Here is a 70,172-nt window from a genome sequence, read left to right on the forward strand (position 1 = left end):
GATTGATGGGCATACGACCAATACTATTTGACCAAAAATGGCTATGAAAGGTCATTTTTGTCAATAATGAAGGCTATCACCTATGGATATTTCATGAAGAAATTTGTGGTGTAAGGAATATGATTTTCTCACCTACGATCGATGGGCATATGAGCGACATTTTTTGTCCAATCGCTATGAACAACCTTTTTCGGCAATACCGAAAGCTAATACCTATAGTTTTTTCACAAAGAAATGGTCCCCACCAAAAATCTATGAAACTGATTTATGGCAATGAAACATGTGTGGAGTAAGGAATAGTGCAAGGGAAATGGGCTATATGTCATTTCTACATTAGTTTTTGTAAGTGCAATCAACCCCAATTGAAGGTTTTAGTGATTAAATGACAAAACAAATAAGGTTTCTAACAAAGTTTGCTCCTAGTGTATATTCAGTTTCAGTAAAGATAAAAGGAGTAACAACTCTAATTGAGAAATGAAAAAGGAAGTATCATGGATAAAGGAAATACATCAAGTGGTGCCTTGGACGATCGTGTAAAACTTTATATATTTCTTGAGTCGCATGATTTATTCCTTCCTTGGTAGTTATCGCACATGTAATGGTGTTTGCTATTGCTCAAACCTCTAAATTTAAAAGCTATTTTGAAAACCAAATTTTTTGGACACTCTATGAGTTCGACTGATGTTAGGTTTGAGAGACAGAGATTCTTCCTGTTGAGAAGCAGTTGAACTTTCTTTCAGAGTTCAACTTGACTTCAGTTGAGTTGAACTTGTCTCCACGATAGTTGAACTTAACTTGAGCTAGGTTGATATTTTCTCCAGGACACCTCAACTTGACTTCAACTGTGAAACTCTCTGGTCAAAACCAGTTGAACCTGCCTCAGGGCCACTTTAACATGGGTTTTCTCTCCAAACCTCTCTGGTCAATACAAGTTGAACTGGCCCTGGGGTGCTTCAACCGGTGTTCGGGTCAACTGATCAGTCTGACTTCCTGTCTGCGTCTGACTGGCAGACTGAATGCCAGTCTAACCACCAAGCAGTTAAACCGACCCTAGGGGCGGTTCAACCGGTCCTGGATCATTTGACCACAGTCAAACTACCCGTTTTGAACTAGAACAAAACCAGTTCAACTGGGGGTTGGTGGCAGTTTAACCGGTCCTGCGCAGAAAAGTTCAGCCCAACAGCTCTTTTTTAGGAGACTCTATAAATACCCCATAATACCTCTCTCCTCATTTACCCTGGTCACTTCGCACACTTATTACTCACCTAACTTGAGACAAAGCACTCTCCCTCTCTCCCAAACCCAATCTAGCTCTAAAATCAATTGATTGAAGGAGCCCCTTTGGTGTGAGGTTTGTGCTTGTGACCTTCGGATTTGGTTTTTCTCTTCCCTCTCTTTATCATCTCTTAAGCTTGTTGTAAACACCTCTTGTGCAAACTTGTTGTTCTTAGAACCTTCGAGTTCCTTGACGGACTGAGGTTGCTTGAGAGTCTCCAAAGTTGCGGATGACCTTAAGAAGTTTTTATCACCAGCTCTTGTGAGCATATTTGAAAAAGATTTCCCTTGACCTTTGTGGTTGGGTTGTGAAGGATTAGGGTTGGAAAAGACTTGTCCCTTTGTGGGCTCCTCAATGGGGAGTAGGACACCTTTGTGGTGTGGCTAAACCTCAGGATAAATCTTGTGTCTTGTATTCTTGCTTGGATATGTTGTTGTATTTTATAGTTGGCAAGATAGGTATATACAGTTGTTCTTCGTGTGGATCTCATGGTGGATTCACTCTTGTATTTCTCACCATCCACACTTAGTTTATCCCTTGCGTTCCCCTTCTAAAGGAATCTTTCATTGTATTTTCGTGTAGTTTGAAGCCTAGATTTACTCCAGTAGTTGGACTGGTTCAGAGTAGGTCAACTCGCCTCTATAGTAGTTGAACTGGCCTGCACTAGTTGAACTATTGATTTGACATTATCTCGAAGTTTGCGGTGATAATTTTCAGGTTTAGCCTATTCACGCCCCCTCTAGGCTACTTTCAGTTTTTGTGTTTGATGACAAACACAACATTGTGATCTAACTAGTTTACTAAGTATGTGAATGCATGTTCATAAGAGTCAAATTTAAGTATTCAATGCAATAAATAGCTCAAATCAAAGCTTGGAAGGGCATTTTTGGATAAGGTGAACTATTAGTAGTTCATATGTTTGGATAAGTTCTAAATGCCCTTAGGAACATATTTGAGCACCCTAGAAGGATTAGAAGTTCAGATTTTGGAAAAGGTACATTTGGAGCCAAGTTTGAGCCAAAACTGGATTCTAAGTTGGATAGATCAAAAAGTGAAGAACTATAACTTAGACTAGTTGGACAAACTCTAGATAAGTTGTCTATGTCATAGGAATGCTCTCAAAGATAACCAAATTGAATCAAAGAAGAAAATCCAATTTGGACTTAACTCTAGCAGTTCTGGGCGCATCAGACCAGTCCGGTGGTACACTGGACCAGTTACAAAGTGGAAGCCGACTTTGAGCTTGAGTGGCTTGGTTCACCAAACCAATTCGATGGTTCACCGGGACACTTACGTAGAGAGAACTTCATTAGGGCTTTAGTGACTTGGTGCATCGGACTAGTCAGACTCAACGACTAGTTCCTACTCCAATGGCTACTCCAACATCTAGCTGACGACAACGGACATGGTAGAGTTCGTGGTGCACCTGACCAGTTTGGTGCCACATGACATGGTAGGGTTTCCATTGATTTATCAGATTGTTAGAGGTCAGGTGGTTCACTGGACTTGTACTGTAGAAGGTCTGATACACCCGAGGCAGTTGCAAATTTTAGGGATTCACCACAACAACTAATTGTCAATTGATGGTTTGGGAGATATAAATACCCCTAACCGTACATTTCTAAACATAAGATATGTGATTCAACTCCTATAAGCTAGAGAAACACTTCTTAGATATCAAAAGCCTCCCAAGTGCCCATTAGTGAGAATTTTGCAAGTGATAGCTATTCTAGAGCATCTTGTGCTAGTGCCTTGTGTGAGTACATTGTGTTACTGTGATATTGTGCTCTTGTGCTTGGTGTTTCATCGTTGTAAAAGCTAGCAAGAGGCTCCAAGTTTGTGCAGACTATGTTTCTCATCTATCAAGATTTTGAGGGCTCAAGCTTGATTGTTGGAATCGCTTGAGACAGCTGGAAGTGACCCTGTCCAACTCAACAGAGACATAGGTTCGTCAGAAACGAACTCTAGTAAAACAAATCGTTGTGTAAGTTTGTGTGTGTTTTGGTTTTGCTTGCAATTTGTTTTCCCTCTCCCTTTATAAGTTCTCTTGCATTGATTTTGATTCAAATCTTAAGTGTTCCTATCAAAGTTAATTCCACAATCACTTTAGCAAAAGTTGCAAGAACTCTCCCTACTCCGAATAAATTTCCTCTTGCTCTAGCAACTAATTGGGATCCAAGTTTTTGTTTTTAGCGATTAAATTTCAGGTGTCGCATATTCACCCCCTCTAGGTGAGTATCAAATAGAGTCCTCTCGTCAAAGATCAATGGTCGATAGACATTTTTGGTCGAAAACTGCTACAAATGATCATTTTTGGCATTTCAAGAATAAATGGTCTCCACCAAAATTTCAACAAGCTAACTTTTTGCAAAGAAATATGCATGGGATAAGGAATAGGAGCCTCTCATTAAAGATCGATGCGCATACGATAGACATTTTTTGGCAGTAAACATTCATGAGGGTTCATTGGTTCGACACCCCCTCGCACCCTGCTAGGCTGAACCATCGCCTTAGGGAGAGCCAAGAGGAAAGTGAGACATCAGAAAAATCGAGCAAACCAAATGATCCAAAAAAACTACTCAATACCTGAGGGCGGTGCTCGGGAGGCTCCCTTGCAGGGGAAGACCTCACATTAGGCATAAAACCCGAGCCCGAAGCTCGAAACCCGAAAAATCCGAGCCTGGACCCGTATAGCTCAATACCTGTTAGCCGAAGTATTTGTGCGGGTAGTAAAACTTAAAACCCAATATTATTTCGGGCTTAATAGAGTACTAGAACCCGCTACCCGAATTATCCAAAAATACCCGAACTTAGGTAAGCCGGGCTGTGCGCACACTGCAGTCCAAGTCATCTCGAGCAAAGGGAACTTAAGATCAATTGCTGATCAAGGTCAGTTTTTATTTTGCTTCCTCGTTTGATCGTTTGCTTCCAGTTCCAATTAAAAAATATTTCTTGCAGCCAATTGATTACATGCTGGCTGCTGCAACGTGAATATGTGATTGAGCTTGAGCAGGAAGTCTGCTGTTATAGCAGCAAGTCAGCCAGTTCAGTTGGCTGGCAATTCTGGTAATTCTGAGTTTCTGACTGATTCTGTAGTTTTTGGCTGTTTTGTGAGGAGAAAAGTTGGCTGATTCTGGCTGATAAGCCAAGCAGAATGGCTGTGCTAGTGTCTTCTATTCATGGTACAAAGCAGCAAGTCTTGTTGTTACTTTTGTCAAACTATATGTGCATTGTGCAAATACTAATGTTATAATGTGTTTTGTTCTCGTTATTTTTGTCAAAATATATGTACAAGCTGTTACAATGATCTGCACTAAAATCAGGTAGAGCGGGCTACCCGTATCTGAACCTGAATTTTTTGGGTACCCGAAATTTTAGGTTTAGCTTAGATTGAATAGGTATTCGAGTGTTATTTTTGGAAACCCGAATTGTTGAAATCCCAAATTACCGGACCCGAGGACTAACCCGACTGAGGAAGACCCACTCGCTGACGATTTGCCCTGGTTCAGTGGAGAACTGGAAGCAAGGAGAGGTACAGTGGCCGCAGGGGTGACCCACCTATTTCTGAGGATGGGAAATCGGTAGCCGGTTTTTCCATGACAGGTAACCCTCCGTTAATGGAAAAGACAGTTACAGGAGCCTTGATACGACAGACCGAATAGGTAACTCTGTGTACGCTAAGCCTACCCAAAGGCCTCCTTTGTTTTTACAAAAGCCCGCCAAGGAGCCCACGGGCGCTCCGCAAAGCTCTGAGCGAAAGCATAGAATCACGAGTGAGCTAACGCACGGAAGGGGTCGAAGACTGATTGCATACATAGAGAATTAATCCATGTTTTACAAACTGGGAACACAACCACGACCCGAACCTTTTTAAAAACAAAAGGGAGAAATAAAAAAACAGATCACCAAGCCCTACGGATAAGGTCATCTGTAGAGAGTGAGGCCACCACTCGATCGGCCGCCTCGTCGTAACCTTCTAGCATAAAATTCGTGCCCAACGTACTACGGAGATAGCTGGGGAGGCATGAAATTTGTGCCCAACGTTCAATGTGTTCACAACAATTGACAAACACAAAGTTACCACCAGCACAACAGGGCAGTAACAATAATCCTTGTATCTAGCTTTATCAAAGTGCCACAGCGAGAAGTTGACATTAGTTGTATCGCATAAAAAGAACTTTACAAATTGGCCCTGTATCGCAAACACTTAACAAAGGGACAAGTTATCAATTCTGTAGCCTTCTCAATTTTAGTCCGATTAGGCTATCTCCAGATACTTTACTCATCTCGCCTCCATTTTCAAACTCCACTCTGCAAACCGTATAGTTTGCAGCGTAAAATAGTGTGATGCACCGTCATATGCACGGTCTAGTGACCATAGCTTTAGAAATTGATGAAGCCACGAGGACCAAGCGTGCTAGGCGACGGCCAAAAAGAAAGACATTTACAGATTTTTCCAGAAGTTTCTGATGCCATAAGCAAAAGATTTCAGGCTGCCCAAAAGTCCTGTGTTCGCGGATTCCTCAAGCTTTGGGTTGTCTTCTCTGCATAACACGACATACAAAAGTTACCATGGCGTCCAAAGTTGACATTTAAAAAGCAACGAGTTTGCACTTTTCCCAGCTATGCATCGAATGGGACAAAATAAAACAGCTTAGGTTCCATTATATCTATGACACTGCATACAGGGAACGAAAAATGTCCTTTATGGACTATGATGAACTGGACATAATGTGTTAAGTGTTAATTATCTTAGAAAATAGAGCAACTCAAAAAATAGTATTAGCTGTGCATTCTAATACAAGGCTTCTAATGCTGACCCAAACCTAATTCCTGGTCACCAACCTGAACTCTGGGTCATCCACGAACCTGAATTCTGGGTCAAGTCAGTCAGAAACTAACTGGTTCAGTCTTTCGATGTGAAATCTATCAAGTGACAAGGTTCACTATGTTGCATAGAACTGTTCTCTCAAGTATTAGAATTGAAGTGACTCCACATTCCACAATGACCAGGAATAAATTGGTTGAGTCAGTCACTGGCACAAGTCATATATCCAGGGAATCCAGGAACTGCATGTCACCAGTTAGCTAATAACAATTCTCTACCTAAGTCCAAGGGAAGATTCATCTTCCACAGCCTGGATTAACCAATCGTACACACTAAACAGCAGAAGTACTCCACCTGCCAAGTCCAAGTAGTTGATCATACCAAAATAACTAAAAACCATACAGGCATAACAACTTTTAGCACAATACAGATCTTATCAGATAATTTTGGCATTTTGGTTTAAATGACATTGAAACAAAAGCATTTTGCACGTAGAAGCCTAATAGGGTAATACCTGGCATGCGTCTTTGCATTTGAATCATTTGCATTCAAGGGTTTTTCATAATGCTTCAAATTAAATTTGATAGCTTCTATTTCCCTTTGCTGGTTTCCAGGGTCTGGTTTGTCCTGCACATGCACGAAGATCTTAAGGGATATGTTCAAAAAGAAACTTTGCTAAGCACAAAATAACCATCTCGAGAGAATATTTTGACTTCATACCGTTAGGTCCTCCATTATCTCGCTCTCTGTTTGATCAGATAAAGCGGGGAAGTCTGCAGTCTTACAGGTTTCTGGAGTGTCCATATCATGTTTAGCAACATTTCCACTGTCGTCCTTAGGCCTTGAGTGCTCAGGAAATCGAAATGGTCCTTGACACTGAGCCAACTTACATTCATCCTTAGGGAAGGAGTGCTCAGAAACTTCAATTGTTCCTTGAATTTGAGCCGCTTCATCACCATCCTTGGTCATGGAGTGCTCAGAAACTTCTAGTATTCCATGACTTTCAACCACTATGGCTTCATCCTTAGGCATGGAGTGCTCAATGACTTCAACTGTTCCTTGAAGTGGAGCTGCCTTGGCATTGCTCAGTGGTAATTTTGCATTATTATACTCCATTTCTTGAATTATCTCACGCGCTGTGTAGTGACTGCCCCCCACTTGCTGACGGATATTTTTAATAGTAGGAAACTTGCCATCATTTGAAGCCCTATAACTGTACTAAACAGAACCACAAAGAAACACATGGTTTAAGAGTCACAGGAATAACTAACCAGGAAAAAAAACGTTTTCGTAACTCCTAGACATAGGGTCTGTTTGGGACAGTTCGAGCTCTAGGAATTACGAAATTTGGTAGAGTTGACGGAGCAAGTCATTAGGTGCTCCAGAAAATCGTGGAGTTAGAGTTGTAAGCCTTTAGAAGACATTTAGATAAGTCATTTTGTTTATTATTTAGATTTAAAATGTTTTTGAAACTATTTAAATTGATATTATAAACTACAGCTCCACACTGGAGCTGAAACCTAGAGACATCCCAAACACCCCCATAATTGTCACTCTTTACAGAATCCTACAAATCTGCATGAGTTCTGCCACATTTCTATTATTGATTTCTAAAATCCCAAATGCATGAGTTCTGCCACATTTCTATTATTGATTTCTAATTCTCAAATGTCAATCCTTAATGTACAACTAGTATAAGTGACCATTACTCGGCTCGAAACAAGCCAAACAGAAATGCTAATGAACCGGAAGCTACACAAACTTGCTACTTATGACCCAACAAGACAAACTCTACAACCAGAAAATCAAGTGAGAAAAAATCACCTACTTCTCAATAAATTCCATTATCCTAGTCCTCCTCTCCTGCTTCGTAATCCTCTTCTGCCCCTTCGGTGGAGGCTCCTGCGCAGGCAGCGACGCCGCATGCGCCAACCCCCGGGAGGTCCGGTAGCACGACCGTGTGGTTGCGCTAGAGACACCCGCGATCACTGGAAAGAGGGAACAGATCAGGCAGACAATATCACATCACCGACGCGGCCAAAACCCAGAGCTTGGATCGAACACGAGAGGCGCAGGGCGAAATAGGCTTGATGACTAAACTTTACTCACCTTTCCTGGAGGCAGCGGAGGAGAGGCGCGCGAACGCCTGCATAACGGAGCGCAATGGCGGATTGCGGAGGAGAATCTGACTGGACAAGGAGAGCGAGGTTTTAGCTTGGCTGAGAAGGCGACGAGAGGGGACGAGACGGCCGGGCGGCGGCGGCGGCGGCTGGGAATGTTGTTGCATTGCATAAGGTTTAGGGATTCAAAGTTTAGTTATTATCATATGAGCGTGTTTAAATACATTAGAGACAATAGTTAGTCCATATTTGGTTTATTTAGTCTAGCATTAAAGTTTAATCCCTAACATATTTGGTTCTATGAACTAAAATTAGTAAAAATATACTAAATAACTCATAAGAAAACTAAAATAACCTTTAACATTCTCCTCCTATTAGTACAATTGAATTAAATGAAAAGCAAATGTGGAATTAATATTGTCGTTACCCTGAATCAGGGGTACCCTCTTCTACAGTATAAAGACGCTGCACCCGTACGACACCTCCATGTCACACCGAGAGCGGCACCCGACCCCACCACATGGGCAGACCTAAGGGCACCACGTGGCGAGTAAGGATAATACATCCCAGGAAGCACCGTTGGGTTCGGATCTCCGCAGAGGAACACCGGACCCCTGTGAGTACGAGTCCGGAGCTCCCGAGGAGACATGTCGGGTCCCCCGAGTGAGGTCCGAGCCTTGGCAAGGTCCCGGGACGGAGAGGACCCCGGCACAAGCAAGGGTCCGGTGCCGACACGTGTCCAGGCCTTGCCCTACGCTCCCCGCTCAGGCGGAAACTCGCCGCGGCCATGTGGCTTGTGGCTCGTGACATAAGCCAACGGGCCGAGCCTGACGTAAGGCCCATACGGTTGTGCAGTCTTTTGCATTTATTACGGAGAGGACGTGTCGCCTGTCACCACGCTGACGGGCGACGCACCCTCTCAGCATTTAATGCGTCCTGTCCAATCCACTGGCAGACGGCGTCAGGGTCACCCAGCAGACGGCGCGCCTGACCAGTCTATTGGCGAACAGTGCACCCGTGCCGAGCGGCGCATAGTACTCGTCGTTCCTTCTACATGAAGCTTCCCCTGCACGCCAAGGATACGGAGATCTCGGGCGTCAGGGCACGAGAAGATTGCCTCAGCAGCAAACATTGGTGGCTCCAAGCGCTATATTCTTTGTCCCTAGGCCCACATGTCGGGGCACAGTACCTTTGTGCATGCCCCCCTTCAGTTATAAAAGGGGAGACATGCGACGTTACGCTCAAGCTCAATCTTTTAGACCCAATCTTAATCTCACAAGTTTATACAAGCTCTCAAGCAATACATCACACAGTGGAGTAGGGTGTTACGCTTCGGCGGCCCGAACCACTCTAAATCCTTGTGTGTTCTTGTGTTCTTCCCACTTTTCCAACTAACAAGCAAAACGCTTAGGCCCATCCCCATCTTAGGATTTAGGGCGGGTGCACTCCGCCACCCGGCCGAAGATTTGCTCTCCGACAAATATGGTTTAGTCCCTTTTAGCCACATTTTGAGGAACTAGGGACTAAAGCAATTTAGTCCTACCATTTGGCAATTTAGTTGGACTAAAATGGAGGGACTAAGCTTTAGTCCCTCAAACCAAAGGAACCCTTAGTTAGCTAAAAATTAACAATAGAATTAGTTAGCTAACAATTAACTAATTTACTAAAAATATCTAATAGCTAAACTATTAGTTAGGATTTTTGAATGTCTTTAGTGTATTTAAACACCTATTAAATGATTAAATATTAAATATAGACTTAATTAGATTTAATAATTTCATTTATCTATATAATTGATTTTATAATTAACCATATTTAATACTCGTAATTAATATTTAAACATTTGATAAGACATGAATTAAGCTTTAGTTTAGGTGAACCAAACACCCCTTTATCTAAAAAGAAGTTATCACGGTCTAGTTTGAGGGATATTTTGGAAATTTGACAAAAATAATCTCATATCATAAATAACTCATCCAAACATGGCAGATTTTAACTGGACAGAGATATCTGATTTGGAAAATCCTTGTGCAATCCAATACAAGATTCACAATAGAAACCACCAAAGTTGAGCTTACGGCACAGAAATCACCGAACCTCCCAAATAGAATTGGGAAATTTTGTTTTTGTCCTAAAAAGTAATGTTTCCTTACTTTGACCTTTTGTTTTCAAGTTACCTACTTAGCCTAAAAAGTATCTTTAGTTTCTTATATGACCCTTCTATTAGTTTTTATATTAAATGGTAAGTTAAGAATAAAATAACAGTTCCATCTCCGGACGAAAAATAAATCAATGCAATTGTCATATTTGAATAAAGCAAGGAATATGTAATTTGTAATCAATGCAAAATATTGCTCAAAATTATTTTCCCCTTGTCTCAACTTCATTAACTCTTAAAACTAATGGAAGAACCATATAAAAATTGAAGATAGCTTTTAGACTAAATAGAAAACTTCAAAAGTTAAAATCCCAAGAAAGGAAGTTCCTTTAGATAAAAAATAATAATTCTCTGAATGGGATTTTTTATATGTATGGCATGCATGAAAATTATATATATACACTTGGTAAATTAAAATTTTGAGTATATTCTAAAAACCTAGCATATAAGAGATAATTGATTTAAAGAAACCTTGTGCAATCCAATACAATATCCATTCAGGAAATCACCAAACCTACAAAAAAATGAAAATCGATTTTGTTGAGAGTTGAAATACATGATAAAATAATTTTTTAGTATATTATAAGAACCAAACACATAAGAGATATCTGTTTAAAAAAACTTTGTGCAATCCAATACTAGATCCATTCTAGGAATCACCAAACGTACAAGGAATATGGAAAACAAAAAAAAACAAAATTGTGCAAGAATATGAAAAAAAGCGCCTAAAAATTGTTTTCATTGAGAGTCGAACCAATACAATATCCATTCTAGAAACCACCAAACCTAAAAAAATGAAAATCGATTTTGTTGAGAGTTCAAATACATGATAAAATAATTTTTGAGTATATTCTAAGAACCAAACACATAAGAGATATTTATTTAAAAAAACTTTGTGCATACCTGATCCCTTCTAGGAATCACCAACCGTACAAGGAATATAGAAAACAAAATTGCGCCTAAAAACTGCTTTCGTTGAGAGTCGTACCAATACAATATCCATTCTAGAAACCACCAAACCTAAAAAAATGAAAAACGATTTTGTTGAGAGTTCAAATACATGATAAAATAATTTTTGAGTATATTCTAAGAACCAAACACATAAGAGATATTTATTTAAAAAACTTTGTGCATACCTGATCCCTTCTAGGAATCACCAACCGTACAAGGAATATAGAAAACAAAATTGCGCCTAAAAACTGCTTTCGTTGAGAGTCGAACTCAAGACCTCCCGCTTACTAAACGGGTGCTCTAACCAACTGAGCTACGAAAGCTGTTGTATTTGGATTAATTTTGTTGATTAATTAATTATACTACATATTAACAATCTACATGCCAAACTGATGGTCATACCCTCTAACCAAATGCAGGATCTGACTTTTCTACTTAGTCTACCGCAAAAAAAATGCAAATTCTAATGGGTTAGACACATTCTAGTTGGAATATATTTGGAAATGTTAATATTGGTACTGTTTTCTATACAAATTGTCCTAACCTTATTACATTCTTTTTTTTTTGTAGGATGGAGTAACGTATTTGGAGTATGAAAAGAGACACAATAAAATGATGTACGGAATATTTGGCAAAGAGTACCTTATAGAACTCTCAAGGATTATTCGTGTATAAGAGTGGATTAGGGTTTAATCTCCTAATAAGTTAAAATCCCTCTTAATCCTCTTTAGGCCTTGTTTGGTTGTAAGGGGAATGAAGGGGATTAAGAAGAATTATCTATCTTTCTATTTTTTATTTTGACTAGCAAAGGATTTTAATTCCCTCTAATCGACTTCTAACGGAACGAGCCTTTAGTCTCCTCCAATACTCTTGGATTAGGGTTAAAATGAAAGTCATCAATGTGTTGGAGTTGATGGAACCAACATGCATGAAATGGTGCACCAGACCGGCCGCTCACCACTCTGCCACTGGCACGATGAGCGCTGCATCCACGGTAGTGGCCGTTACCATTTCCAGAGCTGGCGCGCGAGCGGACACTGGGCTCGGGCATCGGGTCGGCAGTCGGCACTGCCCCTGCCCAGGGCCTGTTCATCGAGCTGCAGCGGTGGGCTGCGTAATCTCGACTGCCCGCTGGCGCTGCCGCCACCGCGACATCGGTCCGATGGGCCAGCAAGAAAGAGGTCAAGGCGGGGTGGGCGACAGCCGCGGCCATGGCATGCGCGCGAGAAGGCTGAACCCTGGAGGAGGGATTCTATTTCTAAGGATTGGCTAATTAGTAGTGGGTCTTCTTTACCTCGAGGTCGGACACATCAACTCTCTGTTGTGTTTGAGCCAGGCTTTGAGCCTACCTCGACGAGTTTATGACCACAGCTTACCCTTAAGCCCTGCAAGATTCATCGCGATACGGGCAACGCGTAGGTGCTAGGCATGCTTTGAAATGCAGTAACCTACTAACCTATCGGTAAGCAATTACAAGAAAATGAAACATAACTTTCACATATATAATAATAAATATAATATATTCTGACATCAAACTATCGGTGAGAATTCAGCATTGCAATGGTGTTATCCTGATCTCCAATTTCAATTGCTGTTTTCAGCTTTCGTCCTGTCCAAAATACCTTCCCGAAATTGTCATCAGTATATTCAGCATTACGACTTCATCGTCCATCTCAGTCTTGGTGGCAAGGATGCTGGCGCACTTGCGCAGCAAGGACCTCAGTGAGGCACATGTCTCCGCGTCCAGGGGAGTGTGAACGGCAACACAGAGTGCGAAGAGCCACATGCAGTTGTTCCTTGATAGTGCATCCAAGCTCTGAATCATATCGATGTAGTTCCGAAGTGTCGCAGCTCTTGACACTGCATCCATGCTGCGAATCATTGTCAGCGTCGGGTCAGTCTGTGGCTCCGTCCCGCTGCCAGGTTTTGTTGAGATTTTTGTCCCACTAGATACAGATGGTTCATCAGAATTGTCAAGCTCAGAGAGCACCTGAGGAAAATAATTACCTTGTATAATCAGTAGATGCTGTGGAGAAGGTAAATGCGCAGAAGATGCTAGGTAAAGTCAAGCATTCAAATTGGAAAAACGCAGTGGCGGAGGACGAAATAATAATTAGGTATGGCTGAAGAAGGATAAAAAAGAAAAAAACATGATGCAAGCAGTATGCATTTACCACTACACTAAACATGTTTTTTAGGTATGGCTTTAGCCATAGTAGGCCATAATGGGTGCTCCACCACTGGAAAAACGGCAAGTCATTGTAAAATAGAAGAAAGAGCATTTTTGGTGTCTCGCAGATTTCTGTAAATATGATATGATACTATAACATGTGACAATGATTTATTAAATGACAGTCTTAAGAAAATAAAAAGGGCACAAAATGCTTACGTGGTTGTTGTCGTATTTTTTATCCTGCAAACCAGCGAGTACTAAAGTTCCAAGAGTAACTAGGGTCTGTTTGGTTGGGTAGGGCTGTGTAAAAGGCTGTTGTGTGCTATGAGTTGTTAAAAATTCTAAAACCGTTTGGTAGAACCCACTAAAAACTGTTAAAAGTTTTTCCAAGTATATTTTTATAGTTTCATCCAAAAGCCGCTAAAGCAGGTCTAGAGGTGATTTCAGTTTTGCACTGCGAGAAAGTCGACTTTTAGAAAAAAGTTGCTTCCTAGTTCCAACCCTTTGGTTTGGGTTTTAGGGGGCAAAGCCAAACCAAACACCCTTACATCATGGAAATCCTATTACTGGTACAATTGTTGGCTTGATGACACTTATACCATTCATTAAGGCCCTGTTTGTTTTAGCATGCAGATTATGGATTGCACCTTAGAGGACTAGGAGCAAACATTCACCATTGTATCATACAAAAAGCAAGCAAGCTAGAAAAAGACATCAGAACATTAATTATACTGCTAATGTGATAAGGCATTCTATCAGTACCATTGCTGCCAGATTTTCAAGATGCATTTTTTAAATACTTCTCTTCCTAAGAACAAAGGATCCCCATTGTCCCATCATGAAAATAAAGTAATTTATGTGGCAACAGAACAAACCATACCAACAATAACGTAAAGAATTATTTCAACTTAGGATAGATAAGAAAAGAAGTGCATGTTACCCAATGAAGCAACATATTGAATCATAGGACATGTTTGCAATTGCTCTAGACTTGTGCCACTCAAATTTGAAGGATCAAGTGGACAACAAAATAGCAAAATATGTCAACAAGTTAAGAAGCAATTTTACATAAGGTGCTGTGTTTACAAAGGTAATTATGAGAAATAGAGAAGAGAACTGAAATGTGGTTAGAAATGTTTGCATCCTTTAAACTACACAAGATAACTTACCATCCTGGTTTCCTCAAAGTCGACGATAAATCTGTCCTCCCATTGTTTTGACGCACGCAAATCAGGTAAGCACTTTGGTATATCCGGAATTTCTGGCATATAAGGAGTTTGCTCATTTCTAGCTGCACTTGAATATATCTTGGCCACCTTGACTCTAGGAATTTGGTTAGCTTCCCACCTGCAAACCGGAGTTTTCATGTCATAGTCAAAGTAATGCTTTTGGGTAAGCAAAATGATGATCACGGGAAGTATATCTAACAAAAATAATAGAAAACTAAGCTCCCCGCCTTATATATTGTTGGGTTCAGCTTAGCTTCACAAAATGAACTGCCAATGTTTCTATCTGGTTGGTAGGTATGGGAGATCCTATTTAGCAAATATAACTAGCCACAGAGTTTGACATCCTATTTTCTAACCATTAGCTCATTTGGTAAGCTTCACCAAAATGAGCTCGTATAGAGAAATGCTAGTAATTAGATATCACTTTGGGACTTGTTCGGTTATTCCCATTATACATGGATTGAATGGGATTGAAAAAAATTTAGAAGAACTTTGACTTGCTTGGGATTTAAACCCACCCAATCTCACTCAATCCACATGGATTGAGAGCTAACCAAACAAGCCCTTACTATAATCCACGTTTGTTCATATGTTGAAGTCACAGTGAGTAAATCAGTAAACCTAATTGCAAGAGATATTGATCTTACTAAGATAATGGATATTTGTCTATTCAACACTGAACAATATAAAAGATCCTTAATGGCCACAAAAATTAAATAAAGCCATACTAGCAAGACTAAGGTGTTGCATTGCATCATGCAGTAGTCTTGTAACAATAGTAATTGCTAGGTTAAATATCGACTACAGAACACAATGAATTGTGCACATATGAGCAATCCAGTAATATATATGAATCTATGTTTGGCATCATAGTATTGTGTTCTGGTCCTATAAATAAATCTGAGGAGACCGGAATCAAAGAATACCTGACACGCCGAAGGTACTCAAAGCCATCAAGTGGCTCACCAGACTCAAAATCTGGATCTCCATCCACAGCAAATGCAGGCTTCAGAATTCCGTTATAGTCATCATCACTGTCATCTTCACATTCAACATCTTCACCTTGATGAAACGACTCTTCAACCACTCCAGACGTCCCAGCATGGTCATGAGCAGATACAAATCGGTGTTCGTGACAAACCGCCAGATCCCCATTTCTGTGTGCACCAATCTCTGCCACGCCTACACAGGATCATATAACAAATAAAGACATCACGATAAAATTACAAGCAGCAGTTTTAACAAGCAAAAGATTTAATTTTGCGCATAAGTTCGTAAGATCGTCTCCAAGAGTCTCTTATAAAATCATTATCTATCCTCTAAATCATCCTTTGGAGAATCATTTGAATAAAAACCGCTCTCTATTTCACCAACAGCTTTAGTAACGTCACTCTGCATGTTTGGACAGCGAGAAATACCAAATAGAATATGGCAATATTTAGAGATAGCGTCTCCAAGAGCCTTTCTAAATTTCAATCTCTAAATTGTCATTTAGAGAGTCATTTGCATAAAAACCACTTTCTATATCTTTTCAATCTCCAACGACTTTTCTATATCTTGTTTGCAATCTAGAGAGTCATTCATGTTTTCTATCTTTGACTAGCGAGAAATCTGGAATAAAAGATGAATAACCATTTAAATAAGCTATTGGAAGTAATTTTGTTTACAAAAATCTCTATTCATATCCATTAGGATTAGGAAGAATATAGAGCGTCTCCTCGATTTGCTCTGGTATTGAAAGGCATTCCTCATCAAAATCTCTATTCCTATCAGTTAAGAATGATATAGTCATATACAGGCTCATCCCTAGGGGACGACCGGACGAGAACAGGAAGAAACGTACCCAAAAACCGGGCCGCCGCCGCCGCCTCTTCGGGCCACTTCCTCACGCTCATAGCCTTCATCCCCCTATTACCCCTCCTGCTCCTCACGTCCTCCTCGGCAACGAGCAGCCCGTCATACTCACCGGAGAACCCGGAGGCGACAAGGGTAGCGCGGACGTCGGCCCAGAGCCGCGCGTGAGCCTCCTTCGACGGGGCGTCCCTGAGCGCCTCGAGCTCTGCCCTCTCGTACGTCGTCCTACTTCCTGCAGATCTACGTTGAGCTGCGGCGGAGGCCGCCATGGCGAAGGGGAAGGCTGGCTCTGGCTGGAACTGGTAGGTTTGATTGGCGGCTGGGGGAAGTAACCACGATGTGGCTTCACGGGTGGCGGAATGCACGCCGTATGGCAGTGGCCCCTCCGTTGGCTGCGTGCCTGGGCCCAACAGCCTTGTTGCTCGACGACCGGCGCTTCGTGCCTCTGCGCGTGACGGCGTGCATAGGAAACGGGACGGTGTGATGAACCCAACCCCGACGACGCCGACGGGGAGACGGGGATACCGGACTCGGAGAGCCGCCGACGGCCGAGAAGCAGTAGAGACTAGAGAGGGAAAGAGACGGTTGTCCGAAACCCTGGTAGGCTGACGGGCCGAGGTCTGAGTCTACTATAAGGCTTCCAAAAGGCTGAGGCCCATGACCTGTGTTCATGTTCTCTTTTTTGTCTTGGAAATAAAATTCATTAGAAACTAGTATCTCAGTTCTCACAAGATACTAGTACAGATACAAATAGGGATGTATCTCAAAAAATGTATACAGCCCGAGGGATGGCAACAGGTCTCGATCTGGGGATTGCATTTATTGGAATAGAATCTATTTATAGCTAATATAAACTCAAAAGGAAATAAAAAATAGTAGCATAGCATGCTAATTGCTAAACATGTCTCCGTAGCTTTCATATACTACCCCTATCACGTCTCATATTTTAAACTCTATAAACAGTCTAATCTATAGTGTAAAACAATGTTTGCACGACCATGATAAGACTTGTTTGGTTTCTATCTCCTAAACTTTTAATGACTAAAGACTGTAATATGTCACAACGGATGTTTAAACTTTAGTTAGAAGTATTAAATACTAACTACACATATGAGGACTAAAAAATAAGATGAATATATTAAAGTCCATTTGAATGCACTAGAGCTATAATTAAAGTCTTGGATGGCCTAAAACAACTTTGTTCTGAGTCTTCTCGTTAGATCGGTCTAGTCTTCCCGACCCTCGTCCGCCTTCTCGGTCTAATCCTCACATCTATCGATCCGACCCCATTCTTCCCGACGCCGCCCAAGCTAGTTTGCCCCGTTGTCAGTTACCGAAGTCACTTGTCGTCAACCGCCACCCCTTCCCGACCTGTAACGCTGCCCGCCCCCACCCCTCGTTGTGATCGCGATGCCAGCCCGCCTGGCAGGCCCGATCTTTGCCCGTCACGACAATGTGATTCGTCTGTTCCTTTTGTTCATGTAGTTTTATTCTTTGGACTTGTATCGTGTATTAATACAAAACTGAAAACTATGCAACACAAGTTTTTCACCGCCTTGCTTGATTTTTAAGTTGTAGATTTTTAAGTTGTCTAATTTATCCCTTATACATATCATGGTCTCTTCAAATACCTTTGCCTCATTCAAATAACTTTGCCTAGTGTTTACATAATTCCTTTCAGACATAACTTATATATACACACTTGACCTTGGACTCTCGATGATATGACTACCCCTACTACGCAGATTGTAGGAGTGTTTAGCTTCTGGACGTGGACGACAGGGACGCTGTCGTGCGTTCGTCGTGCTGATGCTCGGCGAGAACTCACACATCGCGAGGAACAGGGAACACAGGTGAGAGTAGAGATGGTCAAACCGGCCGCTCGGCCCGGCCCGTTTGGGCCCGGCCCGTTTGGGCCCGGCCCGTTTGGGCCCGGCCCGTTTGGGCCCGGCCTGCTAGGCACGGTTAGGAAACTAGGTCGAGTCTTCTAAGCCCACGGGCTCGATTCTCTGTCCGAGCCCGGCCCGCAGCGGGCCTAAACGGGCCGGTCCGGTCTGTTTAGCACGAAAAAAGTGGGCTAAACGGGCTGAAAAGCGTGTTTTAGTGCAAAAAAGCGGGCTCAACGTGCTTAGAGGTAAACAGGTCGTGCCGGGCTAGCCCACCGTGCGTAGTTTCTTGTCCGAGCCCGACCCGCTTATTCGTGCCGGGTCGGCCCGGACCCGCATAGAACCGGGTCGTGCCGGGCTCGGACCGGGCCCAAACAGCGGGCTTCGTGTCGGGCTCGCGGGTCTCGTGTTTATTGACCATCTATAGATGAGAGGCAAGCACAATCCTTTCTATTAGATTGATCTTGTTTAAACCCTAGATTACAGACTCACTAGACTTATAATACGTCCATGGACCACGCCTGACAAATCTTCTGGACAAACTCTATCTTTTTCCTTATGTTTAATCTAACCAACTCTAGTTTATTCATATGACTAATCTCTTCTTGATCTCGGGCTACTTAGTGGGCCAGCCGAGAGGCTGCTTAGCCCTCTGCCCATAAGTTATACCCGTCATAACATCTCTCCCCTCCTTCACGAAAAGCTTGTCCTCGAGTTGGAACTAAGGGTAAGAGGTCTTGAACTGTTGTAGAGGTTCCTAAGTTACATCATCCGGCTATAATCCACCCTACTGGACCAAAACAGTGTAAAATAATATTTCAAAATTTAATCCGTAAACAGTGTCATATATAGTATCGTTTCCCCTATTTTACACAATGCACCAAAGACAACCTTACACATCTCCATTCACATATTTAAACTCTACTTTATAAACAACATGATATATATTGTAAAACAATATTTTAGATGACCACCTAGATGAGCTGCTGAAGACCCTCTTATGTATTTGTTGAATAGTTCTGAACAGCGTCTGTAACTGTAAGCGTATGTACAGTGCTAGGAGCAGTACTACACAGTGCTAACAGCGCTGAGTGAACAGCGATTTTCCCTGCATGCATGTGGGTTTATTCTATTGTTGTTTACATAAATACGGTAAATTCTTGCCGGTTCTTATAAAATGCTTACCGTGATAGTTTGATGCCCTATAATGTAGCAAATGATGCTCTGCGCGGTTCAAGAATAGCATAGCGCCTCTAAATATACAATAGCCAGATTTTATAATCCAAGGAAACAATCCCGGGTTTCAATGCAATGTGTACCAATCAGACAAACGAATCTCTTGGAAGAGCCAGCAAAATAACTAAGCGCAGAGCATAGCCAACGAACAGCGGCCAAATTACCACTATTATAAACTATCGATGGTGCACAGCATCCGAACAATTAATTCCCCACAGCTGAAAAACCGATGCTGAACCGAACGAGGAAGAAGCCTGAGCAGCACAGACAGTGAGTAAGCAAACACTTGACATGCCTTGCCTCGCGAGCTCCTGCACCGGAACAGTATAAACCAGCGACCGCCGCGGCCTTGATTATTCTATAAGAACGGCGCTCGCCGTCGCCGCTTACCCGAACGCACTCGACGCTGTCACTCTCCGTCGACGAACTCGAACTCGTCCTCACGGAGGTGGGCGAAGAACCGGACGGGCTTGGGCTGGCCCTCGACGGCGAGCTCGAACTCGACCTTGAAGGGGAAGTTGGCCGTGACGCGCTTGCCCTTCCACACGCAGACGTACTGCTTGACGACGCCCTCCATGCCCTGGATGTCCAGGTCGGGCGCCTTGAGGACGTGGTAGACGCGGAGCGGCGCTGTGACGCGCACCCGCCTGCCGATCTTGGGCGCGGCCGCGGCCTCCTCGGCCGCCACGTCGTCCGAGGCCACCTCGTTGGTGAGCGCGACCCGGAGGAGCAGGCGCGCGCGGCGCGGCGGCGGGGCCGGGCCGGAGAGCCGGGGGAAGGCGGCGGACGCGGGCGCGGGCGCCGGGGAAGGGAGACGGCGGTGCAGGAGGACCGAGGAGGTGGAGGTGGAGGGCGGCGCCACGGACGCGGTGGCGGTCGCCATTGGGGTGTGCGGCGGGTAGAGGATCGGGGTGGGAGGAGTCCGGTGTTGGGTCGAACAGCTAGCTAGCTGGTGGGCGCTGGAGAGGCGATGAAAGGATAGAATGGCGGGGCAAACGAAAGGCGGAGGGGAGCGGACGGCCGCTGCGAGTGCGAGTTGCGTATGGCTTCTACCGAGGTTGAATGGTTGATGCCTTTGTTTTGCCCCCTCCATTCGTCGAGTTTGCACGACATCTGGCGCGGAATGACAAACCAACTGGATAAGGCGGGAGCGCGCACACCTGGCTGTGGTTGCTCTGCTCGCCGTGGCCGGGCAGCCTGGACAGGCCAGAGAGGCGAGGACGGCGACGATTTGGCGTGGGCGCGTGGCAACGGCGGCACCTTCACGGTTTGCGCTTCATCGACTCGCCACGTGGCAACTGCCCGCTTGCAGCTGGGGTCGCTCCTGCCGACACCTGACGACGCACGCGCCCACAAAATCCTTCCGCCGTTTCTCATGTGAAATCGGGAGCTGCGCGCTGGTTCGTAGGCTATCTTTGCAGATCAACAGTTCGTTACGACAAATAGCTGCTCTACTTCGCCGCATAACATGTATAACCTCATTTAACATGGTGTTTTTTTAGGGGTCCGTCTCTTTACGAATCTTAGTACATATTGTCTCTTAACTGTATTTATTATACAGAGTCTCAAAGTTATAATATGCAGTTAGTTGTCTCTTATATCCTCGGCCATAACATATTTAAGCATTTATAGTTTAGTTCGTCTTAAACTATTCTACTCCCTTTATTCTAATTTATAATTCGCTTATCTTTTTTTGGACCAAGTTTGATCAGCTCATATTTTTCAAAATTTTTGAAAAAACTAAAAAATATTCAATGTCAAAATTAAAGTATATTATATGCTCAACAATATTACAGTAAAAACATATAATAATTATGATTTTTTTTGAATAAAACGAGATAAAAAGGTCAAACGAATTATAAATTGGAACGGAGGGGTAATTCCTAAATTTAACCAACTACGATGATGCTCTAAGCCACTTTAGACCTTGTTCGGTTGCACGAGGATTGAAATGAATTTTGAAGGATTAAATATTTTCAATTTAATTTTAAATATCAAGAAATTTCGGGTATGTTTGATTTTCTGTCTAAGACGGCACAACTTGCCTAATCTTGAATCGGAAAACTAAGAAAAGTTAAGCAAGTTGTGGTGCCTTTAACCTCCGTCAATCCCTTTCAATCCACTCTTAACCGAACAAGACATTTAACACAATTTTCTAGGCGTGTATTTGGTAACATCACAATAATTACAGCATTGTCAAACTTTCTTAGCCATATGTCCCACATGTCGTAGTCACTTCGATGACAAATTTGCAACAAGTGCGATGCTCGATTTGTTGGATACATTTCACCTAAACTTAATTGCAGCAAAGTTAGGCATCCACCAAGCATGCCAATGAGGCAATGACGATTACATCGCTACAACAAAAACGTAACAAGAAAAGGATATTTATGCACAGAGAATAGAGTTCACATAGCTCATTTTGCTTAAAACCCCAACAGGATAGGATGGTAGAACTGATGATGACTTCAAGTTGAAAAGCACCAAATAAATAGAAACTACCTAGCAGTAAAAAAGCTTCCTATGCGAGGGCATCATAAGTTCATAACATATCACAAACGTGTCAACACAAATATTAGTTGCACCTCTGCAAATATTATCATCTGAATTGTGCACCTATTTAGGCTCCGGCAAAGCAACAAAATAAGAATGACAATAAACATTATCAACCCTAAAATTTCTGCTATAGAGGGAAATCTTTACATGCAAGTGCAACTATTCGTGTACCGTTCCATAATTTTACCATACCAAATGCATCCATTTATGGAGATTGAGTGGTATTTTCTGTCTTTGGATTTAAGATCTCACTCAAGGATGCAGAACGGACGAGTGAAGCTGATGGTAGAGAGGCCAATGATTCGGCAGCTGGAATGCGAAAAAGGTATACACGAAAATTCTCCTCTTTCGCTGTCTCCATGTTCTTGTTCATATCTTGTTCTAGTCTGAAAGCATAATCATACAGGGGTCCAGGAGCTCCTCTTGCAGTTCGCTTTGCATCCACAAGTGCCTTAATTCCAACCTGCAATCGAGATATCTCCTCACCAATTTCTGTCTTCCCATGGAGTTCAATAGTGTACCTGTAACAAGCTTCGGCATTGAACAGAGCAGCCTTCAATTGGATATGGGATATCCATGATCTTTCAAAGTGGTTCTGCAGCGGAGGAGCAACAAGTGCAGCATAAGCTTCTTCATAGTACAGGGCAGCCTGCATATAGCCAGACATATAGGAGTTTTAGCCTTTTCCTGAGATGGTTGGTTTTTTCACAAAAGAAACAATATAAATTTTTTGAATGCTGATCAACGTACAAACATATGTATTCATTTTTGTCGCTCTAATAAAATGATAAACAATGTCATGCATGCTCACTAGTGCCATCACAAAAGGCACAAAAATAGCAGTACCACCATCAACTAGAGATTAGTCATCAACTTGGGAAATTCGGATCATCCATTTAATTACTTTTAATTTCTATTCTCCTTTAAATTTCAATCATTACTGCCCGTATAGTTCAAGCTAACCATTGGTCGATAAAACAAAATAAAATTACTTAATCCCTCTAAAGTTCTCTCTTTCTGAATTTATTTCCCCTGACCAAACTAAACTTTAAGGGCTAGTTTGGGAACCCTATTACTAAGGGATTTTCATTTTTTCCAAAGGAAATTAGTTCATTTTTCCTTGGAAAAATTGGAATCCCTTGAGAAAACGGTGTTCCCAAACTAGCCCTAAAGTTAAATATTTCGTTGATGACGTGCATCCCATAACATAGTAACTGAAAAGAGTAGATGACATTGTTTAAATATTTCAATCAACTTGTTAGCTTTAAGATCGGGTATAATCCCCCAAACTTCTAGAACCTATGGTTTGGATGTACACTCAATCACCCAAGTTTGAATCCTCTTCTACTTTATCTATTTAAAATGTAATTCTTCCTACACATGTTTCGATTTACAAAGATTTGTACTTTTATGTTTGGTGTGTCACCAATCCAACAAGATAACTAGTTGTACAAAATCATAATCTGTCAAGGATAGCAAGGCTTCAACCTGTCAGGCCGTCATGATATGTAAACTAATGACTAAAATCTCACTTGGCTAGCCAACTTTTCCGATTCACTTTGTGTTATGTGTTGCAGTGATTAACGAGGTAAATATGCATCCAAGCGACAGAAAAAATGAGCAACATCGAACTTTAGAATCAACTGCAACCAGTACTGCAGGAAGAATGACAAAATCATTTAAGTATTAAAAAGATCAAATAACATTCATTTTCATTATAGAACAGTGTCACTCCTATAGAATTATACTCCCTCCCAGTCATAACGAGATCATATTTCAGACAGCAAAAAATAACTAACTACTCCTCCGTTCAAAATTATAGTTCACTTTAGCTTTGTATGAAGTCAAATTTCTCAATTTTCGTCCCAAGATTATAGAAAAATACATTAACAAACCTGGTCAAAAGTACATAATTTGTAAAGCTGGGAGTATGTATAAGTTAAATTTGCTGTTTGGGACATCATTGAATTGTGACTGGATGTACTATTGATTGATCCTTCTATTTGAACATGTTACCATGATTAAATAAAACGTACAAGTAGTCATAAGTGAGTGAATTTACATCTTTATAATAGGAATTCACGATCATTTGTGGAAGTAGATCTGGGAGTTACCAGAAATGGAACTGATTCATACGAGGGGCAATTAATTTAGACAATGCAATTGATATAAAGCACCAAACTAATGCCAATTTCCAAAGCATCAACTTACACCCTCTATTCCCTATCACCTCCCCATGGGTTCATTCAAAAGGGAACATGTGCATTTCGAATTCATATTTCTTGACCAACCTGGCAAATCTACTGGGGAGCATTCTTCAGTTCCCCATTTGATCAACACGAATAAATAACCCACTCCTACCATCTTTTTCAGTGTTTGCTCATAGCAAACATTTTCTCACCTTAAAGTACCCAAAACGATTTTCACCAAAATTGGATCAGCTAGTAGTCATAAACTGTTAAAAGTGCATTTGTGCATTTTGCAAAGAATGATCTCTGAAGTTGTGCAACGAGCAATGTGGTTAAAACCCCAACCGAGACATAACGAGAGGAATATACAGGAAGAGGGCAGGGCGTGCAGTCAGTAATTCTCACCTGCCTAGCCACTTTCGAGCACACTGTCTGTGATTTCCCTGCGTCGAGAGCGCGCTCGAAACAGCACTCCTGCGCCTGCGCGAGCATGAGCCTCTCCAGCATCGCCGAGGCCTGAGAACTCATATCCACCGTCGTCGCCTCTTCCTCTTCCATCATCTCCCCAACCGCACGGAACGCCCCCGCGGCGCGCTGAAACTCCCCGCACGCCGCCCTTACCCCTTCCTCCGTGGCGCGGCTCACGGTCGCCGCGATCCTCGAGGCGGCCGCGCCGACGTTGAACACGATGGCGGCCTTCTCCAAGCGGAGGGAGGCGGCTGTGTGCTTCAGGTGGGGGCGGAAGGCGTCGTGCCAGGTGATGTACAACGTCTCGTCGAAGGCGCAGGTGTCATTACGGGCGGAGGAGAGGAGGCGATGGTAACGGAGGAGGAGAGCGCGGCGGGAGGCGGGTGGCTGGGCCTGCGGGTTCGGGACCGCGACGGCGACACGGGCGGCACGGATGTCAGAGAAGGAGGCGGCGTCGAAGAAGTGGCGGTCGCCGAAGATTCCGGCGACGGCGGTCTTCTTTTCCTGGACGTAGAGGACGGGAGACGGCGGCCGCAACATGATTGGCCGGCGCAAGTGCGCAAGCGCAACGAACGCGTTAGACTCTTCGACGTGGACTTGTTCAGTTGAGAATTGTGAGATTCGTGTCAGTGCGTATCACCGGTCTGAATTAAGCTTTACGAGTTATATACCGGTGAAGGCCCAAATACGAGTACTGCATCTCCGACACAATATTTGGGCTTCGTCGTTTGCCCAGATGACAACTATCTGGGCTCAGATTTGGTATTACGTCCTGTTCGTTTCATATTATAATTTATCTAGATTATATTATAATCTAGCGTAAATAATGCAACGATTAAATAAATACTTAGACTATAGATCCAAATTATATAACTTAAAGCCTAGAATACGATAATCTTCATAATCTTTTCAAGAGTAGGTTATTTGAGATTATTTTTGGTAAAAACCCATTACCTATGGTTATGTTCATAAAATTTTACAATACCTGTTATTTTTCTTCTTTCCCCCAAATCACACGCACGTAGTGTATTGTTGCCATTGCCTTTGTGTCTCAATGATTAATAATAAGGGGGTTAAAATCATATGTGCAATGTGAGAGAAGGGTATAATCAAAATTAATCCTAAAAATACTTGAATTTTTTTAATTAATTGTGATTATACTCTTCTCCCACCCTGCAATTGTGATTTTACCCCTCGTTTTTATTTTTAATCACTAATTCTGAGTTTCACTAATACTGTTCAGGAGAGCGGCAAACAACGACTTCATTTTCAGAACAGAGAGGTAAAACCACAAAGGTGAAAAGCGAGAGATACAATCGTAATTGCAAGATCAGAGAAGAGTCACAATTGTCGAAAATAGTATTTAAAAATAGTGGAGAAAGCGGAACCATTAAAGACATATCCTAAAAATATATACATCAACAGTTCTTAAGGAGCTACAAATTCTTTAGATATGGATTTGACACCACATAAAGGCTTGTTCATTTTTGCGTTAGTCCAGGATGAAATTGAGTCGGATTAAATTTATAATAAGTCAAAATTTATCTCAATCTCACCCAATACACTCCAGTCTACATGAAATATCAATAACCGAACAAGACAAAAAGTTGTTTTGCCAATGACATACATATATTCCAGACCCAAAGCACACAACACACACGCACACACTGACGCTCATATTTGTGCAGTAGTACTAGTACACAATGCAGTACTTGCAAAAAACTTAAACATTCAACTAAAGATCAGAGGAGAGCATAAAACCCGTCTCCTCTTCCAAGCCTTTAGGGAGATCCCTTAAAGACAGAACACTACTCCATGCCGCTGTGCAACTGCAAACCATGCAACAAGGGACACATGCTTGAAATACCTAAATATCATGTCGGAATATCAACAAGGATGGCGGTTGAAACAGAGGCCATCCTTGTCCCAGCCTTAAAAATCCAGCTGGGATTCCTTATGCTGTTTCATCGGGAGAGAAAAAAAAAACAGTCAGAGGGAAAGGTCCAGATAAAATGGTGGTCCTTCGATGCCCCTGTTCGGTGAATGGTGATCGTGCTGCGAGACGCCACAAGCCGACTCTTAAAATCTGCAACTTGTGAGCATCCCGATTCCGGTGGATACTTCCTGCGCGTGAAGATCGTGTGCCATGTTCAGTCCTTCCACCTGTAGGTTGGACTGCGGGGAAGAGGAAGAGGGGGAGGAGAAGAAAGGGAAGCAGCGGAGGCCACGGCAGTCCCTGCCGCCGGTGTCGCCGGGGCTTCCGGCATGCTGGACACGTAGTCCATGCTGGCAGCCTCACTGGCGAAGCGAGACTGGAGGAAGAGGCCGTGGGCGTTGTCCATGTCGTAGTCCCACACGGAGCTGCCCGGGCCCCAGGCGCTGAACCACGCCTCCTCGGCCGGGCCCCACATGCCGCTCGACGCCACCGACGGCTGAAACATGACCGTGCTGCCGTCACCGCCATGGTGATCGGCCGATTGGAGCTGAGAATTCGGTTCGTGTTCCAAGTTGTTTGGCTGCTCTGCTTCCGGGAACAGAGGCTTCGCTTCGCTGTTGCACGGCTGCTCACCGTCATGCCGCTGAGCTTGCTTCGCGTGATTCTCGTCCGGCGTCGGCGGAGCAGACGACGAAGAGGAGGAGCAGGACACGGCTGCACTGGCACTGGTGCGGCCGCTCCCGCCGACGCGGCCCTTGCCAAGGAACAGGTCGGGGAAGTTGAGCTTGGCGTTCTCGCCACGGAGCTTGAAGGCCTCGCGGTCGTACGCCATGGCGGCGTCCTCGGCGGTGTCGAAGGTGCCGAGCCACAGGCGCGTGCGGTTGCGCGGGAGGCGGATCTCCGCCACCCACTTCCCCCAGTGGCGCTGCCGCACGCCGCGGTAGAGCTTGGGCGCGCGCAGCAGCTGCTGGTACAGCGCCGGCGGCACGGCCCCGGCCCCGGCCCCGGCGCGGAACCCCCGGGGGCTCAGGTTCAGCGCCTCGCTCCAGTAGCGCAGCAGCAGCATTTGCTGCTGCACCTCCGGCGGCGCCACGAGCTGCGGCGGGAACAGAGGAGCCGCGGCCGCCCCGAACTGTTGCTGTCTGCTTCCGAACGAAATCATCTGCTGGTGCTGCAAAGGCTGCTGCGGCGGCAGAGGCTGCTGGAACACGCTGCCGTACTGCAACAGCGGCAGGAGCCTTGGCGACGCAGCCGTGGACGTCGATGCCGCCGGAGCCGGATCGTACGCGAACGGAAATATGTGTCGCGTCGACGGCGGCGACATGGGGTTGGAAACGGAGGACGAGTCAGGGGAAGGGGGAGCCGACGACGAGAGCGCGGACAGGGAGCGGTTGAGGCGCCGGTCGGGGCTGCGGATCTTCTTCAAGGGCCGGAGCAATGCGGCCGCCGGCGCGTCTTCTAAAACTGGCGCCAGCTGCCTCCCCGCGGCGGAGCCCGAGCTCACGCCCTTCCCCTTCCAGCCCCTCCCGTGGCCTCCACCGCCGTCCCTGCCCATCGGCTCCATCCCTGCCTGCCTCCAACGTGCCGAGCTGCAATCTGTGTCGCTCTGTGTGTGTGTGTGTGGAGTGTCGTGTCCCGCCCGCCCGCTGCGAAGTGCGAACTGCACCGATGAGGAGCTTGATGCCGCGCGTGGAAAGCCGGGAGGCGAGGCTTTGCCAAGGAAGCGGGGGGCGGGCGAGCGGTGTGCGTGCACGACACGAGCCAATGGGGCGCGCGGTTCTGATTCGGAGTGGGCGGCCATGGCGAGGCTCGCGTTTATAAAGGTCGCGTGCTCGCGAGAGGATCAGGCCAAAAAGGCGGGGCGATTTTTTGCTGCTCGCCGGGCCGTTCCAGGTTCCACGGTGGAACCGTGGAAGAGGTAAAAAAAGAGTAGGATGCCCGTTGTGTTGTGTGGCGCGGACGGGATCGTGGTCGGTGGGTCGGGCCCCACGCGCATTGACCGCTCGGCTTCGCGCGGACGTTCCTTTCGGCTCGCTGTAGATCGCGAGCGGATACTTGGTCCTCCCATGGAATGGAACGACCACTGCGCTTGTGCGTCCTGCCAAAGTCGCATACTCTGTTCTCGTTCTCAATTAGCGCACGCGGTGTGCTTCGTGCTGGACTAGACTTTTGCGGGCTCGCGACGGTATTCAATCAGGTACTGGGAATACAGTACCTGTGTTTAAACCAATGAGAAGGGAGCAGATGTGCAGCTCGTAGATCAATCACATCGAGACAAACTGTTACATTTGTTTGTTGTGGAGGGTTAGTGTGTGCGTGATTCGGGCTATCTAGGACATACATGCCGAAAGGGGAGTGGATCAGCCTATCATTTGAGTTGTTTACAAAAAAGTTATGTCTTTAATTAGAATTCAGACGGCTGGACTTTACTTTGTAAGTTTCTCTCGGCCAATAGTTTAGGACCATGTCCTACTTGTGTATGAGCGATTGGAACCACGTCTTAGTTTTGTGTGGTGTTGATGTGTGCATATATATACACGTTACCTTTGTGATCGGGAAAAAAAAAGGAATGAATGTCGCCAAATGTCTCCTTTTGCTTTGATTTCTCTTCGAAAAACCTAGTTGTTCATAGGTTAACTTAGTGCTGAGAGGATAACTATGAGCTACACTGATGGTTACGGCCAGATGACCATTTCTTCGTCTCCTCGCAAAGCCTAATATTAGTTCCTGGTAGCTTTTGGTTCGGAAGGCTCTAGATCGCTTCCGTGGAAGTGTCTGTACTGTAGTTTATTCCTCCACTTTTAATCAAATCCTAGGTAACCTGTGTCGTCCCCACCTGGATGGTGACCAATCAATTCATTCATATTCTCGTATGCTGATATGAATCTGAACGACGCCACTGTTCAGTTCTTCCTACCCTGCCCACCAAGCCACGAATGAAGCATCAATTCGTGCGGTCACATCGTCAGCGCATACCTCAATTACTGTTCGAGTTACCTAAAACGATCATTTACATCTGCTGGTACGTTAAAATGTCCGATATGAAAAACATGCAGCATAAAAAAAGTGTAAGACAGAGTGAAAAAGCAGACCAGCCAAACTGATTATAGTAGTCGAACCGTAAAAGCAAGGCTAATAGAAAAAACCAACCGAAGGTTATATACTTTTGCCATGTCATCGAGGTTCAACAAAAAAACATCAATACATATAGTAAATTTATTCTTATGTGACTCTAAATTTGGGAGATGAATCATTTGGATTGGCTAAAAACAAGAACTAGCCTTAACTCACACATTAGGCTGCAAGTAGGTTCTTTCTCCTCGTAAAATGAGTTGGACATGGCTCCTCATGAAACACCTACTTTCTTCTCTCTTGTGTTCACTTTGCAACCTAGAATTTTAATGACATAGAGTTGTTTGGAGCCCGCGTAGTCACCCTTATTATACTTGAAATACGACCTAGCTGACATTTAAGGCCAACTAAGCCTAATTTTGCTAGATTCTAGAACCGTTTATTGATAAATTGGTTTTTTGATGTGCAAAACTTGCAAAACACGTATTAGAATCGTTTCATATGGGGATAGACTATTCTATGTCTATATATGAGAGCATTACATCTGATTGAGATATCCAACATCCGATCAATCAAAAATACACATATTATCCTTTTTACCCCATTTTTCTCTTTATCTTGTTGTTCACCACTTCTCTCTACGAGATTTGATGGCATTCTAGGTGGCTTTGCCTAAAAGTATTTATAGTTTGGTTTCAGTGATTAATGACTACATAAAATTATTGTGATTGCATTATATATGATAACCATGCCCATGGTGAAAAGACCGATGGTGAAAGCTATATTTTTTAGCTGGTCGTTGTGACTGTATTATATATGATAACCATGCCCATGGTAAAAGACTGATTTGTCTAGCCTGGTGAGCAAGAGTTTCCGGCGGATAGCAAAAAAGGATAGACTTTACGGAAACTACTAGAAGCATGTTGCAGCCTGTTGCAGCGTTGGTCCTTTGGCACAGAGACTTGTTTCTTGTCTCTGACAAAAGCACAAACAGTTATACGAAACATTTGAAACTCTGGTGTTTACGTTTGACGAAGGGAATGGAGTTTGGCTCCATGTTAGAAATGATTATATAACAATAAAAGACTTTCATAAAAAACATTTAGAACTAGTTTAGAAACTTAAATCCTCTTAGAATTAGAAGAGATTGTGTGGGAAATGAACCTTGAATGGCTGAATCGCGTCCACTTCTAAGGCCTTGTTCGGTTGCATGGATCGAAGGAGATTAAAGAGAATTGTTGGGATAGGAGAGGATTAAAGGGAACTGGAGGGGATTAAATGGGAAAGGATTCAATCTCTCAATCCGCTCAAATTGAATAAGGCCTAAAGGATTTGAGTTTGCAAACCATGTGCAACCGAATATCTAAGGGCTTGTTTGATTGGCTTCTCTGGATATGTAGTTGCATCCATTCATCCATAAACCATTGTTTTGTTTTGTTAGCTTGACACAAATAACCTGAGAGACTGGCGAGCTTGACACAAACAAACAAATATGTTATGTCGCTTGCAATCGGTTAAGTCAATTGTTGCCTGACTGAGCTAATACGAGCCAAGCACGCCTGAGAAGCTTGAGAAACATATCAAACGCTCTCTAAAAACACAAAATTGGTAGTACTACATGCACTCGCGGTTAGAGCATCTCCAAGAGATCCTTAAAATCATAATCTTAAATCTTATTTTAGGGAAAAAAGGAGGAAATGTTTCCAACAGTGACCTATACAGCAACCCTAATACACCGCACGCGAAAACAATCCCCTCCGCGGCGTAAAGATCCGCCGCCGCCCGAGCTCCCAATCGAGGGCTTGTTTCCGTTTCCCGCGTAGTTTCCACACTTTCGCACTATACCGGTGACCAGCGTTCAATCGATTTCGCGCACGAAAAGTGCTTAGCTAGCGGTAGCCCTCTCCGCAACCGATGGATCTAGGGAGTGACGAACTAGCGATTCACTGACATCACCTTCAGCTGCGATTCACTGACATTGAATACATATTGAAGAGCTCTCTTCAATTAGTATGAAACAATGAAGGGCAGTTCAGTTAGTATGAAATACTGAACAACTGTCTTGACAGAATATTGGTTCTGTCTTGACTGAATAGCAGTTCGAAATAAGGTGGATCTATTTCTTGAAAGAACACCGAGCCATGTTCCTTTGCAGAATAATGTTTCGGCTCTCTTGATATAATTTCAGTTTTATATTTGTTCTATCTTTTAAAGTTATAGTTGTTGACAGAATAACATTTATATATTTTTAAATTTTGGATGGTTTTAAGAATAACAATTATGCAAACCTTTTCAAGGTCTAGTTGTTGGCACAAAGAGTTTGTGGTGGTATATGTTTTCAGATCACCTGACGTATATGGAATAAAGCTCTCTCAGGGCTTGTTCGGTTCTACCCCAATTCATATGGATTGAGAGGGATTGAGGGGGTTTCAATCCCTAGCAAGTCAAAACCCCTCTCAATCCGTATCAATTACCTCTAATCCATATGGATTGAAAATAACTAAACAATCCATATGGAATTAAGCTCCCTGAAGGCACAACAATCACCTAACGCAGGGAATGAAGCCAACTGCGATGGTCATCCCCTGATGCCGGTATTCAGGCAAACGACTGCATACACGTGAGCAACGACGGAGGCTGCTGGGCGAGGCACCTTTGGTCGCGCGAGGAGGATTCACGTGAGCGATGGCCTCGTAGATACAGTTGTGGTGGGCTCTATTCATTTTGTTTTTGAAAATATATTGGGAGTTGTTGGTGATGCTTCACTTTTTTTGGGATTAAAAGATTTAAGGAGATCCTAATTCTCTCGTATTGGGAGATTTAATTTTAGGATCTCTTGGAGATGCTCTTACAACCACTGCAGTTGAAAGCCCGAGGTTGCAGCCACTGCAGCCGAGAGCACACTCACTAGCACTCTCTCCACTCCTGAAAAATACGATGGCCTATTTTAGCATCTAAAATCTAATCAGTTATAGATTCAAGTGTTAATATTTATATTATTAAATAATATTATTAATTTATTTATAAATATCAATTTGAAGTTTTAAATTTGAGAACGGAGACAGTTGTACTCTTTTTAGGACAGACGGAGTGTAAAGGACAGCTGCAAAATAGAGAAACGATGCACGTAAATGAAGTGCCACGGTGCCACCGTTTAAACATGTTTCCCGAAGACGCGACACAAACAGGAGGCCACTGCTCGGTCACGCCTTTTTTGGCGCAATAAGCCAACAAATATGCATGCGCGCGGCACGGTTGGTGGTGACAAATATCCGGAGCCCTCCCTCGTGGCTCGTCCCGTGGTCCGTCTCGGCGCGCCCTGCAGCGCCTCACTTTCGGCACGCATGATCCGGAAACGGCACCGCGCGCCATGCTGCATTTATTTAAACCAAAGGTCCACGCCAGCAGGCCCGCCACCGCCGCCCGGCGACCACCACATGACGATGGGCCGGCCGCCCAGCCCCACCCACCACCGCACCCGCCAAACTCCCCCCGATCGCGACGACGCGGACGGACTGGTCGGGTGATCCGGATGGCTCTCCCACCCTCACAGTCACAGCCCGCGGGACGGCGACGGCGAGGATCGAGAGGGTGGGGCCGTACTTGGGCTGCCTTCCGCGCGCGCGTCGGACGACGGACGGACGGACGTGATGGCGCGGCGCGGCGGAGAGCGGGGACTTTTCCTTTTCTCCGACGTCAAGCTGCCCACGGACGCGTGGACACGTGCACCCGCACCTGTATGTACGCGCTAATCGTGTGGGTCCAATTCCAATTGGCATCATCAACTGCTAGAATAGCGTAGGCGTAGTAGCAGTCCGTCAAGTGTTTGATGGATCGTTAGTTCACTACTACTCACAAGCTGAAGCTGCTGCTAGCTAGTGTAGTGCGCGAACCATCCGGATTCCAGAAAGTTCCAATGCATGCCGATGGCCGAAAGAGGTCCTTAGGTAATCATCTCATCACAGAACACATCCATCCATTCTATCGGCCCCGGCTGGCTATCGTGGCCAGAAGGTACAGAGTTCAAATCGTGGAACGTCCGGGTGCGCTGCAATTAATACTGCATAAAGCAAACATAACAACGACCCTCTACAAAGTCATTATACAAAATCTATTACCTTTATATGTACGTAATCGGAAACACAACCCTCTAGAAAGTAGTGTAATAATAACTATATTGTACTCAGACGATATAGCTAACATCCCTAAATGTAAAAATGTTTCGAATATGTCGACGACCCAGCAGCTAGCATGCATCCCTGAATTATAAGAAACACGCAAAGACGATAGAGACTCGCACACGAACAAAACAACGGCAACTAACAAGTAATGATGCTTCGCTTGCCGCCAAAACCTAACTCCGGCAGACCTATTATTACAGCATTCCAGAGCACCAGTAAACACACCAATAATCATATCACAGACGACAGGGAAGTTGTTATTACTCTACTCTCTCCATCATAGTCTAATCTATCGTGTGGCGTCCTGATCCAGCACTCCGGCTGCGTAATCAAGTACGTACCAGCCAGTGCTAGCTAGCTAGTCATAAGCCAGGCTCGCAGGCCACAATTCATATACTATGGGTGCAAAACCACTACAAGCTAGCACGCAACGCAACGATTGTACGTACGTGCTAAGCGTGCCGCTTTGCGTTGTTTATTAGAACCTAATAGATTATACATGCATCACGGCAAAACATAACAACGAGCTTATCTGCATGCAAGCTAGCAGGCGCGCACAGGGCAGCCTCCCCTCCTCCTGCTCGTTAATTTATCTCGGCTGATGATCTCACTGACAGGGAGATGAGCCCGAACGAACAATAGGATATTTTTGGCATCCGATCGGGTGGCGCGATCCGGCGCGGGGCCGAACGGATTAGCATGGGCATGGAAATGAGGCGTATCATTTGTTTATTATGATTGTCTGGAGGTGCTCTCATCTGATGGGTTTTTTTTAGTGCGCTTCGATTATTCAAGTCAACCCTAGTGCTTGGGGTGGCAGAGATGGCGTCACCGAACGCTTAATTGCAAGCAAAACCAACAAAAGGTTTCGCAAAGTCGCCAGACAGCTGCTCGCATATGCATGGCAGGCGTGCGCGCCCGCTTGCTCAGCTCGCAGATATTTAGGGCGCGTTTGGATCGTTTCCCAGGCCTGCCTGGCTCGCACCATACCAGCCAGGTTACAGCTGGCCTGGTTGAGTTCCTCCAACAGCCTAGTGTTTGGTTACTCGGTCAAGTCGATCCTGGCTGCACAGAGTCTATGTTTGGTTGCTTGTATGAGATGCGGATTCAAATTGCAGATGCAAGCACATGGACGTTTGGTTGGCTGCATGCATGTTGTTAAAGTCACCTCTTGCATACATTGGTAAGGTTACCACCACAGACCAAGAGGGGATAAAACAGCTAATGTAACCATTATTACATCAATTTGGAAACTAAAATTGTAATGATTAAAGCTTGAACTAATATTACAACACCTCCTGCAAATATTATTACATCTTTAATTGTAATAGCACTAGCTTTGTTCCTAAGAAGTACTGGAACTTCCTGTTGTTTGTCCTCATTGTCGTGACCATTGAAAGCTGTCATCGCTTCTTCTCTTGAATTGTATCTTTTGTAGCAAGCTCCTTTGCAACCATTTACTTGAGCATGGCAAGCTTCCCAGGAAGAGTAGACACCAGTTTGACGGCCAACATGTACTACGTACCAAGCCATAGCTGTAAATTTTGTTAGGACACTTCACAATTTGAGGTAGTATCATAGAATGATCATAGGCCATTTATTGTGCTCAGTAACTGAACTGGTAATTCAATACTTACAACACAGTTAGGTAGTGGTTTGGTAATCATCATAGGCAATGGAAATCATCTCAGATCAAGGTATCAAAATTTGCCAATCAACATAGGCAATGGAAACCATCTCAGATCAAGCATGAAAATCACATACATCATAGGCAATAGAAACCATCTCAGATCAAGCATGAAAATCACATACATTACAGGCAACAATCTGACTGATCGTAGGCAAAGGAAAGAACAGAGGCAAAGGAAACAATAGAGGCAAAGGAAATTAGCTCATGCATCAAAGTCATGGTTACAAATGCAACTGGAACTTTGAATCTAGGTCCACCACATCACAGGCAACAATCTGACTGATCACATATGCCTTCAACCTCTCAGTACTCCAACAACCCAGCAAAGGATCACCCTCAGACCTAAAGACCCCCAGAAATTAGTGACCTTACAGACAAGCAAGTTGTCTCACAGCAAAAGCAAAACCTCTCATGGTATATGTTTGGCTACCCAAAAGAATGATCAGTCAGTTAGCATAATATGCATCTACAGGAAGTAGTTCTTGGCTAGCCATGTCCTTAGCCACAGGACACGATGGGAGTCAGTCATGTGGACAAAAGCATCCCCCTGCGCCTTGTTGTCCACCAGATGAGAGAAAGCACAAATTAAAGCTTCCTCACTAAATCCAGGCATATACATCACTGCAACATATAGGTCAGGATTAATCACCTCCACTTTGGTCTCACGAATAGCAGCTGCCACATCCTTGACAGCATCTGTCATTTTAGACAACATCAGAGTGTCCTCATCAGTGAGCACACCCCTCTTCCTCTTATTGCCTACACCACTACTACCTTCTTTCATATCCTTTGTTGCCTCACCAAGGGAATCAGTCTTAACTGACTTACCACTCTTGTCTTCATCAAGGGAATCAGTCTTAACAGAGCTAGTAGCAACCTCGCATGGAGATCCTAAAGCTTCATTTGAACCCATAGCATACTTCCCAGTTGCTAATCCTGTCCCAAATATAGTCATCATCTCCTTATAGTTTTCTATAGGCTTGTTTAAGAACTCAGCATCCTTAGGGTGGGCCTAAGTATAACATTCAGGACAAGTTAGGCATACAATACAAGTGGAAAAAGGAATGCCACCACTGTAGTAATGTTCAGGACAAGTTAGGAATAAACACAGACCTTAATGTGGCCATTGTAGTGCTCATCCTCCAGACTTATCATGCATAAGTCTTCATCCCAATTGGCACCACTCAACTCTCTTAATTTTGCCACCCTCATCCACCTCTGTCTCCATTTACGTAAGTGGTTGTACACCTGAGTACCGGTCACCTCACTGCCAATAAACTCTTGTAGAGCCTTGGCAACCTGGTTCAGGTGGACCTCCTTAAACCCTTTGTCTGTTCTAACACCACTTGAGATCAGCTGGCACATACGGCGGAGCACAAAGGCAGACATAACACTAGTCCACCTCATTGCACCCCTGCCACGCTGATCAGTACCAGCATGCACTTCCACCACTTCCTGCACCTCCCCAATTACTTGAACACTGTCCTCGGCCATCCCCTAATTAGGTTATTCAATCATTGCCTCAGTTAGGAACACAATCATAGATAGGAAAAATCCATTGCCTCATATTAGAAGCAGATCAGCGCAGATAGGAAAACTCGATTGCCTCAGATGTAAAAAATGCAAGGAGATCATCACAGATAGTGTAAGTCCATTGCCTCAGATGTAAAAAATGCAAGGAGATCATCATAGATAGTGTAAGTCCATTGCCTCAGATGTAAAAAATGCAAGGAGATCATCACAGATTGGAAAACTCCATTGCTTCAGATTTAAAATACAATCATCATTGCACATGTCTTTAGTCTCAGTATATTCAACACATAATTCATCATTGCACATGTCTTTAGTCTTAGGTTATTAAACACATGTCTTTAAGGTTACAAAACAAGGTTGACATCAACTAAACATGGGAGTTGCCCCTATTGGTCCACATCAGGTTGGCCATTTCATCCCTCTTATTACCCCAAGCTACATTGTCTACCACATCAGTACCATCAAGATGTGAACTGGTATTACAATTGGGTTCCCATGTAGATTCGTCAGGAAACACCTCATCTTGTCCATGATCAAGAATCCAATTATGAAGAATACAACATGCAAGCACTAATTGCACCTGGGTCTTGTAAGGATGGAATGGTTTGTTATCTAGAATACGGAATCGATTCTTTAACGCGCCAAAAGCCCTCTCAACAGTCACTCTCAGGCTAGAATGCCTCAAGTTGAACAACTCTCTAGCATTGGTAGGATAATTCCTTCCACCATATTCTTTCAAGTGGTATCTAGTGGCTCTGTAAGGGGGGAGAAATCCTGGTCGGCAAGCATAACCGGCGTCCACTAGGTAAAATTTCCCTAAAAAAGTTGTATTATACATCAATTATACATCAATGGGAAACTAAGTATGTGGACCATCATGTTGTATAAGTACCTGGAGGAACCCTTAACCCATCATCCCTTTCTAAAGCATCAGCCAGAATGAGGGCATCATGTGCAGAGCCCTCCCAGCCAGCAAGAACATATGTGAACTTCAGATCAAAGTCTACTGCAGCAAGTACATTTTGGGTAGGATAATGCTTCCTACCCCTAAATGCTGCAGAAATCTTTGTTGGAACCCTAGCATGAACATGGGTTCCATCTATTGCACCAATGCAGTCCTACATCATACCAACAACTGTCATCACCATTTGTATATTCCAAAATGTCACTTTAGTTGATTAGTTGTTATGTTTTTACCTTAAAATATGGGTACCACCTTGGGCTGGTCCTGATTTTACTAGCTGTTTCAAGTGATGGTGGTCTTATCATCTCCTGCCTTAGTTCACCAGTTGCATACAAAACCTCCCTAAAGTACCTACAAATTGTCTCCATGGACCTCCTAAATGTTTGGTGAATGACCCTAAATCTTTGGTTGTGGCCTACTACATGAAGAAACATTGCCACTTGCTCTTCTATAGAACTGTGTATGGTGTCCCTTAGCAAGTTTCTATCCCTAAACAGGTTACACAAGTTGAAGAATGGAGCTCTACGCATGCGCAGCATGCTAATACATTCTACATCATTGCAATTGTAAATTTTGTTCAGGTTTGCTTGCCTTTCCTCATCCATAGCACTTAATGGGCCGTATGTGATTTGAGGACGCGTAGCTTGTGCCACCCTAAGCCTACTCATGAAGTATGCATAAATAACAGCAACAAAAGCAGCCGCTTGATTGACAAGCAGTGTTCTCTGATCCATAGGTTCCATCTAATACATAGCAAGAATGGAAAATGCATGGCTCAGAACATGTTCTCACATAACAAAATGAAACATCAATGACTAAGATATGTGCTCAGATAACATAATGAAACATCAATGACTAAGACATGTGCTCAGATAATAAAATGAAACTTCAGTAAGGGACATGAATCATATGCAAAGTTTCAACACTAATCCACAGGGAATCACAAGATCTAGGGCGGATTTGAGGTTACCTGCGCTTTTTGGTCAAGAACCCTAACCGAGATAACCACGAACCCTAACCAGATTCCAACAGATCGAAGGAAAGGGGAAACACAAAAAATGTTAGGAGCGACCACAGATCTTGCACATCCCGAAAATGAAGAAGGAAATAGCACAAAACATCACCTGCTCTCACCGACAGAAAGAAATGAAGAGAGAAAGATGAAGGGACGAAAGAGGGCTGCGACGCCACAGAGGGGTACATATACCAGAGATTGGCGCGAAAGGAGGCGGTAACCCTAGGAGCTTCCCGCGCGAACGCGGCTGCATGGCGGGAGCCGCCTTTCGGAGCGCGCGCTCGCCCGCTCGCGTGCGCAGCCAGCCAGGCCGAGGAGAAACGAGAACTCCAGGCGTTCCGCCGGAGCCAGGCTGGGGAGGGGGTATTGCACGAGCGCATGCAGCATCTGGATGCAGTGCAGGCAACCAAACACCCTAACATAGGATTCCATGGGCCAGGCTGGGCCAAAACCAGGCAACCAAACGCGCCCTTAGCGTCGCGATTGACCGCTCGCGACACGAGGCTCCGGACTCCGGAGACTATCGAAAACCTGTAGCTGTAGCCTGTACTGTATGTAGGGCATTGCGATGGAAGTCATCCATCGTTTGCGTCATTGCATAAACTAAGGCTGTAGCGTTGCGAAATACAAAATGCCCCTTTTTTTAGAGCGATAATAATGGCTTCCATTGCAACTATACCACAGTTGGGAGAGGAAGCTACCAGTCTGCAGTATACATTATATAGCGAATGCGGAGTGTTATTTAATAATGTGTTACATCCGCTCTCGAATATTTATCGCCTATTAATTAATTTATTTTTAAACTAAAACTCGACGGATTATTTAAAAAAATTAACATAGGGAGTAGAACGAACGGGCTACGGACAGAGAAATGCCAATGTCACGCAGTCGTTCGTTTGTCGTCAGGAGGCCCAGGTGTGCTGGACTGGTTGCCCGACCTAGAAATATCATCGACCAACAAATCTCGACAAACCGACAGATTTAAAACAAAAAGGAAATGGGCGGCGTGCATGCTCTACGAACTTACATTTTCTTCGCACAGTACAATGTTGAATGACGCCTGACCTAACCACACTTGCTGCTAGCTAAGCTAGCCAAGTAGCAATACGCAGTCTCGGTATTGTTATTAGGTGGGAGGGGTGCATGCATCTAGCGGAGCCGAAAAGAACATCAGACGGGAGATATTTTGCCCGGTGCATGCTGTAGCAGCCCTTTGCGAATTTTATTTGATCGTGTGACGCATCCTTCAGATGCATTGACAAGGACTCGGTGACACCGTCTTTGATTATCACCGAGGGACAACGTACGGCATCACAGGCATTTTTCATAAAGCAGTAGATAACTTGTGTCTTGCTTTTCTCCGTTTACAAGAAGTACTCGGCACGGGGACGCGTCACTTGTACACTGAACATGGTATAGGACAGTAGGCATCTCAGAGGTCAGGACTCAGGAACAGGAAGGAGTAGAGATATCAACGGTGAAATTTCTATCGGATTTAGACATCTCATACACATCCCATAAATCAATATCTATCCCCATATATATATATATATATATATATATATATATATATATATATATATATATATATATATATATATATATATATATATATATATATATATATATATATATATATATATACACCTCATGGGTAAGATTCATCGCATACCCATATACATTCGGGCATCGGGTCCTCAATACACTAGTACAGAGAAGTTCTATAGTGGCTGTTGGGGGCCTTCGTCCTCCGAAGGTCCTCAAAAACATGATCTGACAATGTTTTCCAAGTGGATTATGTGAACAGGTATTTTCGGATTCAGAATTATGGATATGGAGCACGGCCAGGACGAAGCCTGAACCAGACGAAGGTCGAAGACAGCCGAAGCTGTGCGCAGGGAAGCTTCGGCGCGATGGCATAAGGGGGAACCGACTTAAAGATGAAAAGACTTCGGGGGCCTCGACAGATTTCCATAAACTTTCAACAAATGTGATGGACATGGATGTAATTTCACGTGGGCTGCGTCCCGCGTCTATAAATAGATGAACAGTACTCCCGTACTGTTCACGCTGACTTGGCATTGGCTTTTTGCGTCACGCTTGTAATCTTTACCTTCTCTCAGGACCGAAGGTACATGTGTAATTTAAAATCATTTCTATTTCTTCACATGAATAAAATAGAAATGATTTTATGTTAATGTTTATATTTCATGCTTTATATGAACCCTTCGGCATTATTTATTAATTTTACGAAGGTATGTCCTTTATGACCTTCGTCCTAAAGCATTATTTTCCAAAGGGGCATAATGTTTCAGAGGACGAAGGACCTTAATGTTTAATATTTTCTATGTTGCCTTGTTCTTAACTCTTAGCGTTTGAGATCAAGTCCCCAACATTGGCGCCCACCTCCGGTGAACCCACTTCCACTTCGAGTTTTTGTGAACACCTTCGGAAGCTATAGACCTTCGCTATGGCGCCGAAGAAAGCTTCAGCGACTGAGGCAGCACCACTACAACCGCTGGACCACAACCAGGAGACCGTCTCTCTTCGGGAGGCCCGAAGCCAGAAGAGAAAAGCCGTCAGCCCGACGCTTGAGGAAGAAGAGCTAGACCAAGAAATCAGAGAGATGGAGATGCTACATCAACAAGTGCAGAGGAAGAAGGAGAAGATGGCCCGCCTAGCTGAGTTGCAAAGGCAAATTGACGAAGCTTCTGAGGAAGTTCGCCATCTCACTCACGATGAGCAGAACAGAAGGCCTCATCAGAAAGACCTTCATCAGGAGGGCTTCGTCAACGAAGACGACTGGTATGATAATTTCCATCAGGGAAATTTTGTTTTTGATGATGCTTCTCCTCTGTCTGCTGAGCTGCAGGCTACACCTTGGCCTCCATCCTATAAGCCACCCCAGCTCCCCATGTTTGACGGCCACTCCGACCCGAAGCAATTCTTGATGAGCTACGAAGCAACAGTGTCTTCGTACGGGGGCAACGCTGCAATCATGGCGAAGTCTTTCGTCATGGCCGTCAGGAATGTTGCTCAGACCTGGTATTCCTCCCTTCGGCCAGGAACAATCACTTCATGGCAGAAGCTGAAGGATATGTTACTGACCAGCTTTCAAGGATTTCAAACGAAGCCGGTTACAGCTCAAGCTCTCTTCCAGTGTATTCAGGATCACGAAGAATACCTTCAGGCGTATGTCCGAAGGTTCTTACGATTGAGGGCGCAGGCACCAACGGTGCCCAATGAAATCGTTATCGAAGCCATGATCAAGGGGCTTCGTCCTGGACCTGCAGCTCAATACTTTGCTCGGAAGCCTCCTCAGACCTTGGAGAAATTGCTCCAAAAGATGGATGAGTACATTCGTGCTGACAATGACTTTCGCCAAAGAAGGGAGGAGGCCTTCAGATTTTCTGAGATGACCAGGGGCTTCGGAGGAAGATACTACCCGAGGCATGTCCGTTCCATTCACAGCACTCAGAATGATGATAAGGGGAGTCAGCAAAACAGGCCGCAGTGCTCCTCACAGGCTTCGGGGCAACAACAAACTTCCTTTCGGCCACCAGCTCCAAGAGGCAGAGGCGCCAGGGGCTTCGGCGGAAGATTCGGAGATCAGCCAAGGAGACTGTTTTGCCTATTCTGTGGAGAGGGCAAGGGCCACACCACTAGGACGTGCCATGTTACAATCCAGAAGCAAAAGGAACTAGCCGAAGCTGCATCTCAACAAGCTCAGTCGAAGCAGGTTATGCATACTGCTTCGTTTCATCCGCCTTATGTCCCACAATACATAGACAACCACCCTGCGGCTTCTGTAGCTTCGGCAAGTCAACCTCAAGCTTCCTGGCAGCAGCTTCCGCCTCCACCTCCATTGCAGCAAGGTCAACAGCCAGAAGGGAGTCAATACGCTCCACAGCAGAGGGACTTCAGAGAACAGTCCGAAGCTCGCACAGTCAACAGCACTGTGCCAGAGTCGAAGCACATTTATTGACATATCCTACCTTTGATAGCAGTCTTTTCTATTCAGTTTTATTTTCTGTGAAGCAAAAAACATTGATAGTTTCCATGTAATAATTTCGTTGTTTCCACGAGAAAAATTTATTTGATTCACAGGCCTAAGTTGCCGAAGCCTAAAATTTCTTCCGTTACCAAGAAGGACCTTCGGACTAAAAATCCTTCGGAGTAACAAAAAGTCGTTCTAAGGAACGCAGAGTAAGTTTATAAAGTCACAAAAAGTCGTTCCAAAGGGAGCGCAGCGTAAGTTTTCTGCTCAGAAGTCGTTCCTAAAGGAATGCAGAGCCTACAGCGAAAAATCAACGCTGATACCGTCTAAGTAAAAGACGAAGAAGCTCCTAAGGGAGGCTTACAGCGAAAAGTCAACGCTGATACCGTCTAAGTAAAAGACGAAGAAGCTCCTAAGGGAGGCTTACAGCGAAAAGTCAACGCTGATGCCGTCTAAGTAAAAGACGAAGAAGCTCCAAAGACGTTCCTAAGGGAATGCAGAGCTTACGAATATATTTTATGTGTATCTTCGGAACAAATGTCACATGCATAACATAACATCATCACATCATTTTGCATAGCATAAGCATCATACATCATATCGCATTTGGCAAGAGAAGGGGACACTCTCAACCTTCGAAGGGATGCTTTGAAAAAGTGACATTGAAATTGTATAGCTTCGGAATACAGTTTCGGGGAATATTTTCACGAAACATGGGCGAACTTTATCAGATCAATATCAAAGTTGCATAGCTTCGGAAAATAGCTTCGGAAAATGTTTTCACGAGGCATCGATGTCATTCATCAGAATAATTTTGACGAAGGCTATCTTCTTCACGACGCATGAAAAGAAGGGAAGGTGTTTTTTCGCCGAAGGCTCAAAAGTGGTATGTATTTAAAGTTTCATGCATCGTAAAGAATTCAATAATGAAAAGAGACTTGTATATTACATTCAAATGTACAAAGTGTTGCATAGATTACACTTTAAATGTTTTTTTCCAAATAGCACCTAATCTTCCCTCAATACTGCTTCGGCGGCTTCATTCAGAAGTTGGTCAACAACCTTGTCCATGATAGTTTCGGCCATTTGATTAATTTCTTCATCCCCTTTTGTGTGGGGGACGGCAGATCGTCCAACAGTTTCTGAGCGAAGAGAACACTTCTTCAGTACTTTTACAAATCGCGAGCAAAGTTTAAAATGAAAATTACAACGCAACAAGAACGACTAGTTGGTACCTAACTGTCTTTCGGGCTCCCTACTCCTTTCGGCAGCGTCTGCTACTCTTCTAGCATCGTGAATGCCTTTTTCGCTTCTTTCAATGATCTCTCGCGCCATTCCTCGGCCGCCGTCGTTCCAGATATCAGTAAAAAATTTGCCTCCAACTGCGCTCGCTTCGGCCGAGGGGTCCTTGATGTCTTCGGAAGATAAGGTAGCTTCGGATTGAGCTAAAAATTTTACATGTTCGCAACCTTTCTTCTCTAAGACGGAAGCAATTCCTCTGGCGCCCGAAAAAGCACATATGTCGCCACGACTGTTCAGAATCTCTTCGAAGGCCTCTGCTTCGTGGCTAATCCATTCCAGCGGACCTTCGGGATTGCCTCGGGAGAAATTCTCTTCGCTGGAAAAAGCGCCTACGCTGGCGAAGCTGGATTTAATTTTATTAACACATTCTACAGATTTCACATAATATTTCCCCTGAGATGTGCGAAGCTCCTTAACTCTTGATTCCAATTTGCTGACCATAAAATCACTAAGTTCTCGTTTCGTTTCCTCAAGAGCGCGATCCTCTTCGGCTCTGGCCAGCTGTTTCTGAAGATCTTTAATTTCGAGTTTTTGAGCTTCGGCCTGGGCCTTTGAAGCAGCTTCGTCTTTTCTCACTTTATCTACCAGTGTAAGCAGAATCTTATCTTTTTCCAAAGCTTCGTTTCTCAGTTTGATAACTTCGGAGCGTAAATTATTAAACGCAATTTCATAACTTTCATCTTCGGCGCTCTTTTGCGCTCTTAACGCGTTGCTTAGGATCAGGCCCTATATGAAAAAGAATTCATATAAGAAAAAAGGAATGAGTTGCGTAAAAAAAAATAGGGGGTTTTTTCTCAAGTGTTTAATTCCCGTACCTTCAGGCTGTTGTACGCGAGGCTGTCTGCGAGATCCTCTTTCGTCATGGCGCTTAACCCAGCTTCAAGCTTCGGAAAGCCTATGCTTCTCGCCATCTCTCGGCAGACGGATAGCTCTTTGTTATCAGGCAGGCAGTATAAGAAGTCATCTTCATTTGTTCCATTGAATATTACTGCCCCCTTCGGATATTTCAGCTCCTTTGCATAATGGTTGGCCTCATGAGTTTCTTCCTCAGATAGCTTTTTCCCCGAAGCATGTCGTATGATGTAATCATGCATGCCGGCAGGTGCTTCGGGGATGACGGTGTCCGTTTCTTCAACTAATATTGGTTCCGGAATTTTTACTGCTTCGGCTTCAAAAGGTTGTTCTTTAAAGGGCTCTGAAGGCCCAGCTTTAGCTTTAGCTTCAGCTTGTTGCGCCGAAGCTTCAGTAGAAGTTTCAGCAATCCCAACACTCTTTTTTGGAGTTGTGCTTGAAGACTTAATCGTTTCCAAGACATCTAGTACATTTACCATTCTTTTCCTTTTCGGGGTCATCGTCGGCCCCTTTTGGATCTTTGCTGCTCCGACATTTACTATAGGACTCAAAACTTCTGATGCTTTTTCCGTAGTCAGTTTTTTCACTTCTATTTTTTCTGTGGATGGCGTTTCGGCCAACACTACAACTTCTGGCAGCAAGGTTGGCTGTTCAGCTTCGGCGGCCGAAGATGTTTCCCCAGTAAACTCAGGCACCGAAGCTGGTTCAATATGGCGTGGCCGGTGTGTGAGGACCTTCAACCTTTTTCCTTTCGGTACTGGCTCGCTAGGAGCAGTTACAGCTTCTTCTTTTTCAGAAGTGTTTTTCCTTTTTTGCCTTCGGATGGGATAATGATAATCAGGGTAGAAGAACCCGACTGCATCAAACACTCGGTTGAGTCTCTTCTTTTTTCGGCCTCCGAAGGCTGCTGATAGCGCAGTATGTTCAGCCTTCGAATATGCCCCAAGTAGATCATCACTTAATGTTTCAATGCTCTTCAACCAGTCATCATCAGGTTCAACGAATTTATCAGCATATTTGAATGTGTATTTCAGTCTAACTAGACCGCCTTCGTCGGGCTCTTTAATGGTCTCCTTCGGCATTTCCCACTTCTCCGCAAGTGGCCATACCCTGAATGCAATGTGTTCTTGGACCAAGTCCCTTGACCCAATAAACGAGCAGACTACCCCAAAGGCCCTTTGGCACTCTTCGGCGGCTTCGTCCATTTCAACCTTCGGCCTTCGAAGACCGAAGCGTTGCCAGATTGGTCGCATAATGATTTTCTTCACATTTTCTTGAGCTGTTAGGTCATTCTTCACGTAAAACCATTCAGTCATCCAGGCTCCGGGCCACCTCTTCCGAAAGGTCGGCACAGGGCAGCTTGACCCGGAGCGCGCGCCGAAGCTGTAGCACCCAAAGTTGTTGTGGTATTGCTCCTTTCCCCAGGGCTTCGTCTCGTATAACAACTCATGAATGTTACAGAAGCTTTTAGCGTTTGGTTCCAAACCTTGGCTCCTTGCAGCCCAGGCAAATATCCCCATTCTTATAATGGCTTCGGGAGTAATTTGATGCAAGAAGATTTGAAATGTTTTCAGTACTTCAACAACGAAGTTGCTTAAGGGAAATCGAAGCCCAGCTTTGAGAAAGCTTCGGAAGATTACGACCTCATCTTCTTCGGGGGTGGGGGTAGTCTTTTCTCCAGCATCAGCCCTCACAATAGTTATATCTCGAAAGTATCGCCCCCTCATATTATCAATATGGCTCTGTTTGATGGCAGTTTTCCCAAAAACCGCGTGACTTGGTCGCCACGGTCGATCTTCGGCCTCTTCCCCGCCACTCTCCACATCAAAACTGTCGCTGTCATCAGTGTCTTCGGACAGACCTTCAAGGATTTCCTTGGTGATTTTCTCTGTATTGGTTTCCGCCATTGCCATAATAAACCCTAAGTTCTTCTCCTCCTCGAGACTCAGCTTCGTTTCAGTAGGGATCTTCTTGCCTTCAGACATCTTCGGAAACGCTAAAAAAATTATTCCCGAGACCGAAGCTTCAAAATCAAAAAGACCAGCAAAACTTGGTGCACAAGAGCTAAAAATTTTAGTGGGCCGAAGCAGAAGGCAAGTGTGCGTACCAAATGAGTTCGCGATGTGATCTTATTTATACGCCTAGGGCGTTGAAAATTGAAAGGCCCCGCTTGTCAGTGAATGTTGCTATTCTAGCAAAGGGAAGGTGTTTTTTCGGACCTTCGGCTCAAGGCCTTCGTCCATATCGCAATCTGAATTTATTACTTACAAATTAATATTGCGAGGGGCTACTGTTGGGGGCCTTCGTCCTCCGAAGGTCCTCAAAAACATGATCTGACAATGTTTTCCAAGTGGATTATGTGAACAGGTATTTTCGGATTCAGAATTATGGATATGGAGCACGGCCAGGACGAAGCCTGAACCAGACGAAGGTCGAAGACAGCCGAAGCTGTGCGCAGGGAAGCTTCGGCGCGATGGCATAAGGGGGAACCGACTTAAAGATGAAAAGACTTCGGGGGCCTCGACAGATTTCCATAAACTTTCAACAAATGTGATGGACATGGATGTAATTTCACGTGGGCTGCGTCCCGCGTCTATAAATAGATGAACAGTACTCCCGTACTGTTCACGCTGACTTGGCATTGGCTTTTTGCGTCACGCTTGTAATCTTTACCTTCTCTCAGGACCGAAGGTACATGTGTAATTTAAAATCATTTCTATTTCTTCACATGAATAAAATAGAAATGATTTTATGTTAATGTTTATATTTCATGCTTTATATGAACCCTTCGGCATTATTTATTAATTTTACGAAGGTATGTCCTTTATGACCTTCGTCCTAAAGCATTATTTTCCAAAGGGGCATAATGTTTCAGAGGACGAAGGACCTTAATGTTTAATATTTTCTATGTTGCCTTGTTCTTAACTCTTAGCGTTTGAGATCAAGTCCCCAACAGTGGCGGTTGTAAACCTATTTGTAGTGGCGTTTTTCGTAACCGCCAGTGCTAGGGGCCAGTAGAAATCATCATTTGTACAGGCGGGTAACTGAGGACCGCCAGTGAAAATCGATTTTCACTGGCGGTCGGCGTAATAAAACTGCCAGTGAAAAACCGCCAGTGCAAATCGTTTCCAGGAAACATAAAACATATTTTAAAAATAGTTAAAAAATTTTATTTTTATTAGGCCCACCCCACCCGCCCGTCTCCGTCGAAGTCGCAAGTCACGGCATTTTTCGCGCAAAATTCGCGCGCTACGCGGTTGTTAGTATTCGAACCGTTGACCTCACCCTCGCGCATACCCTCTCCTACCACTCCGTCTATGACATGTCTTGTGTATAGTTTGTAGTTGTTTTCTCCACATATTACAACCATTTGAGTGTAAATTGCTTATTTGAGACCCTAAACGAATTCAAATAAAAAAGTTGTCAACTACAAAGATAAATAACTTTTGAAGTTCTACAACTTTTATTTTGACACTTTTTTCATCCGAGGTAGTTTGCAAAATTTGAATTTTAAATTTGACATACTTAGATTCAATTTTTGAGAACCGAAATGAGTTCAAATAAAAAAGTTGTCAACTACAAAGTTTCATAACTTTTAGAGATCTACAACTTTTATTTTGGTGGTTTTGTCATACGAGGCCGTTTGAAAAACTCGAAAAATTAAGGATAAAAATGATTTCTAGTGGCGGTTCCTTAAGAAAACCGCCACTAGAAATCGTATTTCTAGTGGCGGTTCCTTAAGAAAACCGCCACTACAAATCATTGATTTCTACTGGCGGTTTTCTTAAGGAACCGCCAGTAGAAATACGATTTCTAGTGGCGGTTTTCTTAAGGAACCGCCACTAGAAATAACACAGTCGGTGGATAACCGAAACCGCCTGTAAAAATATATCGTCCCCGCAGGCTTTGAGCCTTTTTGTACTAGTGATAGATCCTCAATTCCGATGAGAAAAGCAATATCACATTATATTTTATGTAACATTAGCAAACATACGACACCCAATAACAATACATTACAAATAAATCTAACATATAAAAAGAAAAGTTTGTTTAACTCTGCAAAACTACAAGAACAATGTGACATGTGGCTGTTAGGTTAGGCGGCTAGTCGCATGGGCTACGACGTTGGGTGGATAGGTGCTTAAATGGGTCGAGAGAGGTAGTGTTAGTTGTTGGACTTATTGTCTATTGGGATACACACATAATTTTATTGGGTGAATATTACCATTGAGTAATCGAGTTCTACTTTTCCGTACTCATACCTATATACTCAATTGGGGAATAATTTCTCCTAAATATGTAACCGTGAAGATTAAAATCTTCCCATATACTAACCCTAACTGAGAAATTTTGTATGGGTAAACGGGTATCGGGTCTCTATTGACACAGGTAGGCTGGAGCCATTCAGTTCATGTAAAATATGGGGCTCTGGGCCACGTAAAATCTGCACATTCTTAGCGGGCTTCACTTGTAGACGGCTTAAAACCTGACGGACCAAGGAAAGCTTCCCACGGCCATCTTGGCTGCAAAGGCTTGTCCAACAATGGTGACCTTGAGGGGAGGCCAGTTTTATTCTTCTAGACTTCTAGTGCTGTCCTATCATCATATATATGAACTAGGTGAGTGCCCGTGCGTTGCAACGGGGACATATAATATCACAGTGACTTATATATAAAATGTGTGTATTATATGTCTTCGTTGCAACGCACGACGGCACGGGCGCTCACCTAGTGATCTTCTTATGAATTATCATACTATAGGTATATAGATTATATAATTCACTCTAATAATCTATGTTGTTTGTTTGCCTCTCAACTTATTTAAGCTAGATTATTTAATGTAGCCAGATTTCAGGACATATTTGTTTCATCTTTTTTCAACTTCTAGCCACCAGAAACTGTTGTAGATTGCTAAACACTCAGCTTGTCGACCTTCTTTTGTGAGAGCCGCTTTGGTGAAAACCATCCGAAATCAACGTGATCACAGAATCGGCTGAGCCATCATGATAGTAGGAATCTATTACTTCCTAGATACTAAACCCTACGGACTCCTTCATCCTCATCTACACATAGTTCCCCAGATTCTCTCCATAGCCAAATTATTCTTATAACTATCAACCCTTAATATTAGGATTGCATAGCAAGCGACACTATCTACTTATAGGCTAAGCTTAATCTCACAGATATTATAGAATTTAGTTCAACTGAAGCACTAAAAAATCAACATGAGCTAGCTAGACCGGCATCTGTATTTCAAAGAAGAATTTCTAATAGTCGTACGTACTATAACACCTTACAATGAACAAGTTGCACAGATAGAAACAAACCACATACACCTTCAGGTTTGAAGCAACACATGAGGATGGGAAGCACATCAGAGGCCAGGACACGAAGCTCTCCTCCGTCCTCGAATCTCCATGCACATTGAATTGGAGCAAACAGCACCGCAACCACCAGTCAAGCATCCCACATTGGTGCCAGAGTGAACTTGCAGGACACCAAAAGCCATCAAGGAACCTATTTTGGGCAACAACAAACAAACTATGCCACTGGCAAATACTTACAGATCCTGCTATCAGTCGAATCGACTCAGAAAAGATGGAGTCACATTTCACCTGGAGATAAAACTTGAGAGCACTTCCAGGATGTGTTCTATTTCTGTATGCTGACAGACTGCTACAGAAGGCCAGAAATGAGAAAGACCAAAGACCATGGTCGGGCTCACATGGAAAAACAGATCGGGTCTATAAACACAAGCCCGGTAACCTGTCCACACACAAGGAGGCCCGACACTGAACTGAGCCAATTGCAACCAGATAACAATAGATGACTTAGATAGGCCTAATAAATCTTGCTTGATAATTACAAATCGGACCGATGAAAAATCTGACTGACAAATTAGCAAATAATTCAGGTGAACCACACCGTACAGATCTGATCAAAATGCATAGTACATCAATATGTGGCTTATCACACCATCACCATATCCCTAACTGTGGGAATTCGACCCAAAATTGTTCCTTCTGAAAACAACACCTAGTAAAGTATATTTATTCTTCATTCAATCTCACTGCTTAGCTAGTTATATACTCCACTCCATACATATGTGCACATGATGGACATGCATGGTCTTGAAGTTAAAGATACGAGAGGAGGCATGAAGGACCCCGGTCAGCCTTGACATTGAACCCCCGGACTCTCTTCTTGTCTTCTTCTTCCTACTTAGGACTGATGTTGAGAAAAGCAGACATGTCTGGGCGGGCAGTGAATGGCATCTTCCCAATCCCCATACCAGTGCAGCAGCAAGGGTCCAATCGCTGTTCAAACAGGTCCTTGTCATTTCCACAGACGAACTTACGGCAACCCTTAGGGTGTAAAATGTCCCGGTAGCTGGGACAAAAGGCACAGCTACGCCTATATTGGGATAGAGGTTCCTCTGCATGTAGCATATCACAATACACAATGCAACCAACACACATTACAGTATGTCTGATCTGATCTCTACAAGTTGAGGAGGAGGATCTTGCTAGCTTACCGATAATGATGCATATTTCAACTATAGGAACTGCAGTTATTGCAAGTGATGACGAAGACGATGAGGGGCTACTGATCGAGGTTGGCTTGTAGTGCACCTCAGCAAAGAAGCGCTTGATTGTCTTGTTATTACTGCTGCTGCTGCGGGGGCGAGCCCAGAAGTTGATATGGAACCATGCCTGGCCCCGGAATCCCACGCGGCTCTGCTTCAGGGGCTTCACAGCATCGAACTCGCCACCCTGCAATGCATACTCCAATTAAGCTAGGTCATGTCCACGACATTGTAGTATAATGCAGATATTTGCGATCTAGTACTAAAGGGCAGACATACAGGGTGCCTGGCATTGTAGTGGGCGAGAGCGTGGAGAACCTGGGGAATTTTGAAGAAGTTGCACTGATCCCTGCGTATATGCATTTAGAAACCATCCAAATTCAAGGAGGCAATTAGGAGCAATCACAGAGAAGCCCGATGATCCTAGCTTAATTAACAATAATATCATTAAACAAATAGACATGTTTTAACAATGAACATCTAAAAATTGGAGTACATGCCTGCTTATGTATGTCCAATAGTTGTTTTGAAGGCACCCAGAAAAACAGAGAACACAGTTTACCTGGAAGGGTAGAACTGAACATCTTCAACTGTGTTGTCATGTCCATGAAATATACCTCTAGGATCAACTTTAGGGCTCTCCTTTTCATTTGCAGTTTTAACAGACTGCTTGCTGCCAGATGCTCCAGGAGAAGACGAGGAATCCCCAAGGGCAGATATATGGTCTTGGATGCTCCACAAGACAACAGATTTGTCCTTTCCTATTTAAGTTTTGTATTTGAACAAAACACAGGTTATTATTTATCAAAAGCACAGTAATCAATAAATTCTGAAAACGAACAGTTCTTCTAGTTGAGCTGAAAAACAGAATTTTATAGCCCCAAAAGTTCAAACAAATCATCTTATGTCCAAACTGAACTTTACACATGGTTATTACATAGGTTGAGATGGTGTGGCGGTGACTAAGGTTCCACTTCAAATATTCTTCTTGTGTCTTAAAGTTGCCATGGCATCCTAAGGGGAAGGACACTTGCCAATACAATAAAGAAACATATTGCCATTGAATGGAAGTTAGGTGGACCCAAGTCTTGTGCTCGTGATGTTCAAAGGATAAATAGTTGACTCCCAAAATAGTAGAAAAACACAAACATACAAGATGAAAATAGGCTAACCTCCTGATAGGACATATGGTTCTGCTGGACACATGGCAAGCGCAAATTCCTCATTTTCCTTATGTCCTGTTAATATCTGAACAAACAGTATATGCTAGTAAGCCCTGTGCCAAAGAAGAGTATATCTGGCACACTGAACAAAACAATGAATCATACCATATCAGGGCGAGACTCGCTTGCTCCTAGGACAGCATGTCTATTTGGTTGTGCTTCAACATCCCAAAGTAGAGATCGAGGAGGGTTAAATACCGGCAGAGATCGAGGAGGGTTAAATGTGCAAAACAATCTGCTTCAGATGCTTATGTAATATCGGTGAACATTTTCCAGCTAAGAAAGCACGCAACAGAATCACTGTGTAAGTAGAGAAATAATTTCTTAATGAAAAGCCTAGTTGAATTTAATTATATTTAATTTTACATCATAAGCATGCTTTGATTTGAACTTTGTTGGGAACCATATCAACACATGGGCACCTCGGCTAGTCATCAATCTGAGGGGGTTACTTACTGCTTTCTTTATTTTGCTTGTTATATCAGCAGCCTTTACCGAAGCAATTCTTAAACACTGCATGGTAACACTTGACATGAGACCCTCTCCACCAGCTTTCTGAATGGCACAAACATCTCCATTAAGCCTCCAGCGATCTCATCAGGAGCAGCACCACTCACCCCTCTAGTTGGGCTCGACAGATTGCAGCTGCTGGTCGTCGTCGCCGCTGGCTGCACCGGCCTCAGGCTCGCTGTCGGCAGACGGTTCTTGTGTTGGCTTCACGACTTTGATGGCGCGCTCGAGGACGGGGATGGCGTTGGCGTGGCGATCGAGCCCGCAGTGGATGGCAGCAGCGATGTGGAGACTCATGGTGAGCTCGAGTTCGACGCCCTCATCGCATCACTCGAGCACCCTGGCAGCGCGCTCGGCGAACTCAAGCATGCGCGGCACTGACGCCCTCGCCCAATACCATGGCGCCGCGCTCCTGCTTGAGGAGGAAGGACCCTAGATCTGGGTTGTCAAGCCAGTCGTCGATGGTAAAGGACGCGAGACATGCTCCCCCTTTGTTGATTGCCACTCAAGTTGAAAGTACCAAATCTGCGGCCAACAGAACTCCAACTTGGAGTAGTGCCACCAAATTTGCTACCATACTGGCGTCCCTTGTAGGATCCAGGACCATACATCGATCCATGATGCTGCAAGAACATACATTATCAGCACTGAGCAATAAGTGGTACGTTAACATAAACAAGTCAATTTGACTTCCACAAACAACTACTGTATGGTAAACCAAGTACTGCCTCCAAATATAAACCACTCTTGAACCCCATAACAAGCAATCAAATGTAGTAAAGAGTAAACACATGCATGCTCAGAACCCAATTGTCTGACAGCATACCATTCCATAAGCCAGTGGTAGACTCCCTTGACCAAACAACCCAGGAGCATTATTTGGCTATCAGTGCTGCAAAAGGTCAAAACAAAGTCAAGCAGGGCTTTAAGCAGTACTCCCTGCGTCCGTTTTTATTTGATGTCTGCCAGCACAAAGTTGAACTATATGGCGTCAAATAAATAAAAACAGAGGCAGTACATTATAACACATATTGTTTGCAGTCATAAAAATTTTGCCTACAGGAAAAGTAGAAACTTTAGAAGAGAAACACTACCTCTGTCAAATGAGCTGAATGGTTGATGAGGGGCGGGACATGTTAGGTCTGGGTGGAGTGAAGGGCAAGACAACCACATCACACAAAAACACCGAAGAGTATACCCACATCGCTAACAAAACTGTAGCCGGTGGCATAACAGATTCAGGAACAAAAATGGGGGAGGAATGAAGGTCATATCTATATAGTGACAAAATTATGACAAGAGTAACCATTCATGAAATGGAGAAACCATGTTTGTGTTAATGTATTGTCAATAAACATACCTTACCCATGATGCTTCGTTGGCGGCTCAGTCCGACCCATTCATATGTTTTGCCATCAAAGTAACGGACTGTGTGCATTCCTGCCCAAATACCTGTATCAAAAATAGAAGTATTTCAGTAGAAAGAATAGAATTATCAGTGCTAAACAATGTCACAAAAGCCAGCAATTCTTCTTGGATTCCCAATGCCATGAGTATTGAACAAGTGACATAACATTAAATGTTATAGTCAAATAATGCGATGTCAGATGTATGTCAAAGATGTTTTATTTTCCTTTCTGACTTAAGGATATAATTTATAGAATCTTATGCAAAGAAAATGTATAAAATCAAGCAAGTGGAGAACATGTCGACTGCTTACTTCTAACTTATTGCAGATCACATTAATGTAAGCAAGGTAACTGAATGTATGAGACATGAACATTAATTATCTCCAAAGGTCTCACCAAACCAATTGCAGATCAAGATATCCAAAATAATGCTATCCCACCAGCACTCATTAAAGTTTGGCAACATATGTCTGAAAGTTCAGCCTGGGAAGCTCAATGGTTGTTCTACCAAATAGCAGATGGACTGCACTGTACATAATACCTCCACTTACATATGGCACCTGCTCTAAAATAAGTTACACATGGCATCATGAATCTTGGCTATTATAATGATGATCGCTAACAAAACTATAGCCGGTGGCATAATAGATTCAGGAACAAAAATGGGAGCGTGAAAACTTCTGAAACAGCAGGGCGGAAGAAACTTGCAAAGGGTCTTGGACACCATCATCTCATCTCATATCTTGCTCCTGTACCTGACCAGCTTTGCCAGCGTCTCCTGAGCAGCTAGCGTCTAGGCGTGGCCGTGGCCGAGCATGACAGTCCGGATGCTGATGCAGGTCCTGCACAGCTCCTCGCCCGTGTCGAACAACCCGCCGTGGAGCAGCAGCTTCGCGCTCGTCTCCAGCAGCGTCGCCTTGGGCAGCGTCACCTCCTGCCAGACGAGCTCGTCGACGCGGTGGTTCGGCTGCAGCTTCTTCCTCCAGCACAATGACCCGCGGCTCCAGTCCTGCATCCGCGACGTGTAGGACTTCTCCACCTCCTCCAGGACGTTCGTGCACACCTTGAGCAGCTCCAGAGCCAAGCCGCACCGCGAGAACGACATGAAGGGGTCGACCGCGAGGGGCAGCGTCGTATTCTTGATGAAGAGGATCATGTCGACCGCCTTAAGCTGGACGGCGGGCGGCTCAGACTTGAAACCAAACACGAGGAACGCGCTAGCCCACAAGTGGTCAGAGTATACCGAGGGGTTTCCAGTCTTGGCGCCCGCCCTACCTAAAGCCTCATCTGTAGACTGCCCACGTCAGTTGCATCATCCGACGGGGGAGACAGATCGTGGCGAGCAGAGCTGGTAAGCGAAGACAAGGAGGTCTTAGGCTTCTGCACTTGGGAGAAGAGAGATGATCTTCCCGCGGATCCGTGGCAACGATTTCAAGACAGAGAGCTGATGTTTCCCTATCCCCTGCTTCTGGGACAGATTGAGCACAGATGTTTCCCTATCACCTCGAGTCCTCGACGCATCAGCCAGCGCCCACACCCCCGTTGACAGAGGCGGGTCGAGCAAAAACAAGGAGACCGCGCAAGGGATTGCCGTGAAGCACGACACCAACGTCGCTTGCGAGCCGCTAAAACCCTAAGCGCCAGCGGCCACGGACAGATCGAGCGGGCACCAGGCAGGCAGCAACCGCGAACAGCAGCGCAGATCGAGGGCGGGTGGGGAAGGGGCAGACGGACCTGAGAATTCAGTGGGGCGGGGCCGCTTCATGGGCTGCTGTTGCTGCCCCCCGGCGGGGGCCATCTGCGGTTTCCCTCGTGGCCTCGTGCTTGCGACGACGGATTGAGCTCGGGGCCGCGCGCGGGGGTACTCCGCGGAGGTCCTCCCGACGTACTTCGCCTACTCGGGATCCGGCTCCGTCAACGCCGAGGTCGTCTACGCCAACTACGACCACAACGAGGATTATGCTTACCTCGCCTCCCGCGGGGTCGACGGTGGGCGGCGCCGCTGCTATCGGTCCTGCTCTCGTCGCTCCTCATCTCCGCGTCGCTCTCCTTCTCCTCCTCCCCCGCGCTGCTCATCTCCTTCTCGCCGCTCCCCTCCGCAGCCTCCGCCGAGCCCCTCTTCGTCGAGGCCCCGCGCGGGGCGCCGTGCCCAGGATGGTGCTGCGCGGTTGTGGTGGGAGGGGCATTCCATCGCGCGTGGGAGGGGACGCGGTTGTGGGCTAGCGCGAGATCCGCGGGGGGGCGAGATCCGCGGCGGATGCGGGGGACATGCGGGCGTGCGGAGGTTTCGCGCGGGGCTGGCGTGCGGTAGGCTTTAGGTAGGGCGGGGGCAGTCTACAGATGAGTCTTAATAGTTGTAGAGATTGAGTATAAGTTTCATTCAGACACAGAATCGAGTTCCGCCAAACTCCTGGAGGCTGGAGCACTATTGGTCGCCTGTTGGTCGTCTATGACCCTCAGCCTGAGGCCCATGTCCTAGAAATTTTTACCAATGGATGGTGCTCTTCATGAGAAAAAAAAAATGGAGCTTCTGATTCGACTAAGCATGGGAGCATGTGTATATGCTACGACCCTACTTCTAACGTCCTCGCGTCTGAATGATATTTTTTGGTGATGTCATTTAATATGATAGATGGTATGACGGTCATTATTGAAGATCACATGCATACTGAAGATCACAATTCGATACGTGTCATTATTCGATACTGAAGACGCTACAGCATTATAAAATATACACTGCTACACTGATAACCAACGACTACTATGTATCTAGTGACGTGGACTCTACTACCCGTTGCCGCGACATATTAGCCTCTGCAACAAGATATATGTACTGTTGCAACAAGGTGTTATCGTCGATGCCTAACACTGTGGTGTAACCGAAGCAGTGGCCACTGCGTATATAGGGATGAAAACAGACGAAAAAAACCCCTCTCCCGTCTCCGTATCCGCATTTTATCATCGGAAACGGGATCAGGTCCGGAATAGTCGGGAACGGAAGCGGGTACGGGATAAACGGAATTGCGAAAACGAACGGAAACATAAATACTGACGGAAACTCATAATTTAATACAAATAGAAATGTTATTGATGTTTGACTAGTGATTATTGGCAGAATAATAACATAAAACAAATAGATATAGATGCAACGTTCTATTGTTGTTTGGTTGCTAAATGTGTACATTTAGCTACATCCGATATTGTTTAAGACTTTAGATTACTTGTCATTTGAAAAGAGCTGGTGGTTACAATGGCCAATTGTGCTATAATTTGTCACCTAAATACACGAGAATTTAGTTTATATACTAATGCATATTAGGCTCGTCCCATATTTGTCAAATACGGAATAAATACGGGTTCAATCCGAAAAAACGAGATCCCGCAAAAACGGACGGAATAAGCCCTCTCCCGTTTCCGTCTCGTTTCCATATTTTTCCGTAAATACGAAATCAGTCAGATCAAATATAGAAAACAGTACGGGTCGAGACAGGATTTTTTCCATCCGTTTTCAACTCTATGCGTATATGACTTCATGATCATAACTTGTATTCATCACTTTGCCAATATAACATTCTGCATGGCAGAACTTATTTGCATTTTTTTATAAATATATTATTTTACGACAGCAAATTTTTCAACAGGCACGATGTTTTAAAGTCATTTTACGAATAACGTAACTTGTACACATACAAGTTTTGTACCCGTAACTTTTGAATGTATTAGCACAGTTTCATAGAAAGTTGCAAAGTTATACCTGTAGCTTTTGTGTATATTATCCTGTGAAACAAAACTTGTGACTATAATTTTTATAACAACTTTATGACAAGTTACCATGGCATCAATGGGCCAGCAATTCTGAGGATATTTGGCCCTGCGTGATACTGTATGCAACACCGTCACAGGCTCACAGCACCCATCTAGCTTGCGCGCACCACTTCCAGGGATTCGCTCGGAGGTGCGCGCCGGGAAGGGCCGCGCGCCAGATCTGGGACGTACCCTCCGCCGGGCCGGTGCTCTCGCTCGGGCGGTCGGGCCGGGGCCAGGCATGCATGCCATGCCACGCCGCGGACGCACGTACAGCTGCCTCGTTTCGTTGGGTCGCGCGGCGCATGCACCCCGCCACTGGCGGTTCGTACCGCCTGCGCCCTTGAAGGGCGGACAGCTAGCTGTGCCCGTGCCGATCGCCCGATGCCCCGATCTAGATTAGATGCGCAGCAATAATAATACTGCATGGGTTTAGGGTCATGGGCCATGACATCGGGTCATGGGCTGCTGGATGATGGGTGGGTGGTTAATGTTTCGGCGACGGTTGATAACTGCTACAGTAGTGCCATACGTACGTCCGGTCATTCTTTAACGTTTCCTATATGCTGTTTGTCAAAAGGAGAAGATATAGGGCGACATAATAGGAGCCGAGCGAGCGGGGTCCGGAGGGAGTTTATTGGATCTTCGGTATCCCGAACCAAGGGCTTCATAAAATTACTAGGTATATGCCCGTGCGTTGCAACGGGGGACACTTATACACGGATATGTCATTGTTGCGACGGTATACAAAGTATTCTAAAAAAAATAGTATACAATGATCACATAAAAGCAAATAACACATATGTTATCAACATCAATATCTTATAAATTATTTGCAAACAAGCAATAAAGTAAACTTATATAAATCAAATTATAATGTGAATACCACAAAAACAAAGTCTAAGAAGTGAGAACTTCTTTGTACACTTCAATTTTCATATATCTCATTCGATTTTTTGTTGTATATCACTAAAACAACAAAAGACAGGATGTTGTAGCCGTAGTTGACCAAGCTCCCTTGCTGGCATAGATGGGGCCTCCTCTCCTTTGATAAACCGTCGTTGCGCAGAAACGGGTCCCAGATCATTCAGGACTCCTATTTCCCACCACCGTCATCGTAGAGAACAACTATTCAATTAAAATCCAATTGTTTTTGTAAAGAAATAGAATGCAAAAGATATATCTATATTAAAAAATGAACATATCAAACATGTATAATAAACTTCCCAGCAAGTACAACTAAATCACATTTTAGGAAGAGGTTACTATATGCAAAAAAAACCTGAGTCAGAACAAAGTACAAAAAAGAATCACATTCTTTTGTAACTGAAAGCAGAAATTTCAAAGAAGCAAGAATGCAAGACATACCTTAGCCATCATTGTTTGCCCTCAAGACAATGAACACGTATTTAACAAGTGGAATCTGGGTAAGGGAGTAAATAATAAGCGAGAGCGCTCCTATAATTTGTTTTGTGCCTTCTATTTCATGAGAGAAAATGTTGAAGACATATAAAGGTGATGTGCCTAAGTCCCTAAACACCACCCAAGGCTTTGGAAAGCTAGTTGTAGCAGCACAAGTGTAGGGTAGGTCTGCATATGCAAAAGGAGAACCTGCATGCTATGAATTGAATCTGATGCAGGCGACCAACTCAGTTTACTCTATTTGAATCAGGCGACCAACTCATATGAATCTAATAGGAAACCTGCATGCTCCCACCAACTCATATATATATATATATATATATATATATATATATATATATATATATATATATATATATATATATATATATATATATTGGTTTAAGAGACCTGTCATCAGGAAATAGAGAATCAACATATTGGGCAGTGCTTGCTAAGGAAGATCTCCACAGAGCCAAGTGCCCATCTTAGAACTTGATGGAGACGATCAGTGAGATTGATAGGTGCAGATCCCTTGAATGCTGGTCTCTTGGGCATGCAGTACACAGATCGCCAACCATGGCAGTGCATCTTGAAGCCCGTGAGGATATCCTCAGTGACAGATCCATAAATCCAACCAACCTAGATATTTTCATCGAGTTAGCTAAAAGTATTCTTGGATGCTAGGTTGCAGTTTTCATTCTATTTCAAGGGCACAAACACAATTTGAAGAGTCTGATCTGGAAACTACATGGGAGAAGGAAAAACAAAGACAGGATGGGGCAAAGTTACCTCTTTCCCCCATTGTGTCTTATTCTCGTACCCACAACTTAGCACATGGATGCAATCATCAAGGCTTTTGAGCATGTCGAAGCGACAACCTTCACCATTATCTTGCAATGTTGAAGCCAAAAATGCATCTGACTGCCCAAATCTCTTCTCAAACTTTTCTCGAGGCACAGGAGGTGCAGTTTCTCTTCCTATTTATTTTGAGATATGCAGATCGGGCTCCATAATTACTTTGGGGAACATAAAAAAGAAAAGAGCAACAGAACCAAACTCACCAGCTACTTCGAGAGCATGCACTTGCTTGGACGCATTCCTGCATTTCACTTTCTTTTGGTGTTCTTGTTTTTTCTTAGCTTTGGAACATTTTCTTTTCGATCCACAACACAAGCAGCATGACTTTGGCCAGCAGTTACCCGTGTCGCCAGCTGCAAAGAACAAAAAAGAATTGTGTCGTCCTCCATTGCCCTCTTCTATGGAATGTCAGTCTCTTGAAATAGCGAATAGAAAGAACAAAAGAATTGAACTCAACAGCAACACTTACCCGTGTCGCCAGCTGCGGTAAGCCAAGTGTTGATAAATTTGAGATTCAAGAAAAATTAAAGGTTTAGTAATTCACATATGACATAATGCATAAAAAAGTGTGATCTTAATTTGTCATATTGTATCACTTTAGAAACAGTATATATTATATATTCATTAGCACATATGCATGTAGATACAGACCAAGCGAGGTTATTTGAAACGCTCTTGTGTGTAGCTCCAATTGAAACATTATAAATATTTTTTCTTGTTATGATGACTTGCAGGTCATGCTGCCATCATTCACTCACATTCTCATGATCACGTTAAAAAAAGAATGACAGAAAGGCTAAGAGCAAATGTCATATTTATCTTCATTTACATTCACCATCAAACAGAAAATATACGCTTTATTTCAACCTGAATCCCATATTCAGTACACGTTCCTTTGGCCACATACCAGATACTCAAATGTAAAGGATGGCTATCAGTTTGGCTATAATTGATGGTGCTTCTATTTTGCTCACAGAAACATTAGCTCTGACATTCCACTAATATCACTGCAAAGTGCAAACTGAACAAAATAGGTATTGAATCTGTTTCACTTGCAATTCCAGACCCTTGATTGGCACATATCAAGACCTGAGTCGTTGGCACGAGGCCAAGCAAATACAAGGACCTCATCTTGGTGATTCTTGCAGAAACTGAGTTACCTTCCATGTCGAATCACAGAGTGAATGGTAATGCTCTGCAACTTTCTTTTGGAACTCTATCTTTTCATATCGCTCACCCCCATAGCCTCCTCTTTCAGCCGCTTTCTGTAACATTAGATTAGCATTGACAATCATGAAGCCCGAGGATAATCCATATATGTATATACTATTGAAGTGAGCGTAGCATATATTACATGGTACTGTCGAGTAACATCTTTAACATCACAGACAACATTTAGCATTATAGAAGTGTGGCCAAAGAAATTTGCTGAACAAAATGTGTTCTTCCCCATACTTCCTGGCTTACTATACTTTAGAATCATACAGTGGATTGTTTTCAGTGTTCCAAAAGAGAAATAAATAGCGGACTGTTGATTGGGTTAAGGGCAAACAGTGGCCATCATCTGTGTATAAGTCTAAGCAATGGAGCAGAAGTCAAATTCGTGAAAAACATAAAAAAGAAACTAAAACACTGTCATGTTGGAATAGGCTAAGTGAGTATAAATAGAGTACCTCTGGCTGTACATCAAGATATATTACAAGGTCTGGAGCAATAAGTCCATTTTCTGGAGCCTAGAAAAGAGGATAAATAGGCATCACTTCTTAGTTTGTTGCTATATATTGACATGAATGAAAGAGAGCAAGTCATTATTCATCCGTATGGCACACAGCTCACCTTGCACCACTCAATGTCAAGGCCCTTAGCAGCTGAAAAGGCCACTCCCGAATAGGAGTAGCGGTCTACAATGAGAGTAGTTCCACTAAGTAGCTTGCTCTCCATCAAAGCTCTGGAAGTGACAAGCCAAATCAACAGATTCATAGTTACAGCATCTCGAACACTAAACCCATCACATCTTTAATTTTTAAAAACTGGTGACTTACTTTTGCAAACCTATGAACTTCATTTAAAAAAGCATCTAGAGAGAGTATGGCAGCCAATAAAAATCTCAGCACATGTTGAGTTACAAATAAAAGAACAACAATGACATCCAATCTCTCGCTCCCATGGACTATTCAGAAGAAGACCAACTTAAGCTGTTGGTCAACATTGGCTTACAGAAACGCGAAGATGGGGGTGAGCCCGAGTTTAGAATACACATGTTGGGGACTGTGGAAGGATCAGTTTTACCTAGTAGCTGATACAAGCACAACAAAACCAATGGGGTGGGAGATTCAGGGTAACTTACTTTAGGTCTTTCTCCAAATCCTCGGAGTCCTCGTATGTAGAGAATCGCAAGTAGATAGTCTATCCAGAATCAAACAGAATATCAGCCAAACTGTGTTGCTGCCACATTTTGCTAATTAATAATAATTTGCAGTTAACAGTAATCTAGAAGTCCTGAGTTATATTGGTGTTTTCCAGAAATCCAGATGCATGCATTTTTTCTAGGAAGCAGATGCATCCATATTGAACAAACAAATAAGCTATCTGTCAAAAGTACTACATACCAGCCCAACGCTTAAAACAACGATGTATTGCAAAGTCATCTCCCATTCTGCAGACATATTGATAGAGTCAGTTAACCAAAATTAATATTCTAATTCAGCTACAGCACAGTTGTTCTTCCAACCAGATTGCAGAAATACAACAAAAAGTATCCATCAATGATTCAAGGACATCCACTCAAAAAAGATAGAACAAGTGTTTAGGACAGTACTGAACATTTAGGAACTTTAATCCCCACATGCTAGTGCTACCATCTCCCCGGTCAAAAATTACAGTTTTTTCATTGACGCAATCGGAACAACATTACAGGACTGAAGAAATGGTTTTTTCATTGACGCATTGCATACCCACCAATTTGGTTATGGGATTGTACATGTCCTTAGTAACCAGTTAACAGAAATAGGTTATGGGATCGATAGAGTTGAGGAACAGAAAAATAGTGCGTGGTATGGCACTTAAAAAGGATTTTAACACAGATCATTCCCAAATTACCGGAATGGAATAAACATTTCTAGTTTCTAAGGTTCTATATTACATAATTGTTCGCAATGAGGAACAATTTGGTGATGCAGATTTTTTAAGCCCAGAGCAAGATCCAAGAATGTATTATTAAGGAGCAGGATTACAATAATTGAAGATGATCCTTTCTGCTACTGGAGCTTGACAACAATTTCCGTTGCCAGATGCATTCCCTACGGAGCAAAGTATTAGTTTGGATAGAAACCAAGTTATATCCAAGCTGAGCTGAGCTACCCATCTCCATGTATGTTCAGCATTCAAAACTAATAACAACATAAGTGTAAGCTATAATTGGCCCCTAGGAGTATGACAGATCTTCGGCCCGCACCACCCTTATCATCTCTAAAATTAAGCACATAGGTCTACTGGAGAAAGATTAGAAAGAGCATAAAATACGTCTTTTGATGTACCAGCAAACCTTTCATTTAAAGGCATCAAATCTTCTCTTGAACGGCTTAAGCATTATGCCTACAAATTGCTCTCCAGTCATTCATATCGAAGAGATTATTCTCCTGTAAGCTCATATCAACATGGTAGGTTAGACTAAGATTTTGTTTTCCTTCCTCTCATACCGGAGCACAAAAAGACCACCCCATCTTCACATGTTCACCACTGAGGGAATCCATGCCCAGATGAGCTGGTTGCGAGTTCCCACAGTATGAACACTATGTGACCTCTCCAGTTCAATTCATGAGTTCACTGAAGTCCAGATGTTGAACTCATCCATTCTTAGAGTGAATGAACTCGAACTTCGTTTTCCACCTCCGCCATATGCCTACATTTTTATGATGTGGCATAGATGAACGATCATATCCAACTAAAAGGCCATGCATAGTTAAAACAAACATAATTACGATGGTGGCACACCTTTGCAATCTCTGATGTATTAACTGTACTGTCAGTAGTCCTCAAGCAAACCTTCAGGACACCCCGTTGCATGAAGACCACTGCTCCAATCGGCCTTTGATGAAAAGGGAAATGTTCTTCAATAAATTACCAAAGCAACACAAAAACAGCATGGATCTGTTCTGTTAAACCTCAATAGAGCTCACACCTTAGTCCAGCAGCAGCACTCCTCTGACTTAGCTCCAAAGCTATTTCATGGCTCAATTGTGTCTGTCCATCTGCTCTGATTGCCTTATAGTATGATAAAAATAATAAAAATATTTAGTATAGAAAATGAGACATTTGTAAAACCGATTGTATGATACTTTCCCAAAAATAACATTATATAAGCCATATAGAGCCAGTCTCTAGAGCTGGTCATAATCAAGCATCCAGCCAAGTTCAGGAACAGTCAGGTACGCAACAATCCCATAATACGTGGTTAAACATAAGCATAAAACCATTCCATCAATTTGCATCTGAAGTCCAGTTCAGAAAACTGGGCAAGCATGAGCTACTACAACAGAACAACATTACAGGACTGAAGAAATGGTTTTTTCATTGACGCATTGCATACCCACTAAGGCGTGGACCTAGTGGATTTGGATGTTCAGTTTTGCACAGCAGAATGCAAAGCGAAGAACTGGGAGTACCTGGTGGATGCTCGTGGCCAATGAAGAGACCCGTGAAGGCCTCAACCCCTTCTGTAGGGCGGCGGCGGTAGCCCAACCAGTTCGTCGCACGGCGAGCACAAGGGAGGGGAGGGGTCAGCGGTGGTGGGGACTTAGGGAGCGAGCAAGGAGAGGTGGTGATGGAGGAGACGAGGGGAGGCGACTGCACAACCGAGAGGAGGGAGGTGCGGTGTGTGAGCCACCGACTGTGTTGGCTAGGGAAGAGGGAGCCGGGGACGACACAACTTGCGCTAAGGCACCTAGTCGAGGGCAGAGCTGGAGGCCAACGCGTGGAGCTGCGACACCCTGTCAAAGAGAACCAGGAGGGCGCGGCGGGCGCGAGAGCGGCGGTGCCGAAGGCAGGAGGTGGGTTCGGCTCGAGGTGGCGACGCGGCAGTCGTGGGACTCGGCGCCCGTGGCACCGCCATCGCCGCCCCCACCCAGGAGCGCGCGAAGGCAGATCTGGACGAAGGCGGGTGGTGGGAGCGCGAACACCTGGGAGAGTGGGGATCGAGCTAGGGTTTTGCGTGTTGTTGAGGGAAAGACGAAGAGAGGGGGAGGCGTGAGGTTGAGAGAGGTTGGGCGATACGTGCCTGTCGTCCGCTCCCGCTCGCTCCTTGTCGCTGACCGGATCTAGCTGCTGTTGTGACCTCCTCCCCTCCCGCTTGCTGGCTGCCGCCGATCGGGTGGCCATGCCCGACGCTCGTGGATGCGCAGCCCCATACCGACCGTGGTCCACGAGGTCGATGCTCCTCTTCTCGAAGGAGGTCCCAGCGGCGGCGAAGGAGGAGGACGATAGGGTCCTCAGAGGGAGCGGGACGCGAGATCCGGGCTGATGGATGGGATGAGACCGCGTGGGGGAGCTGGATCCCGCCGGTCCGAGCAGGTGTGCAGCGGCGGCGACATCATGGGAAGGAAAAAGGTGGTGGCATGGGAAGGAAGACGACGACCGTGTGGCGAGGAGCAAGCGGGGCCGGGCCGAGGGATCTGGCGCGGTGGGGGAGGCTTGGATTGCGGCGACCGCCATGGATGGAAGGGTGCGGTGGGGAGGCGTGGATTGCGGTGGGGGGAGCAATTGAGAGCGGCTGTGGCGTGGTGGGAGCACATCCGTGCGATGAAGAGTGGAGGGAGAGGATTGTGCGGCAGAACATGGTGCACGATTGTGAAGTCTACACTAAAGCCTTATAGAGTAGTAAAGATTATCCTCAACCTTGCAATTGGATTTGCAGTATTATAACTGTCGTTTGTTTGCAAATTTGATATCGTGCAGAGATTTACTCGCTGCCGAGTGTCATCAACCGAAAACTAAAGTACAGGGTGGCCGTTTTGTTTCGTTGAAGAACTGCTCTTCGTTACTCATAACAGATCAAACTCGGGACTCCCCATTCTTCTTCGTTCGGCTTCTTCCCACGCTCGGCTGCAGCTGAGCTCGTCGGCAATGGAGCCGCCGCCAGTCCCGACGCTGGTCCTCGCAATCGACGAGTTCGCGGCCAACATCGAAGGTGCGTGCCAGTCAGAGGAGTCCGTAGAGAGGGAGTCTCCCCAGCGTAGTCCAGTGTTTGCTGCTGTCCCTTCACTGGCCGATGTTTGCATATTCCTCAATCCGCCGTCGATGGGCAGGCGAGAGCGGCAAGGAGGACGCCGAGGAGAGCGAGGACAGCCGCGTGCCTACCAGCAGCGCCATGGCGCGCGCGGTAGAGTCTAGTCCTGTCCAGCGACTCCTTCGCAGTGCCCAAGTCGTCCCCGCCCTCGGGGACCGGGCTCGGGTCCTCGGACGTCGGCAACGGCGGTAGCCTGGCGACGATGAAGAAGCCGTTGGACACCTCCTCCGCTAGTTCGGCGTCCTCGTCGGAGCTGGTGGTGTCGTCGAAGGCTTGCTGACATCCTCCTCCGTGGATGAGAGCTGCGTCGCGATCCGCGGGACGACGAGCACCCTGGTGCGTGCGTGCAGCGGTGTGGAGGCGACCGCGACCGAGAGCAGCGAGGAGGACGCCGTCGTCCTGTTCATCTTCCTAATCACATTCAAATCGTCCCAGAACAGCTAAACTTCCACGGTACCAAACGAACGAACGAGCTGCTGTTATAATACTACAGTTGCAATTGACACATTCGGGTGACTATATTTATGAAGCCGAGTATTCGTGATACCAGCCATCCAAAAAGCTCGTCCGGAGGCCGGAGTAAATCCAATGGGTGGCGCATGCATGTGACGGCCACCTGACACCTGCAGCGGAAAGATCCATGCGTCCATCTGTCTCTCGTCCTTTTTGCCCGACGCCCAGATCATGCATCCGATGTTTTCTACTGTTCTCCCGCGGGCCGTGCGTGCGTGTGCCCTTTTCACCAGGGGGCAGGGGGGTGCCTACACAACACAATTCCACCACGAACCTCCGCTCCGCTCCTTCTTTCTTTCTTCTTTCGCTGCCGCTCGCATGTGTGTGTGCCTGCCGCCCCCAGGTGGCCAGATCACGCATCGCGGCTAAACAACCCCGGGCTGCCGTGGTGGTGGATCCTGCCACTGATATTCCTGCAAGTGGCACGTTCGTTGGCAGCCAACAGCGTTGTGATCTTGCTGCTGCTGCCTGCTGGGGTCAACTGGTACGGGCCAGCTGGGTTACTGGATCACAGAACTATTTAGCTAGCTATCCGCAATGCGGAGAGGAGGGGTTCCAACGTTTGATGGCAGGGCCGCTGCACTGTGCAATGATCATGTGCCGTCACCGGTGTGGTGCACTGCATGGCGCGTGCCACTAGCTTTCCGTCGCACCCGCCTGCTTTCGCTTGCACGTACCGACCTTGGCCATCGACTGTGTATGTACACTGCATGCGCCTGCGATTTAGATGCACAATGCAGCATGGCGGAAGTTTCAGAAAGTCGTTGGATCTCAAGTGGCAGGCCGCAGATCAGGACACGCCTTTGTTGTATCGGTTAACATCTCGGATTAAAAACTGACTGTTTGACCTGGTGTAGTTATAATCTATAAAGACAAAAATACTATAGAAGTAATAGAAGTTTGTATGAATTAAGCGAAGCGAATCGGCTTATGGCTGGTCCTGTTAATTTTTTTTTTAAAAAAACACACACACTGTCAGAGAGAGAGACGAAAAGGAATGGCGAAGGTCGGCATTCGTGTAAATAGTAGTGCCTTATTTCCATAATACTGCTACGGCCAGATGCCTAGATGGTACAACAGCAGAGCTTGACGAGACGCAGAAGAAAGGGAATTGCAGATCGATCAACAGCAGCCAGTTCCAAAAGTGACACAGTAGCAGATAGTAACGTCGCGGTGTGGATTCTGTGTGAGCGGGTGGCTCACACCAAATCATTTCGATTTATATAGGACACATGAGCATAAAAAAAGGTTTAAGGCTAGCTCCAACAACACACCCTAAAGGGTTCTGTACCCTAAATATAGAGGACCAAATGGTCCTCTATGCTCTCCAGCAGCGTCCTCTAAACGGTCCTCTAAATTTAGAGGACGCTGCTGGATTCTCTGAGTTTCTCTAAACGGTCCTCTATCCATTTGAATACTTTAAATAACCGGTTTAGCAAAACTAAAATATGTACAATATATTTGAGAGTATGACAAATACGTATGTATAAAAAACAAAAATAAAAAATGTCTCTAATATAGATATTTGAGTATAGATGACGTGATTTAGAGGACGTTGTTGGAGATGAATGAGATATAGAGGATGGAATCTTTTAGAGAAGACTGTAAAGTACAGATATAGAGGATGAATATAGAGGACGTTGCTAGAGACAGCCTAAGCTTGTGGTCACCTGACCAAAAAGTTCTTTTTGAAGCAAAACATTAATTATTCCCAAATTACAAAAATCATCACAAACATGAGATATGTTGTGAATTGTGATGCATAAACGAGCACTCATGCGTTGCGCGAAAGACTTCACCGTCTAGAGCCGCCAAAGGATTGCAACCGAAAGGACATCGTCAAGTAGGCTCCATGGGGTGGTATTCCATTCGCCTGCATCTGCCGCCGACCCAACTGAGGCAGTAGTAATGGCACATTCCAGGGTCGACCTTGCACTCATGATGGGGGAGCTAAAGTGTAGCAGTACGCGGCGTCCCTTGCCCTGAATCGTTCATTTGCTGGTGCCTGGTGGTCTTCGGCAGAAGAACATCCTACTTTAGAACAACAGAGGATTAGTAAAACATATAGATAGAAAAAAAAATGTAAGAATAGAGTTGCATGTTACCTTTAATTTCAT

The 70,172-nt window shown here is 44.4% G+C and overlaps 7 protein-coding genes, 1 long non-coding RNA gene, 1 other non-coding gene and 1 pseudogene across 14 annotated transcripts; all 10 read right to left on the minus strand.

Moving 5' to 3' along the window:
• Positions 1-5,338: 5,338 nt before the first annotated feature.
• LOC100278333 (hydroxyproline-rich glycoprotein family protein) lies at positions 5,339-8,411 on the minus strand. Its single transcript, NM_001151642.1, has 5 exons — positions 8,214-8,411; positions 7,933-8,092; positions 6,825-7,317; positions 6,619-6,731; positions 5,339-5,820 (listed from the first exon to the last, which is right to left on the minus strand). Exons 1-5 carry the CDS (start codon positions 8,389-8,391, stop codon positions 5,721-5,723), a joined length of 1,044 nt encoding a protein of 347 aa, NP_001145114.1. The 5' UTR covers positions 8,392-8,411; the 3' UTR covers positions 5,339-5,720.
• A 3,171-nt stretch (positions 8,412-11,582) lies between these two features.
• On the minus strand, positions 11,583-11,656 carry TRNAT-AGU (transfer RNA threonine (anticodon AGU)). The gene has a single exon. It is a non-coding gene; the product is annotated as a tRNA-Thr (tRNA).
• Positions 11,657-12,815: 1,159 nt separating this feature from the next.
• LOC100285014 (uncharacterized) lies at positions 12,816-17,108 on the minus strand. The gene is made up of 4 exons (NM_001372160.1): positions 16,579-17,108; positions 15,662-15,917; positions 14,676-14,853; positions 12,816-13,323 (listed from the first exon to the last, which is right to left on the minus strand). Exons 1-4 carry the CDS (start codon positions 16,856-16,858, stop codon positions 12,931-12,933), a joined length of 1,107 nt encoding a protein of 368 aa, NP_001359089.1. The 5' UTR covers positions 16,859-17,108; the 3' UTR covers positions 12,816-12,930.
• Positions 17,109-19,735: 2,627 nt separating this feature from the next.
• Positions 19,736-20,758, minus strand: LOC100191544 (ferredoxin-thioredoxin reductase, variable chain, chloroplastic). The gene has a single exon (NM_001348695.1). It carries the CDS (start codon positions 20,592-20,594, stop codon positions 20,121-20,123), a length of 474 nt encoding a protein of 157 aa, NP_001335624.1. The 5' UTR covers positions 20,595-20,758; the 3' UTR covers positions 19,736-20,120.
• Positions 20,759-22,082: 1,324 nt separating this feature from the next.
• LOC100285833 (vacuolar protein-sorting protein bro1) lies at positions 22,083-25,561 on the minus strand. The gene is given in 2 exon segments (NM_001158723.1): positions 22,083-22,916; positions 24,862-25,561. Coding segments are annotated over 2 exon segments (1,047 nt in total). The 5' UTR covers positions 25,465-25,561; the 3' UTR covers positions 22,083-22,472.
• A 9,707-nt stretch (positions 25,562-35,268) lies between these two features.
• On the minus strand, positions 35,269-39,617 carry LOC100272341 (uncharacterized). Of its 6 annotated transcripts, NM_001146824.1 has the most exons (5): positions 39,425-39,544; positions 39,271-39,314; positions 36,917-37,300; positions 36,453-36,815; positions 35,271-35,648 (listed from the first exon to the last, which is right to left on the minus strand). In NM_001146824.1, exons 1-5 carry the CDS (start codon positions 39,501-39,503, stop codon positions 35,631-35,633), a joined length of 888 nt encoding a protein of 295 aa, NP_001140296.1. In that variant the 5' UTR covers positions 39,504-39,544; the 3' UTR covers positions 35,271-35,630. The 6 variants fall into 6 exon arrangements, with proteins under 6 accessions (XP_008681344.1, XP_020408728.1, XP_008681343.1 ...); XM_008683122.3 differs by having other exon boundaries at positions 35,269-36,815; positions 39,508-39,617; XM_020553139.2 differs by adding an exon at positions 38,229-38,454 and having other exon boundaries at positions 35,269-38,152; positions 38,534-39,314; positions 39,508-39,559.
• Positions 39,618-51,230: 11,613 nt separating this feature from the next.
• LOC103627464 (uncharacterized) lies at positions 51,231-53,436 on the minus strand. The gene is made up of 6 exons (XM_008647756.4): positions 53,380-53,436; positions 53,224-53,299; positions 52,614-52,812; positions 52,331-52,400; positions 52,001-52,238; positions 51,231-51,901 (listed from the first exon to the last, which is right to left on the minus strand). Exons 1-6 carry the CDS (start codon positions 53,380-53,382, stop codon positions 51,684-51,686), a joined length of 804 nt encoding a protein of 267 aa, XP_008645978.1. The 5' UTR covers positions 53,383-53,436; the 3' UTR covers positions 51,231-51,683.
• Positions 53,437-55,879: 2,443 nt separating this feature from the next.
• Positions 55,880-57,665, minus strand: LOC103628767 (uncharacterized; annotated as a pseudogene).
• Positions 57,666-62,417: 4,752 nt separating this feature from the next.
• On the minus strand, positions 62,418-63,209 carry LOC100283933 (uncharacterized; the record flags this gene model as incomplete). Its single annotated transcript, NM_001156831.1, is given in 3 exon segments — positions 62,418-62,524; positions 62,933-62,992; positions 63,096-63,209. Coding segments are annotated over 3 exon segments (281 nt in total), but the record flags the coding sequence as incomplete, so codon positions are not given.
• Positions 63,210-64,439: 1,230 nt separating this feature from the next.
• Positions 64,440-65,593, minus strand: LOC103627466 (uncharacterized). Its single transcript, XR_553618.3, has 3 exons — positions 65,440-65,593; positions 65,253-65,346; positions 64,440-65,160 (listed from the first exon to the last, which is right to left on the minus strand). It is a non-coding gene; the product is annotated as an uncharacterized lncRNA (long non-coding RNA).
• Between the last annotated feature and the right edge of the window lie 4,579 nt (positions 65,594-70,172).

This window comes from Zea mays, chromosome 5 (genome assembly GCF_902167145.1).
Source record: "Zea mays cultivar B73 chromosome 5, Zm-B73-REFERENCE-NAM-5.0, whole genome shotgun sequence".
Lineage (NCBI taxonomy): Eukaryota > Viridiplantae > Streptophyta > Magnoliopsida > Poales > Poaceae > Zea > Zea mays.

Bases quoted from the DNA above. Each gene is read 5' to 3' on its own strand.
- LOC100272341 (XM_020553139.2), bottom strand. From the start codon at position 39,043: ATGGAACCTATGGATCAGAGAACACTGCTTGTCAATCAAGCGGCTGCT. The intron at 38,455-38,533 runs GTAAAAACATAA...GGTATGATGTAG, and splicing joins GGTGGTACCCATATTTTAAG to GACTGCATTGGTGCAATAGA. The intron at 38,153-38,228 runs GTACTTATACAA...CAACTTTTTTAG, and splicing joins TGGGTTAAGGGTTCCTCCAG to GGAAATTTTACCTAGTGGAC.
- LOC103627464 (XM_008647756.4), bottom strand. The intron at 52,401-52,613 runs GTAAACTGTGTT...GCATATACGCAG, and splicing joins GTTCAGTTCTACCCTTCCAG to GGATCAGTGCAACTTCTTCA. The intron at 52,239-52,330 runs GTATGTCTGCCC...TATGCATTGCAG, and splicing joins ACTACAATGCCAGGCACCCT to GGTGGCGAGTTCGATGCTGT.
- LOC100278333 (NM_001151642.1), bottom strand. From the start codon at position 8,391: ATGCAACAACATTCCCAGCCGCCGCCGCCGCCGCCCGGCCGTCTCGTC. The intron at 8,093-8,213 runs GTGAGTAAAGTT...CCCTCTTTCCAG, and splicing joins CTCCGCTGCCTCCAGGAAAG to TGATCGCGGGTGTCTCTAGC. The intron at 6,732-6,824 runs GTATGAAGTCAA...GTGCATGTGCAG, and splicing joins AGATAATGGAGGACCTAACG to GACAAACCAGACCCTGGAAA.
- LOC100191544 (NM_001348695.1), bottom strand. From the start codon at position 20,594: ATGGCGACCGCCACCGCGTCCGTGGCGCCGCCCTCCACCTCCACCTCC.
- LOC100285014 (NM_001372160.1), bottom strand. From the start codon at position 16,858: ATGGCGGCCTCCGCCGCAGCTCAACGTAGATCTGCAGGAAGTAGGACG. The intron at 15,918-16,578 runs GTACGTTTCTTC...GATCCTGTGTAG, and splicing joins GGCGGCGGCCCGGTTTTTGG to GCGTGGCAGAGATTGGTGCA. The intron at 14,854-15,661 runs GTATTCTTTGAT...TCCGGTTTGCAG, and splicing joins GAGTACCTTCGGCGTGTCAG to GTGGGAAGCTAACCAAATTC.